The sequence below is a fragment of the Trichosurus vulpecula genome, chromosome 5 (assembly GCF_011100635.1).
Source record: "Trichosurus vulpecula isolate mTriVul1 chromosome 5, mTriVul1.pri, whole genome shotgun sequence".
In the NCBI taxonomy this organism is placed as follows: Eukaryota; Metazoa; Chordata; class Mammalia; order Diprotodontia; family Phalangeridae; genus Trichosurus; species Trichosurus vulpecula.
The window spans coordinates 202,019,050-202,090,345 of NC_050577.1; the positions used below are offsets into that span (position 1 = coordinate 202,019,050).

The 71,296-nt window shown below is 42.2% G+C and overlaps 3 protein-coding genes across 3 annotated transcripts; 1 reads left to right on the plus strand and 2 right to left on the minus strand.

Moving 5' to 3' along the window:
• The first annotated feature begins 6,491 nt into the window (after nt 1-6,491).
• NRIP2 (nuclear receptor interacting protein 2) lies at nt 6,492-18,852 on the plus strand. Its single transcript, XM_036760384.1, has 6 exons — nt 6,492-6,701; nt 9,488-9,640; nt 17,533-17,615; nt 17,772-17,893; nt 18,142-18,194; nt 18,656-18,852. The coding sequence occupies exons 1-6, from the start codon at nt 6,507-6,509 to the stop codon at nt 18,746-18,748; spliced, it is 699 nt and encodes a 232-aa protein (XP_036616279.1). The 5' UTR covers nt 6,492-6,506; the 3' UTR covers nt 18,749-18,852.
• Nucleotides 18,853-20,008: 1,156 nt separating this feature from the next.
• Nucleotides 20,009-38,915, minus strand: ITFG2 (integrin alpha FG-GAP repeat containing 2). The gene is made up of 13 exons (XM_036760383.1): nt 38,729-38,915; nt 27,493-27,588; nt 26,770-26,811; nt 26,389-26,560; nt 25,699-25,838; nt 25,205-25,338; nt 24,427-24,524; nt 24,173-24,226; nt 23,978-24,069; nt 23,307-23,424; nt 22,309-22,482; nt 22,106-22,215; nt 20,009-21,693 (listed from the first exon to the last, which is right to left on the minus strand). The coding sequence occupies exons 1-12, from the start codon at nt 38,822-38,824 to the stop codon at nt 22,112-22,114; spliced, it is 1,320 nt and encodes a 439-aa protein (XP_036616278.1). The 5' UTR covers nt 38,825-38,915; the 3' UTR covers nt 20,009-21,693; nt 22,106-22,111.
• A 6,201-nt stretch (nt 38,916-45,116) lies between these two features.
• Nucleotides 45,117-55,647, minus strand: FKBP4 (FKBP prolyl isomerase 4). Its single transcript, XM_036759641.1, has 10 exons — nt 54,484-55,647; nt 51,298-51,442; nt 50,622-50,764; nt 49,239-49,359; nt 48,742-48,898; nt 48,446-48,536; nt 48,234-48,317; nt 47,713-47,904; nt 47,158-47,397; nt 45,117-46,513 (listed from the first exon to the last, which is right to left on the minus strand). Exons 1-10 carry the CDS (start codon nt 54,586-54,588, stop codon nt 46,406-46,408), a joined length of 1,386 nt encoding a protein of 461 aa, XP_036615536.1. The 5' UTR covers nt 54,589-55,647; the 3' UTR covers nt 45,117-46,405.
• Between the last annotated feature and the right edge of the window lie 15,649 nt (nt 55,648-71,296).

Genomic DNA, 71,296 nt, shown 5'->3' on the forward strand with positions numbered 1-71,296 from the left:
TGGTGGGGGAGACAAACACACATGTACAAACAAGCTCTATAGAGGATAGATTGGAAATAGTTAAGAGAGAGGGAGAAGACTGTAGAATTAAGAGGGAATGGGAAAGGATTCCCGTAGATGGTGAGATTTTAGTTGGGATTTAGTTGGAATTTGAAGGAAGCCAGGGAAGCCTGGTGGACGATGGGGATGAGAAGGGAGAGAATTCCAGTTATAAAGAACAGACAGAAAAAAATGCCTGGAGCTAAGAGATTGAATATCTTGATTGTGGAACAGTCAGGAGGTGCAAGAAGACTGGGAAGGTAGGAAGGGCTAGGTTATGAAGGACTTCAAAAGCCAAATAGATCATTTTGTGTTTAATCCTGGAGGCACTGGAGTTTGCTGAGCAAGAGCTGACATGGTTGGACCTGTGCTCTAGGAAAATCGCTTTGGTGGCTGACTGGATTAGAGTGGAAAGAGAATTCAGGCAGGAAGACCCATTGGCAGGCCAAAGCAATAGCCCAGGCATGAAATGATGAGAGCCTGCACCAGTGTGGTGGCAGTATCAGAGGAAGGAAGCACATTTGAAAGATGTTGCAAAGGTCTATTTCACCTAGAGGCCTTGAGAACAGATTAGATATAGGGAGAGGGAAGTGGTGACAGATAGTGAAGGGTCAAGAGGTAACACCTAAGTTGTGAGCCTGATGATCTGAAAGGGTGATGTTGTCCTGACTAGAGGTCAGGTCAGCAGAGAATTTAGGGCAGGATGGGTATATTTGAGAAATTGTCAGCATAGGGATGCTAATTAAATCCATGAGCACTGACGAGATCACCAAGGGAAGTAGTATAAGAAAGAGAAGAAAAGACCCAAGACCAAACCCTTTGGCCAGCTGCTCACTTCCAACCTGAGCAAGGAGACCTAATCTCAAAAAACAAATCCAAAACAAAAGCAAAAAATGTACAGAAGGAAGTAGTAATATATTCAGAGGTAGTCAAACAAATAGAATAGCTTTGAAAAGAACATACTGAATTTATTCTATACTTTAAAAAATATATATGTATATATATGTAATAGATTCTATGTTTCTATTCTTTATGTATGGAAATGTTCTTATTGTCATTTATGAAATTCAGGAAGACAATTTTTTTTTTAAAGAGTAGTGGCACCCTTGAAGGTGAGAGCCAATAAAAATGTGACTAGCTGTCTTCTTCAGCCTAGTCTAACAACACTTTGACCCACACCATTTCTAGACAAAGAATAATAAAAGACAATTGTATATGAAATGCTGAACTATAACATAGAGCTTTTTGAAAAAGTATATGTAGGATATGTTCTGGCCATGTAAGATGTTTATACCCATATAAGATGTCTAAACATATAAACAGGCAGTTTTAAGGAAAGCATTGATAACTATCTCTGGGATCTTACCTTTGAGGGGAGCAGATAAAGGGGCCATGAGGTGTCCTCCTCTGAGGGAGGACTGGATTAAATTTGTTTTTCTGTCCCTGATAACATTTCTGGTCTAGGGACACGAATTGTTTTTTAGGTCCAAGAAGCTGCTTTTCTGGATGCTACCTCTTAGGCTTGATTCCTTCCCACTAAATGCTAGTTACGCAAAAGATCATTACAAAGAGTGAATTCAAATGAATCCATTTATCCAAGTAAATAGCAGAGAGAAATCGAAGCTCTGTAGATTAGAATATGGCAGAAAATATGTGAGAATGAATGAAAATGAACTCTTTCAATGGACATAAGCTGCTCAACTGAAGTACAAGAGAGATTCTGATCTGACCCAAGGACAATTCCCTGAAGTCTCTAGGGCAGGGGTGGGGAACCTGAGGTGACCCCTGCCCTAGAGGGAAGCAAGCTGAAAAATCAGTGTCCTATTAAGATGACTTCTTATGACTTATAACTTCTCCCACATGTTTGCCTTCCAAAGTCTGCCTCCCTTTCTCCATGTCTCGATTTTGTCCCTAAGAGTCTGAAACCATGCATGTCCTTTCTCGAAGAAGGAATGAAGAATTCTTCTCCAAAACTCAACAACTGCCCCTTGTGCTTACATTCTTGGAACAATGTTCTCTCCACCAATTAAGAGAGTCTCATGAAAAATGCACCCAGGTTACACATATATTTAATTTAAAATGATAGTACCAACAGTGTTCTGCTTGTCTGTGCCCCCTCCTGAGCTTCATTCTAATCTCGTCCTGTTTTCTTTTTTTTTCTTCATTTTCTTTTTTACATCACTATCACTATCCACTACTCCACATAAACATACAATTCTCCCCCACAAAAACAAAAGAACTTTCTTTTAACAAAATATAGTTAAGGTTGTTTCATAGATGAGGGAAATGAGGGTTTGGTTAACTGACTTGCCCAAGGTCACATAGATAGTAGATGTTAGAAGCAGATGCTGATTCTGCAACTTATGGTCTTTGGAGAGAAATCAAGTGATTTGGCCAGGATCACATAGCTAATATGTGTCAGAGGTAAGACTTGAAACCAGGTCTTCTTCTTTTAAAAAAAAATTTAGTATTTTATTTTTTCCCCATTTACATGTAATAACAATTTTTAACATTTGTTTTTAAACTCTGAGTTCCAAATTCTCTCCCTTCCTCGCTCCCCAGGACCAAACCAGATTTTCCTTAATATGAGACTGGTTCTCTGTCTACTATATACACCATGATGCCTCTCTTTTGCCTTTTCTATCAATTGTCTAAATAACCATATAATATGTCAATGGGCTAGCTAAGGGTAGTATTTCTCCATCCCCTCTTAGGCACAATGTATTACAGTATATAAATGAGTACTCTTCTATGAGGGTGGAGGTGACCCTAGGTTCTTAAAGGCTAAGCTAGCAGAACATAAATTCTGGCAGATTCTGCCCAGCAGTTCCAGCAAGAGACTGGCCTGGTGATGGATTAAGAGTCTGCTGCCCAAAGGATAGTGCAGCTCATTATCAGGTTAGTCACAGGGTGATCAAATTTTGGGCCTGTAATGACAAGCAAAGTGGGACTTTTTGTTTTGTTCTTTTGGAGTACTAGTTCTTCTCAGCACTAAGGTAATCAAGTGCCTTTGATTGAAACTTGCCTTTGTTTGAATCAAGAGTCTTTGATTAATCAAGAGTCTTTGATGACCTGTTTAAGTCACAGGAAAGCTTAAGTCACATGAATTCGAGTCACATGGTTGTGACACCCTCTGTGAGCTGACCCTGAAAAAGTGTATATATATTCTGAGGTTAGCATTTTGCTTTGGGGGCTTACTCATTGGAAGAGTGTTCGTGTGGAGACTCTGGGTAGCCATTAAGAAGCCCCCCTGCCCCCAGCTTTGAAAACCTAGATGTTGGTGCTTCTCTCTCTCTGGTAACTGTGTATACTGCTATGGACAGACAGAAGCCCTATCTGCTGATTTGGGTTATTTGCTCTGTTTATATAATTTCTGCTTGTAATTTCTGTTTGTGTTTTTTCTGAAGTTCAGGGTGCTGACTTTTCCCCCTGAACTAAGTAAATGATACACGTATGTTTAATTAAAGTCAGATTGTAAACCCCTTAAAGTTGCTTTCCTTAGAAAAGCTGATCAAAGAATCTGTGCTAGCAGCCCTCTTGTGTGCTGGCTGGTGTTATTGGCCTTACACCTCCACAACACCAGCAAGCAGCATTGGTGTTACAGGCTACATCAACTCTCAAAGACCATCAACTAAATTATGGTAAGGTTACAATGTACATGGATAGAGAGTGAATACCCTATCATTGGCTTTTAAAAGGTCGTGAAGACCAGGATCATAGGATCATGAGAAGTAAAATGGGATTTAAGAAGGGCAAATGTCATCATACTTTTTCACAGAAAGGAAGTCAATGGAGTTTACAAATTTCAGGTAACTTTAATTCTTGGCAAAATTCTAGAAGGTATTATTAAAGGGATACTTAGTCATCATTTAGAAAAAAAGAAGTAGTGATTATAAAGAGTAAAAACAGGTCATACCAGACTAACTTTGTTTCTATTTTTGACAGTGTTACTAAACCGGAAGATCAGGGAAAGTTGTACAGTTTACCTTTTAGCAAAACATTTGATAAAATCTCTCATGCCATTCTTATGGAAAAGATGGAAAAAGGTGGGTTAGACGATAGAACAATCAGACTGATCTGGAAATGGCTCAAATGCCTGACCCAGAAAGTAGTTATTAATGGTTCAAAGTCAACTTGGAAAGAGATTTTTAGTGATGTGTCCCAGGGATCTGTGTTTGTCCCTGTACTGTCTGACATTTTCTCAATGCTGTGGAAAAAAGATAAGAACACACATATTAATTTGTCAGATGACACAGAACTAGGAGAGAGAGCTAAAACATTGGATAATAGGATCATGATTCAAAAAGATCTTGTCATTTTAGAACATTGGACCAAACTGAATAGGATGAACTGGAGATAAATGAGGGGTGTACATGTACATGTTTAACAACCAGGTCTCCAAATGATAATGATGACAATTGTAAGTAGAAAACCCCTTTAAGTATAATCTGTATTATTAACATTTTTCCATCACTTTCTTTAGTCTAGAAAATCGAGGAAACAGTAAATCAAGTCCTAATTTGTAGGAATTGCCCATTTCTAAGATGTAAATACTCACTATGAAAGTTTAACAATTGTCTCTACCCCCACCCCTGGATAAACATAAAATTTCACTGTTGGGTTAAGGAAAATCAACCTCACAAGTGAATCTGCCAAGGGAAAGGTCTCAGAGTTCATCTGAAAAAATTCTAGAGCCATTGAAAATTCAACTTGTCTAAAACAGAACTCATTTTATCTCTAGCTTCCCCTTTTCTGTCAAAGGTACCAACATCCTTCTAGTCACTCAGCTTTGAAGCCATTTTCAGCTCCTCACTTTCCCTCACTCAGTTGCCAAATTCGGCATTTTCTCTCTCCACAATCTCTCCTCCATTTATCCTCTTACCTTTGACAACACTATAACCTACCTAATTGGACTCATTGCTTTGGGTCACTGCAATAACCTCCTAAATGGTCTCCTTGTGGCAAGTCTTTCTTCTCTTCAGCACCTCCATAGAGTTGTCAAATTAATATTCCTAACTCTAACTGTGCCACTCCCCTCTCTGTTCTAAAAGATTCAGTAGGTCTCTAGTGTCTCTGGGATAAAATCCAGACTCTTCTATTTTTGTCATTTAAAGCCATTAACAATCTTGCTCCATCTTTCTTTCCAGGATGATTTCACATTACCCTCATACTACATTTCAGACTAGCCAATTTCTCACAATACTTTATCTTCTCTGTCTTAGCACAGGTTGTCCACAATGGCAAATGCTCTTCTCACCTGCTTTGGTCTTCTAGTTAGGATGTCTGAATTCAAATCTGGCCTCAGACACTTACTAGCTATGCAACCCTGGGCAAGTCACTTAACCTCTCTCTCTGTCTCAGTTTTCTGAACTGTAAGATGGGGATAAAAAAAAAAACATTTACCTCACAGAGTTATTGTAAAGATCAAATGAGATCATTGTAAAGTTTTTAGCACAGTGCCTCATCCCTGCCCCCCCACACCCAGCTTTATCTCCCTAGGGCCTAGCATAGTGCCTTGCTTGTAGTAGGTGCTTAAAACAAACTTGGTGAATTGAATTGGCATCTGCTGAGATGAAAGAGGGAAAGTATGAAGGATAATTTCTTTCTTCAGACATAGACCCTTGTGCTTGGTGGTGATGGGTTGTGGGGTAGGTGGGGTGAGTGGAAAGAAGGAAGACAGGAGGAAGAGGGTCTTCAATTCCACCCCCTTTTCCAGTTCCCAGTGATTTTCTGAATCTAGGACAGATCCTCTTCTTTTCCAACTCCTGGGTTCCTACAGAGTTACCAAGCTGCAGTACAGGCCCACAGAGAGGCAGCATCTGTCCGTCCCTTGAGAAGAAAATCAATCACCCTCACCCTGTCACTGCAAAGGGCAGAACTGGGGACATACACTGGCACACATCCCACAGCACATACATCCTAGCAGAGAGGCAGACAGGCGATGTCACACGTGCAAAAAACCTGCCAAGAACATCCCAACAGGTTTTCGTAGTCACCCGTGGCGCCCCCTTCCCCGCTCCCACCTTTATACCAACCGAGTCTTTCTGGCCAGTGCCCAGGAAATAGAGAAGCGGGCTGGACTGCTGTGGGCTGCAGGGCCCACCAGCCCTCCCTCTCTCTACGGCTGGGTTTTTCCAGCTGGAGCCTCACTCTCTCTCTCTCTACTGCAATCACTGGAAGCCACCGCTGTCTACCGCGGCTGCTCCTGCACATCATTTATTTATTTATTTGCTTATTTATTTCCTCTTTTCCTGGTACCAGCGGACCCCTTTGAGTCAGAGAAAGAAGCGCCGCAGTCTCGGGGAGGGAAACGGAGAGGAGCCTGCAGTAGGAGAGGAGGGTGGGTGAGGGACAGATTGTGCGTGAAGAGGGGAGAGAATCCCGGAGCAGGAGGGTGACTGGGGAGCTCGGTAGAAATCTCCACACGTCCCCACCGTCCCCCACCCCAGCCACCCTCTCCCAGAGCCATGAGCGCTACTAGACAGAAGGCGGAAAGGAGTGACGGCAACACGGGCAGGAGGGAACTAGAAACTGAGCTGCGGGACAGAGCCCACCTGAGCCAGGAGCGGCGGCTCAAACAGGCTACCCAGTTCGTACACAAGGACTCTGCTGACCTGCTCCCATTGGACAGTCTCAAGAGGCTTGGCACCTCCAAGGATCTGGTGAGACATCCCATGCCCCTACCTTTCACCTGCCCCATTGGGTCCTTTGCTTCTCGGTCCCAGGAAGATGCCCAGGTCCATCTCATAAGGAGTGGGGGCCACCAGACCTACTCTATGAGATTCAATCCTTACTTAAAGTAAGGATGGGGCAATCCCACCAACTTTGGGGTATTCACTTTGCCCATTGATCAGGAGTCCATTGGGGACGTCCTTTGTATTGGGAAGGGATGGGAGAGGGGGGTGAGGACTGATTCATTGTTCAGCATCTCTCCTTTGATCCTAATAATTTCAAGCTAGAGAAAGAAGAGTTCAGACAAGTGCTAGGGCAGGTGCAGAGGTTTGAGGGAGGGAGAAAAAGTCCCTTCTAAGGTGGAATGCCCCTTGGGATGCGTGAAAGTTTGGGATCAGGAGAGGAGAGGAATACAAAGGAGAAGGCTGGAGCTGACCAATTCAGGGAGGTAATTTCGCCTGTCTGCTGAATTACCTAAAGACCCGGCTGGCTCCTCAGCAGCCTTTTCTATCCTCCCGGCTCCTGGATATCAGAGTTTTGACTGTCATTTACTGAGGTTACTGGCCTCCTTGCTTTTCCTTCCTTACTTAGTCCTCATCACTCCTCCCCAGGCTCAGAGGTATCATTCTCTGCTTACAGTCATCTCCCAGAAGAGGCATCTTGGGAAACCACTGTTTTTAGGGGGGAGGGCAGCTGAAAGGGGGAGGGTAGGGGGTTTCTCTGCTTTTCCTGCTCTCCTTATAAACCAAGAAGAAGTTGGCTTTGGGAAGCTCTGGGAAATCTGTGTGGACAGGATGATAAGGGAGGAAGGGCTGGCCTCAGACCTAGGAGGGCCTATGTCAAGAAAACATAAAGGATTGGAGTAGAAGTCACACCAAAAGATCTAGAAAAGGATGAGGATGATGCAACCATATACATGGGAGGGCCAGCCCCCTAGCTGCTCCCTCTGTCCCGGTCTATACCCCCACTCAATTGTCCTGGAGATGTCACCAAATACCTAGAAAAACTGTCAGAACAATTACTGTAACTAAAAGCAGGGATTCTTTGTGTCAGGGACCCTTTTGGCAGTCAGGATCTATTGACCCCTTCTCAGAATAACGTTTTCGAATGCATAAATAAAATACATAGGATTACAAAAGAAGCCAATCGTATCAATACATATTTAGTAAAATGTTGAATAACAATAACCTACATTCACAGATTACAAGTCAAGAATCCCTGCCTAAAAGGTATTCTAGTGAGCTATGGCCATCTTGTGACAGTTAAGAAGCCTAAAAGAGTAGGGGTTTCTCGCGGTACTCTATCCCTGCCTTTGCTAGCAAAGGGCCCTGGCTCCCTGTTGCTAGGATGTATGCCAAGAACGCTAGCCCAAAACTGGTGCCAACTCACCAGCCCCCTCTGTGTACCACTCAACTCCTAGTCCTTCCTCTCCCCTCCAAATCTCTTTTAGTCACCAAAGAAAAAAGGTAAGAGGATTCAGATTTCAAACCAGCACATCCAGACTGTAGAAACAAATCACTGGAGTAGCTGGGAGGTTTAAGTTGGAGTCAGAAGGAAGGAATAAAACCACTTATATTTACTAGTTTCCCCCCAGAGATTGGGACAGGATGCTTGTTTATCCCATCAGATGCTATCCCATTCTCTTAGATGGATAGGTTTTGATTTGTTTTGGTTTTTTTGGTCTGGATCTGAGATTTCATGAAATTAGGGAGTTTCTGGTGAGGGACCTTCTTCTCCCCTTGTAGACAGGCAACTGGGATAGGTAGATTCGTTTAAATAATAGAATTCAGTCATCTTGCTAACAGCCTGCAGACAACAGTATTACAGAAGGGGACTGGCCAAGCCACCTGATGAAGCTCTGGGGCCTGTAGCCCCTCACTCCCAGCATGCCTTGTTGTTTCAGGACTTTGAGTACTGGGCCTCTATTTGGAGAGAGAGTTGGGAGGGCTGGGGGAGGGGGGAAGACAGCATCTGCGCTCTCTACCTAGTCTGGTTGGTGAACTGAATTGCAGTCAGCCATGGGAAAAGGGTCCCAGGCCTCCGTGGGAAAGGTGGGAGGGGAAAGCCTGGGAGATAGAAAGGAACCACTCTGCTGCCAGCCCCAAAAACCTCTTTGCCCTTTTCCCAGAGCTAGTGTTCCTGGCAGTCCAGCTGTCAGGGAACAGGCCTCAGGGGCCTCATTAAACCTTGGGAAATAAACAGTCCCTGGAGCTAGGCAAGGAGAGCAGGTGAAGGGGAGAAAGAGTGAGGGGAGGGAAAAGGGAGCCATTCATATCTTCTGTCTTCATAATATTCCCTAACAGCCCAAAGGGAGGGTATGAAGGGAAGATGAGGAGGGAAGGAGAGTCTTCCAAGTTAAAAACTTGTTCAGAGGAACCTCCTTCTTGTAGAAACCCTAAGCTGGGGACAACACCTCTGACAGAGATGATCCCTGGAATAAAAACCTCCTTGCCTAATTAGCCAGTTTGACAATTGAAATGACTGGTGATTATCTTTTCACCATTTTTTCACTGCATTCTCTCCCAGTCCCATTCTATTGGGTTTTGATAGGGTAGAGAGCGAATGTTTTGGTCCCATGATTCACTGACCTCAATTACCAGGTTTTTTTGTGTATCCCAGGAAATTCCATTTCTTCCCTGTCTGTGACTCTCCATTCCTTATTCTTTCCTCCTTGTCCCCTTTTTCCATCTAGCCTTGGGAATGGGGTAGGGTTGGAGATAGGGAGGCCCAGACATCTGCATTTAACTCTTGTCCAATTGCCTCTTGGGGGAGCCAGCAGCCACACAGTGTGATTCAGCGTCGCCTGATGGAGGGGAACCTGGACCAGTTTCTCGGGGAGTCCTCCTTGGTTTGGGGCCAAGTTCATGGAGCAGAGAGTAGTAGGAAGACCAGCAGAAAGGAGACTCCGGCTCTTCTTGTTCACTGCAAGGTGAGGGGAACCCCTGACCACCATCATGGAAATTAGAACCTGATCTTTAGATCGCACCAACTGTTTGTGAATGTCTCTACCTTCTTTCCCTCTGTGCCTCCAGGAGGGGAAGAAGCTCTCTTCAGATTTTTCTCTTAGCCTAGACTCAGAAGATGGAAAGCTTTCCTTTCTTCTCTGCCTCTACCTCTCTTGCTGCCCCCCACTCCTGCTGTTTGCCCTTTGCCCTAATTAAACCCATAGAGAGTATGTGTAGGCAGGTGTATATATGCACACATGTATTTATACACACACGTGTACACACATACATGCACATGTGCGTGGGGAACATATAATATACATATATGCCTATTGTGAATAGTCGCTATGGTTTTCATTTGCGAATTGTGTACACATGTGGATGCAAGATTGTGTGAATATTTATTTTAGAATATATTATATATCTATATGAAGACTCCATGTATACATTTACCTATGTGTATATGTACGTACGTATGTATGTATATATACACACATTATATATTTACATAATTATATCTCTCCTTTGACATTTTTTCAATAACCCTTCCACTTCTCTCTCTATTAAAAAAAAAGAAAAACAAAATCTCCATAACTAAATATGTGCCATCAAACAAAACAAATTCCCACAATGGCCATGTAAAAATGAGCTTTGTTCTGCTCTTTGAGTCCATCACTTCTCTGTCAGGAGGTGAGGTAGCACTCTTCATCATCAGTCCTCTGGAATAGTGGTTGATCATTGCACTGAACAGAATTCTGAAGTCTTTCAAAGTTGTTTGTCTTTGCAATGTTGTTGCTAAATAAATTGTTCTCCTGGTTCTACTCGCTTCACTCTGGTTTAGTTTATACATGTCTTCCCAGGTTTCTCTGAAACAGTTCTTTTCATAATTTCTTACATCATGATATATTCCTTTACATGCACATACTATAACGTGTTCAGCTATTTCTTTCCCAGTTAATGAAAACTACCTTAATTCTTTGCCACCACACAAAGAGCTGCTATAAAAATGTTTATGTATATGAGTCCTTTTCAGTTGTGTTTTTTAACTCTTTGGGGCATAGACCTAGTAGTGGCATTGTTGGGTCAAAAGGTATGAACAATTTAGTGGTGTTCTGGGCAAAGTTCCCAATTGCTTTAGAGAATGGCTGGACCAGTTCACTATCCTGCCAACACTGCATTAATGAACCAGTTTAACCAAAGCCTCTATCTCATTTTTTACTTTCCTTTTTTGTCAACTTTATCGATCTGATAGGTGTGTGGATGGTTGGAACTTAACAAATTATAGAAAGCACCATCGTCGTCTCTGGACATACAAAGATGAAAAAAAGATGATATGGGACTGGAGCTCAGGAGAGAGACTAGGACCAGATACTTTATATAGATCTGGAAGTCATTAGCATAACAAGAATTAAACCCTTATGGGCTGATGAGGTCACCAAGGGAGGTAGTTCTTGCCAGCAAGGGAACTTACAATCTAATAATAATAATACCATCTAATATAATAATAGTTAAAACATGTACAAATTATATAATTTGGAATGAAATAAAGGAAGGCATGAAAAATTCAGAGAAGAAGGACTTATTTCTAACTGAAGGGACAACAAAAGGCTTCACAGAAGATGTGGCACCTGAGAAGGAAGGGAAGGATTTTTAACAAGAATCCACTGTAGGCATAGGAGATGAAATTAAGGAATGGCTCATATAACTATGAACATATATATGGATTATACAGAATATGAAGGAGAATATTGTGAAATCAGGCTGGAAAGATGTGTTGTAACCAGGTTGCGGCATATTTTGAATCTGAAGAATTGTATTTTATCTTGTAAGCACTGGGGAGTCCCTAGAGGTTTTTGACCAAGGGAATTCAGACCTATATATTAGCAAGATTTCTTTGGCAGGTATATATTACAAACCTTTCACCCCTCTAGGTGGCATAGTGAATGGACAGAATGCTGGACTTGAAATCAGAAAGACCTCACTTATTAACTGTGTAATCCTGGACAAGTCACTTAACTTCTATCAGATAGGGATAATAAGGGTTACTGTGAGGATCAAATGAGCCGTGATACATACAGCCCCAAAGCAGTAAGTAAATATTGCCTCTTATTACTGAAAAATAATTCAAAGTTCATATCAGTATTTACTAATCATGTGCTGGGCACTGTGATAAGCTCTAGGGCTACAAAGATAGAAGGGAAACAATCCCTGCCCTCTAGGAGCTTATAATTTAGTCCAGAGAGTTGTATAAAAACAGATATGTTCAAAGCAGATACAGGAGGAAAGCACTTGCACACCTTTGGCCACTGAGGAGGTGATGGCAGGAGGCCACCCAAGCCAAGTAGGATGCCCTCATGGGATGGTATTCTGGCAGTTGACAAAGCTGGCAGCCTGCCGCTAGCCAGGGGCCCTTTTTGGTTGCAGGTGCCAGGGTAGGATAAATGATAACAATGGTCTCTTATAACTGGAAGAAAAGAAAGGTAGAAACTGAAGAGGAGGAGCTAGTATCCAAACTAGATTAACTTCAAAGCCATCCCACTCCCTTGATCTTGGCTCCCTTGATAAGGATCAAACTCTGATTGAATTGGGTGAGAAAAAGGCTGAACTGGTTTTAATTAGTAAGCTTGGGCATGAAATATGATTGGACACTCTTCTAAGACTCATGCAATAGAAACAGCTGAAATAATTCCCAAATATCTTCCGGGAGTTTAAAAAAGATCAGCATTGACTAGTTAGCAGGGATTCTTAATCTGGAGTCCACAGATTCCCAAGGGGTCCATAGATAGATTATAGGTGACCCATGACTTTGTTTTTTCTTAATATTTTGATAACTGAATTTTGAAATAATCAATTTCCTTTGTAATTCTATGTATTTTGTTTTATGCATCTAAAAAACATTATTCTGAGGCTTTACCAGACTGCCAAAAGTTGGGGGTGGGGGGATGGAATAAGGCATGATATAAAATAGGTTAAGAACACCTGTGGTAAGGGAATGAACTCTCCCTGGGTAAGACTCTCCTGTATTTGACTGGAAGCCAGAGAGGCTGGGCAGTATTATGAAGATGGAGCCCATACTGAATCTGCTCTTCAAAATGTTATTCATAGTGCAGGTGCCAAGCAAGAGGAGGATGGCCATGAGATGCTCAGACCATGCCAATGTGATCACCTACACTGTATATAGTCTTCCTTGAAGGCTGCCTCTAAATGTCTCTACAAAATGGCAGCACAAGTCATGTGGTGATTCCTCTGAGTGGAAGGGTGGCATTAAGGACAATATGGAGCAATGGATTCATTCGTTCTGACAAACTCACCAGCGTTTGAACACTTTCTGTTCGTAGCTGTTAGATATAGCTCTGCGTATCCATTCATCCAATCCTGTCCTTGTTTGTAATGATTGACTATGATGCAGGGTTTTTAAAGGTGTACTTGGATTTCCCCTTACTTTTTTTCATTCCTGTCTACACTTAAGTCCTTAAGAGGTATCTAGTAGCAAACTGTTTAAATGCCCCTGTTTCTGTCAAACAGTAATATTTAGCACCTTCCTAGCCTGGGAGGAATAAGACGCTACCAGACAAATACTCTTTACAGGGTTCAGAAGATCCCAGATGTAGAGAAGTTACTTCTCTTTGACTAAAGCTTTTATCTACTATAAGGGAATAAAGCAGAAGGGTAGAAATTAAAGTTATATGTTTACCATCTATTCATAATGTGGCATGGCATATTACTGATGTGACAGTCTTTGCAAGTCAAACACCAGAGTAAATTTCATTATGAGAAAATCTAGCCTAAAGCTAAACTGCCTGCTATCTTAGTTTGTTCCTTTCAAACTAAGGACTTCAGCAGTATGCCAGCACTGGGTACAGCTGTTTACAGTGGAACATTTGATGTAATATATTATGTAGTTGAATAAGAACAACAAGGTAATTTTGGGGAAAAGGCACTAGCTGCTGGAGGAATCTGAAAAGGCTTTATGTATAAGGTGGTCCTTGAACTGAGCATGAAAGGAGACTTGGGATTCTAAGAGGTAAAAATAAGGAGGGAGTACATTCCAGCCATGAGGGACAGTTACTGAAAGGTAGACTATGACTAGAAACAGGAAATGGAATATTTTTTTAGATTTTTTATTTTTGGCTTACAATACTCAGTTCCACAAGTTTTTGAGTTCCAAATTCTCTTCCCCTCCCTCCCCTTCCCTCTCTCCCCCAAGAAGGTATGGAATTCGATATATGTTCTACATATACCTTTGCATTAAACTTATTTACACAATAGTCAAGTTGTAAAGAAGAATTATGACCAATGGAATGAATCATGAGAAAGAAGAAACAAAACCAAAAAAGAGAGAGCAAATAGTTTGCCTCAGTCTGCATTCAGACTGTAGTTTTCTCTGGATGTAGGAAATGGAATATTGTATGTGAGGAAGGCCAGTGTGTCTGTAGTGTTTGTGAGAGGTTGGCACTAGATTGTGAAGGGCTTTCAATGTTAAACAGAGGAACCCATATTTGATTTTGTAATAGGGAGCTAGTGGAATATGGGGTATGGAATATGGAATATGGAGTAGAGGAGAACATGGCTAACCTGCTCTTTAGGGAAAAAATGTTTTGACCACTTCTTGGAAGATGGATTAGGTTGAAGACGGTCGTGAGGCAGGTAGACCAGTTAAGCTATTGAAATAGTGCAGGTGAGAGAGCATAAGGTCCTGAGTTAGAGTGATAGCCGTGTGAGTCAAAGAGAAATAGATGGATATGAAAGAAGCTGTGGAGGTGGAAAGGATGAGATTTGGTAAATGATTAGTTATGTGGGGTGAGAATGAGGAGTTTGAAAGCTGATACTAAGGTTACAAACTTGGATGACTAGAAGGATGGTTATGATCTCAACAAAAATTGAGAAATTTGGAAAAGAGGAGGTTTTGGGAGAAAAGACAAGTTCTGTTTTGGACATGTTTAATTTGAGATATCTATAGGACATCTGATCTAAAATGCCCAATAAGCCATTAGTGATGTGGAACTGGAGTTCAAGAGAAAGACCATGGCTAGTATATAGATATGGGAGTCATCAATATAAATGACATTGATAATGATTGTCATGGAATAGTATTGTGCTATAAGAAATGACAAGCAGCATGGTTTCAGAAAAACCTGGACTCGTATGAAGTAATGCAAAGTGAGGTGAGCAGAGCCAGGACAACATTGTATGCAACGACAGCAATATTGTATGATGATCAACTCTGAATAACTTGGCTACTCTCAGCCATGTAATGATCCAAGACAATTCCAAAGGACTCATGACGGAAAATACTATCTACCTCCAGAGAAAAAACTAGAGTCTTTGAGACTCAGATCAAAGCACACTTTTTTAAACTTTATTTTTTTGTCTGTTTTCTTTGACAACATGGCTAATATGGAAATACATTTTGCATGACTGCCCATGCATAATCTAAATCAAATTGCTTGCCTTCTCAAGGAAGAATGAAGGAAGAAAATTTGGAACTAAAAACAATTCTTAAAAATGAATATTAAAATTGTTTTTACATATAATTGGAAAAAAAAAACCGTTAACAGTGATAAAACCATATGGGCTGATGAGGTCACCAAGAAAGAGTGTATGTAGCAAGAGGGGCAAAGGACAAAGCCTTTGGGGTAATGCACCCCCAGGTAAAAGACAAGATATGTATGATGAACCTGAAAGGAAGAATGCTCAGCAGAGTAGGAGAATCAGATCAGAGCAATGTCGCTAAAACCCAGAAAAAAGATAGTGTTTAGGAGGAAAGGGTGGTCAGCAGTACCAAATGCTTCAGAGGTCAAGGAAGGTGAGGATTGAGAAAAGGCCATCAGGTATGACAATTTTGAGATCACTGGTAACTCTGGGGAATGAAGTTTCAATTGAGCGTGGAATTTACAAACCAGTTTTCTGAAGTTCGACAAGTGACAGGAGAGGATATAAGAGCATAGATAGCTTTTTCTAATTTGCCTGGTGAAGATGGCAGATGAAATGAGGACTTGTAATAGCTATTAATATTTATAAAGTGATTTAAGGTTTGCAAAACACTTTTTACAAATAGTATCTCATTTTATCCTTACACCAAACTTGGGAGGTAGATTATTGCCATTTTACCAACATGGAAATTGGGGCAGGAAGTGATTTGTGTAGGCTCACCTAGCTAGCTAGTGTGTAGCTGAGTTCAAATCCAGGAGCCAGTCTTCTTGATTCCAGGTCTAGCAATCTAAACATTGAATCACTTAGCTGCCTTGTCATGAGGACAGCTTTGGTAAGAAGAGTCACCTATTTATCAGAGGCTGAAATAAAGGGTTGTAAGATATAAAGGAGATAAAAGGGAGTTCTCAATACACAGTCATTTTTTTCTTTTTTTAATTTATTTTTTATTTTTAATTTACAACACTCAGTTCCACAAGTTTTTGAGTTCCAAATTTTCTCCCCCTCCCTTTTTCCCTCTCCCCTCCCCCTGCCCAAGAAAGCATGTAATCCGATATACCTTCACATTCTACATATACCTTCACATTAAACTTATTCACACAATAAATTGTAAAGAAGAATTATAACCAATGGAATGAACCATGAGAAAGAAGAAACAAAACCAACAAAGAAGGAAAAAGAAAAAAAAAAGAGAGAGCAAAAAGTTTGCCTCAATCTGCATTCAAACTCTGTAATTCTTTCTCTGGAGGTGCACAGCTTTTTCCATCATGAGTCTTTTGGAGCTGTCTTAGAACCTTGTATTGCTGAGAAGAGCCAAGTCTATCAAATTTAATCATCACAGATACTGTGTGTCTGTAATGGTGTATACTGTTCTCCTGGTTCTGCTTCCCTCACTCAGCATCAGATCATATAAGTCTTTCCAGGTTATTATGAAATCTGTCTGCTCGTTTTTTTTTTTTTCAATAAGGTAAAAGTAAGGTGAGGTTGTGAGAATGGGGAAAGGGTGGTGGGGAAGGCTTAAGAAGAGAAGGTATGGAACAGCTTCTCTGGAGAGTAGGATAGAGAATTCATTAGGAAGGAGTAAAGGATTGATTTCCTACACTGAGGGCCCACTTGGTACTGTAGTGGGTGATGGCAAGATTGAGGGTGTGACCATCCTGTCTATAGCTGGGTAAAGTAGAGGGGTAGATTATGGGAGTAGATTCGGGAAATGGAAAATCTGGGTGTTTACTGGAACATCAATAAGATGTAATGTTGAACAGGAATTGGTGTGGAGAGGAAAATAGTGAGCCAGGTACTGAACTACTTGAGAAAGAACAGAATAATCTGAGGGCCTAGAGGTAACAGCCACCAAGACTTATATTGGGTAATAAATTTGGATAGAGCAAATGTCAGAGGAGAGGTGGTGATGGCAGAAGGAAATGGCTGATGGTTGGTAAATCAGGAAGTATCTTTGGCAAGTGAGGAAAGTCCATTGTGTACATGTGTGATGCCCATATATGAAAGAGACTGAATTCACTCTCTTTTCTGTCTCCAAGTGATGTGTCCCTCCCTGACCTTATAAGTTCCTAATATGAAGTTTCTTTCCCAGTAGCTCATTCCTTTTCCCAAATGGAGAACTTTCTCCTTCAGTTCCCTAAATATCCATCTTACCATTTTTGGTTCCACCTCCATCTTTTGGTTCAGCAAGTTCCTAAATTTGTGATGGCATGGCATTTAGCTTCATTTCCTCCCCTCATCCCACCTTTATATGTGTACCAGTCCTGGCTTTCCCATTTTAGTCTTTTTTTTTTCTTTGAGGAGTCAATTAAATTTCTCCACGTTCTTCTAAAACAAATTTACTGATTTGGCAGGGGGTAGAGGAGAAGGAGAGAGGAATGGAGGCAAGGGGAGTTCCTGGGGTTGACCCCAACTCATTCATTCTATTTGGATTGCTCTCTCCCAGTGCAGAGACCAGGTATTACAAGTGGCAGTGGATACAGGTACCCAACACAACCAAATCTCTGCCAGATGCCTCAGTCGTCTCGGGTAAGAATGTGACTGCCTGAAGGTATGAGGGGATATATAGTAGACATGCCAGTCTCAGATACTGTAGGACTCCAAGAAACAGACAGCAGACCAAATGATTGGAGGGAGGGATGACTAACTGATAACTGGGCCATAACCATTGCTTCTCTAACACAGGCTAGGGGAGAGGGCCCTAAAAGCCCCAGGTGGGAAGAAGGCTCCTGGTCCCCTGACTCATGTGGAGCAGCTGGAGCTACAGTTAGGGCAAGAAACAGTGGCATGTTCAGCTCAGGTGGTTGGTAAGTCTTGACTTTATCAGCTTCTCCACCTCCTCATCTCTTCTGCCATTCTCTTTTTGTGGCAAAAAAAAAAAAATCCCACAAAGAATTATGCTTCCTATTCCCTACTAGCAACAGGCAGAGCACTCTGCACAGGTGTTCCCAATGTCCCCATTCTTTCACAACATTTCTAGATCTGGGTGATGGGTTAAGCAGTGATACCCTTGGGGTGCCTGCCAGCTTTTCCTGTGCCCCTTCCATTCTTACAGATGATGAGAGTCCTGAATTTTGCTTGGGACTGCAGACACTGATATCTCTCAAGGTAAGATATGAGAGGGTGGTCTGTCCTATAGTGCCTGGCACGAGTTTATGCCCTGGGAGAAGAGATGGGGATTTGGGAGGTGATGGTAAGAGGATCCCTGAATTAGAACTCAGAATTTCTAGTTCCAATGCTAAGCTTCATTTCCTCAGATACTCTTTTAAGTATTTCCTAGCCTGCTTTCTCCCAAGTAAAGTAGGGAGGTGGAGCCTGGCTCCCTTCCAAGATGGAAATCCAGAGTGAGAAGATGGAGAGAAATAAAAAGCAGAGGTTGTGAAGAAGTGGGTGGGGATTGTGGTTATCATATCAGCTGAAGAGAGAAGATAAGGGTGTAGGAAAAAGGGAGTAGCAGAGGATTTGGGTGAGACTGTTTTATGGGAAGAAGTCTATGGATGAGGAGGACTTGCTCCCCGTAGATTTTTCACACGGTAGTTCAATTTCCTCCCCATTCTCTTTCCCCATAGTGCTGTATCGACCTGGAGCATGGTGTACTACGGCTGAGATCCCCCTGCCCAGGGCTACCATTCCTGCCTTTCCACCAGGAGCCTGGCCAGTGACGATAACCAGAGTCTATCCCCAGGAGAAAACACAAAGCCTTAGGGGAAGAGTTGTGGGCAGTGAGGGTGCTGCCCACCACCCTGACCCTTGCTCATATGTTTTGTCTGCCCACGTGTATTCTCCTTTGCTTTTCCACCAAGTTATATATAAAAGGTCACATCCCAAATAAATTGGAGGAGCAGGGAAGCAAATACCTTTAGCAACTATGGATTGAGGAAAAGTTCATGACCAAACAAGGGAGAGAGAGAATCACAGAAGATAAAATGGACAATCTTGATTACATAAACGAAAAATTTTTATGCAAATGAAATTAATGCATTTAAAATTAGAAGGAAAAAAGTTAACTGAAAAAAATATTTTCAGCAAACTTGTCTAATAAAAGTCTAATTATAAGCTATGTAAGGATCTGAATGAGACATATAAGAACAAGAGAGATTCTCAAAGCATGTGGACTGGAAGTTCTCAAAGGAAGAAATTCAAGCTTCCAATAGCCATATCTAATCAATAATAATTGGAGAAATGGCCTCGCTTTTCCAGGAGATAGTTTTCAGAATGCTAGGGAAAGTTTTGAACTAAGGTCTCTTTTTCTCCAAAACCACCCCTATTCCTCAAATGGCTTTCTCTGTCTTTTCACAAAGAGAGCCCTCGAAGAAAGATGTCTCAGAACATAAGACGACTATAAGGCACATAATAAGACTATAGGGCACAAGTCTTAAGGTTTGGTATTGACTAAGTTGACCTACATAGTGACTGCCATCACTGATACCCAATATTGTTCCTTAATGTTTCAACATTTGCCACACCATCTGGGTCTTCTTGTTCCTAATGTCCATGACCTAACTGCTACATCTCCTAGTTTCTCCATGGGGGATGCTCTGACACCCACCCTCTTAACTCCTTGCATATCAGCTCTTTAATAGCTATTTTTTTCTGGAGTGCCAAGCTGCCCAGCATTGATCCTATGTTGGTCCCTAGATTTTCCTTAAGTATAAACTCATTTGTAGTTTACCTTTCACTCCTCAGCTGTTTTTGTGTCCACTAGTTGGTCTGCCATTAGACATGATCGTTGGTTTTTTTAATGACTTTTGTTCTTTAGACTAGAGTCATATTTCTTAACATATGCCTTCCATGGATTTCCCCTTTAAACAAATAAAGTCTAGGTAAAATCCAACCAATAAATTGACCCTCTAATAGCTTATGTCCCTTACCCCCATGGGAAGAATGTTTCTTTATCACTCAAATTGAGTTCATCTGTTTGGTTGTATTTTGGTATGACTTTTATTTGCATTCCTGTAGTTACTGTGTATGTTATTCTCTTGGTTTTATTTGTTGACTCTTCATCAGTTCATACAGATCTTCCCATTTTCTCCAAATGTCTCACATTGGCTGTTTCTTACAGTACAACATTCCATTATATTCATATACTACAGCTTCAGCTTTTCCAATTCCAAATGATTGGCAACCATTTCATTTCCGATTTTTTTGTTGTTGGTTTTTTGTCACCACAGAATATTATGATTACTTTATATGTTATATATATTTTTCTTTCTGTCATTACCTTCCTCTGTGTGTGTGTGTGTGTGTGTGTGTGTGTACCCAGTAGTGGAATCACTGGGTCAAAAGGTATGAACAATTCAGTGACTTTGATTGCATGGTCATACTCTACAGGGAATATTTCTCTCCTTAAGCATGAGAGAAGGGAGTGGAAATATTTAGCTTTAACTTTGGAGCCCCATCTAATTGCTTTGGGCCTCTATTTTTTCCATCCTACATTTTTAACCTCCATAAACTTGGAGTTCACCTAGCCTGAGTCCTAGTAGCTTCCCTTAGCTGGGTGTTTTCATTTTAGGAGGGAGATTTGGATGCCAAAAGGTCGGGCCCCAGAGTGCCTTTTTGGCTGGTTTCTTCCTTCTCCCAAGAGATGACTCATAGGGTGGGGAAAGATATGGCACTGGCCTATGGGCTAGGTTGGGTAGGAACTGGGTCTCCTTGGTTCTGAGGATAATCTTTTCCCCATCTATTCTCTTGCCCTGATTGAGGTGGATTAGAATAGGGAGGGATACCCCCTTTCTCAATCCCTTTCCATCAATCCATCTAAACAAAAGACAAGAGCTCATTAAATTACAATCTTGTCCTATCCTAGATCTCAACAAGTCTCTGTTATTGCCCTCAATCTAATTTTCCTGTGTCCTCTGCTTTCATAGTCCTTCCTTGTTGCTTTTCCTCAGTCTGCTTCTAGCAAATCTCTGTCAGGCCCCAGCCCAAATGCCTCTTCATTCGAATAAACACTGTTTCTCTAAAGCGAAGTCTTTTCTGGCTGCCTCTTACCATTAGTCTCATCCTTGCTAGAGAAAACTCAACAACTAAAGTAATGCGTACGAAGCACTGTGCAAACCCTTACAGCACTACATAAATGATGATAATAATGTTATTATTTATCTCTCCTCAGGGAGAAGGAGAAAGAATGGGACTTGGATTTCATCTGACTCATATAAATAGGGCTGATTAATGGGGACAGTATAACCTAAAAGGACAATCAAGAAAGCAGACAAATCAAATCAGGCCTAAAAATTGACTCAAATTGACTCCCAGACTATCCAACGTCTAAAGGCTACCATCAAGTTTTAAATGGTGATTTTCTGGGTGAATAGCCCTTCAAAGAGTTGAGAGGGGAAGGGGAAGTCTTTGACCCAGAAAAAGACTTTCACAATATATGTGACCTAGGGCAAGTCACTTAAAACTCCCTGGGCCTCAGTTCCCTCATCTGTAAAATGAGAGGGCAGGACTAGATGGTCTCTGAGGTCCCTTCCACCTCTATGATTCTATGAATATGGCTCTTCTAGGAAGCAGTCAGGTGAAATTATTTTTTCTGCATTCAGCTCAATTTTTTGCCCCAAATACGCTGTCTCTTTCTTTCTCTGCTCCAAGTCTCTTTCTTGATAACCTGGGGAGAAAAGTGACAGAGATGCTCTAAAGATGAATAAATAAAGTACATCTTACTCTTGGAAAGAGTGCAAGAAGAAAGAGGATGTGTGCCCACTATTTACCATTAATGATAATGTGTCCAGATTCGCTACATAAAAAGTAACATTCTGGATGGGGTGAGGCACCTGAGTAGCCTTTCTTCCCCTGACCCCAAAAGGGTAAATGGAGCAAGAAACACAATACAAAAGGTGCCAGCGCTGATTGTATCTCCACCCCCTCCCATATAAGCAGTCAAACTGACAGTGAGTAAGTAAGGGAAGGCTGACGTTGAGCTGCTGGCATGGTGGTGGAGGTACCACTAAGTTTCTGCACCCTCTATTCTGGTCATTTCCACACTGGGAAAGAAAGTCCCTCATCCCCTGGGAAAGCACCTCCAGTTAAGAAGGATCTGGGTTGTTTGAAGGATTATCTGGCTGTGGCTGATCTGGATAGTAAAGTGTCTGATGGATCAATGCTCGGACAGCTGTAGAGTCATCAGGATCTAGGGGCAAAAGAAGGAACCATGGGAAACTGCTGGATTCCTGGGAAACCCAGATAGACAGACTTCCCCTTCCCTACTTTCCGAAGGACTCACCCACACCCAATTCCTGTAGCAGGCCCCGGTACTCTGGCTCAGCTTCCAGCACCTTCACCAGATTGGTGGACTCCATGCGCTCAAGCAGCACATCCCAATAGATGTAAATCTTCTGGTTGAAGGTCACATATACTAAGCAGGGACTGTTTTGACCTCCTTTGCAGGCATATAGGCCTGAGGGTAGAGGATAAAGAAAGAAAAGTTTAATGGTTCATGCCCACAAATGATCAGGTAGGGAACAAGACCTTGGGATTAGAGTTGGCCAAATCCTCCCTCAAGTACTGAGCAAACAGATGAAGCTATCACTCTATATTCCTTCTATCACTCCTGGGCTACCACTGAAAACAGATTATCGTAAAGCATCTGAACCAGACGTGCAGATATTCTCTCGTCAAGATTTGGCAGCAACAAATAGATCAGCTGCCCAAAAAGTGCTTTTTGAAGACCCTTCCCACTTAGATGATGGCACCGGTTTAGAGCAGAGGACCAGAATTGGAAAGCACAGTCAGGAATGCCCACTCTGCACTTACATAGCCAGGTTCTTCTATGGTGCTGGCCCCTTCCTGGGAAGGTATCTTAAGCCTTGCAGGTCTCTAGTTATGTATTCTAGAGTATTTGCTGAGAATATATTATCCTAAGTTACTGCTTCTTAAACCATCCCAGACAGATAAGACTCTCTTCCATTATTAAAGATGTCCAGAGAAGATTTCTATGACCTTCCTTAGCCAATCATTTCTGTCTTGTGACCTTCACTGTAACGAAGTTTTTCAATATGTTTGTTGTCTAATCTTCACACTAGCTGCTGCTTCTTATAATTCTTCAGTGGAAGTGGAGAATGACTACTACCCTTGAATAAAGTAATATGACACAATACCATAAGTCCAGTTTTCTTCCTATCACACCCTAATTACATTTTGTAAATAAAAGCTTGTTTACCAAAGCCTGCATAGAGGCAAGAATGAAAATGTACGGAGTGTTGGAAAGGCAGGGAAGCTTACCTGCACAAAAGGCACGGACATTCTCATCCACCTGGAAGCGAGCCACAGTTCGGTTGTGATCAATGATGTATGTCTGTCCGTCCCAGGCACATGCCACTACCTCTTCACTTCCATTGCCCTAAAAGCAGTCAGCGAATGACAAGAATGTGGGAAGGGGAAGGAATTTCTTTGAGGGTTAGAAAAACTGAAGTGGGTCTTGGCCATTGCTTTTAGAAAATAAACTTTGCAGGAGATGGAAAATAAGGATACCAGGAAGGAAGTCAAGGCATCCCCCTCCCCTACTCCCCTAAACTTAGGGGAAGTACTTCTATCCAGGGCAGAGTAGCAGATGTGAAAAAAATATCCAGTACATATTGGAGCTAGGCCTACACTAAGTCAGTAGGTCCTCACTGTCACTTATTTGCCCCATGATCTACATCATCATCACTAATTTTGAAAAATATCAAAGTGATACAAATTTAAGGCACATATAGATTGCTGGGATGGGAGGCAGTTTTAAATTCACTTCCAATGACTTGGCTGAACTCTAAGTGAATGATGCTATTTTTTTTTTCAAAGTAGACTTGCTTAACACAGTGTAATGAGGATGGTACCTGCAGTGTAAAAACAAGTTCAATTTACTAGGGAAGGAGAAGGAGAAATGTTATCTCCCCACCCAATCTTCTACTCACTGTAACGTCCAGTTTTTCAAGGGCGAAAAGTTGGTGATCCACCTGTACTGACCACAGTAGCTTGTCTGCTCCCTCCATGAGTTTTAGAGTTCCTGCAAAGGCAATACAAATACAGGTAGGTTAAAGTATGAGGCCAATGAATATACAATTGCCTCTCCCTATTCCACCACAGAGAGAGCCAGCGTGGGAACTCACCATCAAGGGTGCAGAGGGCAAAAAGACTTGAGCCACTGTTCTCACTGCTTCGGCCTGTGAGGGATAAAAAGGTAAGGGGATCGAGGAATCAGTGAGGTCCATAAGGAAGATAAGAGCAAGAACAAAGCGAGGAGGATGAAGCTAAAGGTAGATGACTTGGATGTGGGAGGAGAAATAGCAGAAGGAAAAGGTCCAGGTAAGAGGATTTATACTCTTACACTCCCAGGAACAGTCCCTTCTCCCACCTTCCTTACCACGTCTGATGTTGCCAATGAGGTGGGTGGAGACATTCTTATTGTGGATCCGGCCAGATGTCTGGTGCAGGATGACATCCCGGATAGCAGTGGTCTCTCTACAGGTAGAGGAGTATATAACTTAGTGGAGAGGCAGTATGGTGTAGTGGAAAGAAAACTGGACTTGGAGTATGGAGGATCCTGGGACCAAATCCTGCTTTGGACATTTACAGTATCCGTGTGAAGATGGCAAACTGCTTAACCTCTCTGACTTTCACTTTCCTCATGTGCAAAATGGGAAAAATAATACCTGAAGTATTATCACAGGCTGGCACAAAAATCCAATGATTTCCAAATGTTATTGTTAGTAACAGAAAGTCAAAGGAACCTGAGCCAGCTTGAGGTCTCCATAAAGAGTATCCTTGCCACTGGGATCATAGAATATTCTATGTACTCATCCCCTTCCTGACTAATTGGCCAATGCAGTAAGTGGAGATGAGGGAAATGGGGTGGGCTTTATTCTTCCTTCTAAATAGTACACAAATGGACACCAAAGTTCCTTGAGTCTTTGAGTGCATTCTATGCAGTGAAGGGTTTGGGTCTGGGACCCAGATGAGGAAACTTCAGCCAGCTCCAAGTCTGCGTCATGGGCTGTGCTCAGCTCACACTAAGGCCTTCCCTAAGGGACACCCGTCCTCAGGAACCCTTCTCACCACGACTTGTTATCCCTGAGCCCATCTTACTTCCCTGTGCTAACTGCACTCCTCCAACCACACGATCCTGCCCCAGCTGATCCTACCTGTTACTCTCCTCAGGGACAGGGAGGGGCCCCTTGTTCCAGGTACACAGTAGAATGGCATAAGCACAGCCTGGCTGGGATACCATCAGTTCAGGGGTTCCCTGAGGCCCCAGAGTCACTGACAGATTGTCTACCTGTATCAAAAAGAGGAGGCTTAAGGTAGAACTGGGAAGTTAAGAAGTTTGGCAAAGAGATGGTATTCTGCATACAGTAGGAGGAAAGGGCAATGTAGAAGGATGCTGAGCAGACAGGATGCATTCTGGAATCCCCAAGGCAGCCTTGTCGGATTATCCTCTCTTTGGTGCCTTTTCCTAAATGCCCCTGCTTCCCACTAGTAACTTATCCCAACACCTCAATCCCAAAATGGACCCTTTTGATGTTCCCTATCGAGATCCCCCACTGCTTCATCCTTCAACCACTCAAACCATCCAACCTTCTCTATATGCTCCTTCCCCTCTCTGCCTTGATTCATGGTCTCCATGCCACCTGCTCACCTGTCCCTCTAGTAGCCATTTCTTAAGTGAAATCAGCTGTCCAGTCACATGTTCCATGCCATCGCTGGCATCCTCCCATCGGAATGCCCTCACCACACGGTCTGTGTAGCCTACCACCAGCTCACAACGCCCATCCCCATCTGTGGATATAGAAATAAGGGATGGTCTAGAGCTCAAATTATGACCATCAGTCTTGACCATACTTGCTCTCCCCACTACTGTTCCCATCCTGTCTACAACACTTTCCCTTTGATACCTCTTACCGACTTAGCTACTAAACCCAACCCACATAATGTTAAACTCAAACAGTCTGAGTCTAGTACTTGTTCTCCTGTACCCAAAGCGCCCTCTTATCCAACTTTACTACTACCCTTTATTTCTTCTTTCCTAGTCTATTGTCTTCCCCTACTTGCCCACCTCAATTCTCTTCTATATCATATTCTCTCCACTGTCAACAACTTCTGGATAGCTACCTAGAAAGCACTCCCCTACAACTGCCTAGCCCAAGACTCTGCCGATTCAAAGGGATCTGTTCTTCTCATGATATGTGATCTTCCAGTGCTCATTCCTCTAAGAGAGGAAAAAGGCCTGGGCTCTCTCCTTCCTGACTACCGTGCGCTTCCCCTTCCTCTACCATGGGACTTGACTCTCACTCTACCCGTGGGTGCCTGAAAAGCCACTGAGGCGCACCGATATCACTGATCAGCATGACTTTGGTGTTGGCGGGGATGTGCTGCTTGAACACTGGTCGATGCTCCTCGCCTGCTGGTGCCTCGTGGTGCCCAGAGGTATCTGGAGTCTTGGCAGGCATCAGGTCAAAGAGGTGAAACCAGCCCTCAGCACTTACTGCCACCACCAAGTTCTGAGAGAAACAAGGATACATGAGAAACACTGGTGAGGGGAGAAAAGTAAAGAGATAAGAGAGGGCTGGTTGTGTCGTTGTATAAAAAGGGACAGAGCCACCCACCATGCCCTGAAGGGAGGCCTGGTAAGAGCCATTGCTTTCAGTGGGGTGGGGAGGAATGAGAACCATAATTTCTTCAGTTTTCAGAGGTGAATCAGAATGCTTACCTTTCCCTTGTTACATATGTCTCCTACCCCAACACAAGTAAGCTGCAAGACAAAAAAGAAGATGATCCAGAGAGCCATAAGATACTAAGGAAATATCAATTTACTTTGATCCTCCTGGGATGAATTAGGGAGGAGGAAAAGCTTTAATATTTATCACTCACTGAGAACTTGTTCACGTGTGTATTCTCCATACACAGACATGCTACTGTACTACATGCTAGATCAGCACAAACAAGCTGAAAAAAATGCAGCAATACGAGCTGATATCCCTCAATTCAACAGTCTAACTAAGTGCTCCCTACATTAAAAGCTTCCTATGTAAAGAAGACTGTGCTCAGTGGTAGAGAGTCAGACAAAAAGGAAATAGTCCTTGCCCTAAGGAAGCTTACCTTCTAATGAATGGGCACATACACATACAAAGTAATTTCAAGAAGGAGAGGCAGCCAACAACTAGGCAGATCCTCATGTAGGAAGACCTGAACTGGCTCTGAAGGAGGCTAAGGATTCTAAGAGGCAGAGGTGACAGACAGAGTCTGATGTATCAATGCTATTAGCTATATGGCTTCGCTTTGGCTATCCAGAGTGATCACAGACTAAACTCCCTCATATAGTCCGTGTTCGAGCCTGAAGAGCTTGCTGTTTTCCATACAAGAACTATTATAAAAGTCAAGGAGAAAGGTGACAATTTACCCCTCTTGGAACCTCATAGAAGAAAATACTGACCATTCCCTGGCAGGAACAGGTGATCCATGGCCGGGTGTCATCATTCTTGTACACTGACAGCTTCCCACCAGTGTCTCCCACCACCAGCTCATTCAACTTCAGACAGAGAGTAAAGAGAAATGTCATTGGGGATAGAGAATAATTATCATCACAAAGTTTTCACTCTGTACTCAGCCCCAAGGAAACCCTAGAACTCCTAATGGATGCTGTTAAACCTTATTCTTGGGATGCCTATCAGTTGGGGAATGGCTAAACAAGTTGTGGTGTATGATTGTGATGAGATATTAATGTGCTGAAAGAAATGACGAGCAGGTTGATTTTGGAAAAACATAGAAAGATTTGCATGAAATAATGAAGAGTGAAATAAGTAGAACCAAGAGAACGTTGTATACAGTAACAGAGATACTGTTAGAAGAATAACTGCAAACGACTAAATTATTCTGAGTATTATAAATACTCAAATCAACTACAAAGGACCTGTGAAGGAAGAGCTATCCACCATCAGAGAAAGAACTGATAAATAGAAGTATGCACAGTATGGTTTTATACATACATACATACATACACACACATACACACATACACACAAGTGGCCTCTAATGTAGAGTGGGGAAGGGAAGGAGACAGTTCAGAACTTAAAGCATAACAAAGAAAAATTAAATTAGATTTTTAAAAATACCTTGATCTTTCATTACCATCACAGTCTGTTGGTGGGTCTGCCTGCATCAAGTCTTTCCCCACTCCAATCCATCCTTCATTCAGCTACCAAAGCGAATTATCTAAATTGTGAGTTGTACCCCATACAATAAACTCCAGTGGCTTCCTATTGCCTCCAGATACAAATATAAAATGCTCTGTTTGACATTCAAAGCCCTTCATAATCTGGCCCCCTCCTACCTTTCTAGTCTTCAGTGGCACTGGCTTCCTGGCTGTTCCAGAGATAAGACACTCCATCTGTCTGCTCCAGGAATTTTTTCTAGCTGTCCTTCATGACTGGAATGCTCTCCCTCCTCAAATCTGCCTACTGACTTCTCTGGTTTTCTTTAAGTCTCAACTAAAATCCCATCTTTTACAGGAAACTTTAATTCTAGTGCCTTTTCTCTGTTTATTTCTTATTTGTTCTGTGGCTTACTTTGTACATATTTGTTTATATATTGTTTTTCCCATTAGATTATGAGCTCCTTAGGGCAGGAACTGTCTTTTGCTTCTTTTGGTATTCCCGTTACTTAGCACAATGCCTGGCACATAGTAGGCATTTAATCAATGTTGACTGATCATAATCATTACTTTAAAAGTACTACTGAACGCCTGTTTGAATATAGCCTTCGTTAAAGAAATGGAACCACCTGAATCTCCCATAAACTATCTTTACTTTCTCTAATATATATGTTAGATGGTTGGATGCCAAAAATATGGGAAAAATCTGTGACCCTCTCAATTCCAGAATTCAAGGTCCTGATTCAATGCTCCATTCCTTTACTGCCTAGCTTCATCTCCAATTCTTTCCAATTACCTCACTATAAACAAGGAATGTGTTTTTCAACCTCAGTTCTAGATATTAAGCTTTGGAGAGATCAACTCAGAACTCACATCCAATCAGGGGAGCAGAGAATAGAAACAAATATATAAGGACCACCAAAGACGGTACAAGAGAAGGAAGGAGTAGAAGCTAGCTCTCTTCCACAACTACTCCAGCAAAGAACGAAGAACAGCAATGAGACTGACTAGTCACCAGGAAATCCAAGAAGGAACCAAAGTGGGTCATTTTTCCAACCCAGCTTATCATAAAAATACAGCCAGAAGGCTAGGCAGGGATCAAGCAAGGACGGCCACACAGAGCCTTGAAGCCTGGAGACCAGGATGGAAAGTATATTGTGTACCAGAATAAGGAGCAGATATGGATCCACTGTGGACAGGACCTGCAGTTCACAATGGGGAGAGCAGGAACAGAAGCAAGAAGTAGCTGTGTCATTCTGACTCCAAAATGAGGTCATTGATCCAGGACAGAATTGATGCAGCTGGAGCCTGCAGCTGTATACCAGGGCTAGGGGCACAATTACTAATCCAGCCAGAGGCTATATACCAAGTAAGAAGCACAAGAGCAAGCCAGTAACTCTCACTGACCTCAGAGCAACATCTTGAATTCAGATCATAGACCCAGGCTGGGGCCCACAGATGAATAATGAGCATGGGGAAACCCTACAGTTCTATAGCTTTGAATCTGCACAGTCTTCTAGCTCTGACTGTGACTAGGGTTAGCTGCTGTTTACTGGCGCTCCAACAATCTATAGCTGCACCCAAAATAGTGTTGGAAGCTGGCAAAGCTCAGACTAAAAAGGCTGCAATCAAACTTCATCCTAGATCTGAACCTTTAGGGAACGATGCAAGTTTATAGCTCTCTGGCCTAAGTTCCTTGAGGAGTTCCTTGAGGAACACAGTTCTAAAAAGCTGGAAAAAGTAGCAGCAGGACATCAGAGTATAGATCTGGACCAGAAAAGGCCTAAGATTTTCTCATAAACTATGCAGAGTCCAGCCCTAACACAAAGCCATGATTCAGGAAATAAGGCTGGAAGAATGAGTAAATAAATAAAAAAAGAATATGCCTTGGGGGAATACCCAAGACAAATTCAGAAAAGAATACTCTATAACATCTACAAAGTTTCAAAGAAAAACACTTTTCTACCATAAGGTCAACTAGAATTCTTAGAAGAAATGATGAAGCAAGAGTTAAAAAAAAATCACATTATAAATGAAACAAGAGTTCTAAAAGAAAGAATTGGAGAAGAAAAAATAATAAAGGTAATAATAACTAGGATTCACATAGCATCTACTTTCTGCCAGGTATTGTGCTAAGTTCTTTACAAATATTATTTCATTTGATTCTCACAGCAACCCTGAGAAGTAGGTGTTATTATTATGCACATTTTACTGTTGAGGAAATTGAGGCAGAGATTAAGTGACTTGCCAAAGATATTAAGTTTAAGCAGCTGAGGCAAAGCGTCAGGTCTTCCTGATGCCAAGCCCAGCTGTCTATCCATGCATCACCAGTTGAAACGAGAGCAGGAGAGGAAAGACATGGAAGGAGAATTAATAGCTTAATACAATAAGGACAGAACCTTATCCTAGTAACAGATCCTGAAAATCTGAATGGAGCAAACATAAATTAATGATTCTACTAAAAACTGAGAGACTTAAAAAAATAAGAAAAGATATGGTATGGATGAAGGGAGGGAGAGAATTTGGAAATAAAAATAAATTTTTTAAAAGTTAAAAATAAAAGCAAATATATGATACCTCATTGTAACAACAATGCTGCTAGCAGCTGCTGTGGAAGTGTAAGGCCAATAACACCAGCACACAGGAGGCCTGCTAGCATATGTTCTTTGATCAGCTTTTCTAAGGAAAGCAACTTTAAGGGGTTTACAATCTCACTTTAATTATACATATATCATTCACTTAGTTCAGGGAAAAAAGTCAATACCCTTAACTTCAGAGAAAACATAAACAGGAATTACAAGCAGAAATTATATAAACAGAGCAAATAACACAAATCAGCAGACAGGGCTTCTGTCTGTCCATAGCAATACATATATAGTTCCCAGAGAGAGAGAAGCACCAACATCTGGGATTTCAAAGCCGGGTCTCTGGCCAAATCACACGGAACATTCTTCCAATGAGTGAGCCCCCAAAGCAAAATGCTAACGTCAGAGTATATATACACTTCTTCAGAGTCAGCCCACAGAGGGCGTCACAACCATGTGACTCAAACTCATATGACTTAGGCTTTCTTGTGACTTAAGCAGGTCATCAAAGACTTGATTCTAACAAAGACTCAAAGGTACTTGATTGCCTTAGTGCTGAGAAGCACTCCAAAAGAAAAAACAGCAAAAAGTTCCACTTTGCTAGCTATTCCACTCATACAAAAAAGATCTGACCTGGAAAAGGTCAAGGAGAGAAATAGCTCTAATAATTGGAGCAACAACAACAAAAAATGGCATAGGTATCATATTTCAAAAAAAAAAACAAACCATGAATTAAAACTGTCTACACATAGTAAATAGTAAGTAAGAAATAGTAAGACTCCTCCGGTCATTTAGTGAAAGAAACTCCCACATGAAACCTTCCAGCAACATCACAGTCATAAACGAAACTTCCAGGAGGTCAAAGAAAAAATACTGAAGCATACAGAAAGAAAGAGCTCAAGTGCTGAGGCACTACAGGTATGATTACATGAGATCTGGCAGATACCTCTGTATAGGATAGGAACGTTTGGAATACAATATTCCAAAAAGCAAAAAATATAGGCAAAAACAAAGAATAACTTACTCAGAAAAACTGAATTTAATCTTATAGAGGGGGAAAAAGGACTTTTAATGAACTAGAGAGATTTTCAAGTACATGTGATAAAAGAAGACCAGAGAGAGTACCGAAATGTAAAGACATGAGTCAAGAAAAACATTAAAAGGTAAAGAGCAATTAGAAGGGACTATATAAAGATGAAGTATTTACATTCTAATCAGGGAAAAAGCAGTAAGTGTTAAAAAGAATAAAGAGGAAATCCAAGTTGTTGCTGTTCTTTGTCTGTCACTACTAGTATCAAAAATGAAAAGGGAGTTCACAACAAATGAAGAATTTTTTTTTTTGGAGTGGGGTAGGTAAGGCAATTGGAGTTAAGTGACTTGCCCAAGGTCACGTAGCTAGTAAGTGTGTCAAGTGTCTGATGCCAGATTTCAACTCAGGTCCTCCTGACTCCACAGCCAGTGCTCTACTCATTTCACCATCTAGGTGCCCCAATGAAGAGAAATTTTTTAAAATTATTGGAAAGTATTTTACCAAACTCTATTCCAATAAAACTGACAACTTAAGTGAGAAAGATGAGTGTATGCAAAAAAAATACAAGATGCCCAGATTAAAAGAACAAGAACAGAGACCTTAAGTAGCCTAATTTCAGGGGAAAAAAAATAAAAGAAATTGAATGAGTCATATATGACTTCCCAAGGAAAAAGATCCCAAGACCAGATGGATTTACAAGTGAATTTTATCAAATGTCTGAAGAACAATTAATTCCAACATTATATAACTTTATTGCAAAGGAACAGAAGGGATCTTATAAATTCATTCTATGATATAAATATGGTTTGATACCTAAACCAAGGAGAGACAAAACAGAGAAAGAAAACCATCACAAGGGCTCTCAACATTTTTTGCATCCTGGACTCCTTTGTCAGTCTGATGAAGTCTATGGACCCCTTCACAAAATAATTTTTATTGTCTAAATTCATAACTGAAAGAAATTCTAAACTGCTGTTAAAGACTAGTAAAAAAATATGTAATATATTTTCAAAATCAAATTCACAGACACCCTTAAATTTATGAAATCACAGTGGACCCCTGCTACAGATCATAATGAATACCGATGCACATATTTTAAATAAAAATATTAACAAAGAGGCTGCAGCAATACATCACAAAGATTGTACACTATTACCAGGGTGGAAATATACCCAGAATTCAGGGTTGGTTCAACATGAGGAAAACCGCAAAAATAGACAGACTATGTTAATAACAAGAACAGTATAAATCACATATCAATAAGTGCAAAAAAACCTTCTGACAAAAATTAAACAACTATTTCTATTAAAAATGGAAAGAATAGGAATAAATGGACCTTTCCTTAATATATTAAACAGTAACTATATAAAACCAAAAGACAACATTATATAGAAATATATACTAGAGACCTTTCCAACAATATCAGGGTCAAAGCAAGGATATCTATTATTACCACTATTACTTGATATGGTACTAGAAATGCTAAATATAACAAAAAAAATTGAGGGAAAGAGGCAAAGAGAAACTGTCAACTTTCACAGACGATGTAATGTTTACCTTAGAGAACCCTACAGAGTCAATTAAAAATTAAATGAAACAATAACTTTAGCAAAACTGGACATAAATAAATCTATATATATCATCAACAATTATTTGTATTATGAACAAAACCTAGCAGGAATAAATGGAAAGTGAAATTTCATTCAAAATAATTACAGAATCTATAAAATATTTGGAAGTCTACAAAATACACTTCACAGAAATAAAGACAGAGATAAATAATTGGAGAAATCTCCATTGTTCATGGTTAGGTTGAGCCAATAAGAATGACAATATTACCTAAATTAATTTACTTATTTAGTGATATACCAATCAAACTATTAAAAGTTTATCTTATTAAAGTAAAAAAGCAATAGCAAAATGTATCTGGCAGAACAAAAGGTAAAGAATCTCAAGGAGAAAACAAAAAAAGAATCTCAAGGAGAATGACAAAAAAAAGTAAAAAGAAAGGAGGTCTAAGCTATACCATATCTCAAAGAATACTACAAAGTCATAATCAACAAAAGGATTTAGTACTGGTGAATACTGGTCAATCGGTGGAACATATTGGGCATATAATATACAGAAGCAAATGAATCTAATGGTGTTCTATAAAACCAAAAACCTCAGATACTGAGTTAAGTACTTAAGAGTCAACAAAAACTATTGGGAAAGCTGGAAAGCAAGCTGGCAGAAATTAAGTTTACAGCATATAATGCAATAAGCTCCAAATGGATACATTAGTTAACGTCACATCATATAATGCAATAAGCTCCAAATGGATACATTAGTTAACTATAAAACGTCAAACTGGGACAGAGAAAAGAAATGACACTATTAGAAATTTTGCAGGTGTAAGAAAAAACCCTGAATAGTCAAGTCAACAAGGATTTATTAAATGCTACTATGTGCCAGGCACTATGCTAAGCACTGTGGATACAAAGAAAGACCAACCTCCCCCGCTTCCCGCCCCCACCCCCGCCCCACCCCAGCCAAAACCCCAAACAGTCCCTATCCTCAAGGAGCTCACAGTCTAATAGGAAAGACAATATGTTTAAAAAAATATGCACAAACAAGATTATAATAAATCGAGAGAAAGCATTAGCATTAAGGGGAGTTGGGAAAGGCTTCTTGGAGAAGGTTGGATTTTATCTGGGACTTGAAGAAAGCCAGGAAGCAAAGATGAAGAGGGAGAGCATTTCAGGCATGGGGGACAGAAAGTAAAAATATCCTAAGTTGGGACATGAAGAATCTTGTTTGGGGAATAGTCAGGAGGCCAGTATCACTAGATTACAGAGGACTTGGGGGCGGGGAGGCGGTTAAGGTGTAATATGAGGAAGCTAGGTGATTCAGCGGATAAAGTGCCAGGCTTGGAATCAAGAAGAGTCATCTTCCTCAGTTCAAGTCTAGCCTCAGACACTTACTAGTTTTGTGACCCTGGGCAAGTCACTTAACTCTGCTTGCCTCAGTTTCCTCATCTGTAAAATAAGCTGGAGGAGGAAACGGCAAAATACTCCAGTATCTTTGCCAACCACCCTGCCCCCCCACCCAAATGGAATGGTGTCTCTAGAGTCAGACACTACTAAAAATGACTGAACGACAACAAAAAGTGTCCGAAGACTGAAAAAGTAGGAAGGGGCCAGGGTCATGTTATGAAGAGCTTTCACCACCAAAGGGGAGATTTTGTATTTGATCCTGGAGATGATAGAAAGCCACTGGAGTTTATCAAATGGAGGGATGACATGGTTGAACATGTGCTTTAGGAAAATCACTTTGCCAGCTGTGAAGGAGTAGGGAGAGACTCGAGGCAAGAGAGATCAACCGGCAGTTTATTCAACGTCCAGGTGTGAGTCGATGAGGGCCTGCTCCAGGAAGTGAGAGAGGAGAGATGGGGGGGATGGAGAGAGGACCCATACATATATTTACCAGAGATGTTACAAGAGGTGAAATTGGCATGATCTGGACACAGGAGAGTGAGGAGTGGAGGGTGACACCTAGGTTGTGAGCCTGGGTGACTGAGAGGATGGTGGTACCCTCCATAGTAATAGAAAAGATGGCAAGTGGGAAGGGCTCAGGGAGAGACAGTTAAATTAGTTCTGTTTTTGTCATGTTGAGTGTAAGATGACTATGGGACATCTACTTTGAGATGTCTTGTCAGTCTGAAGGTTAAAGCTGGACATAGAGTTCTGAGAATCATCAGCTATAAACACCCATATGAAAAATGTTTTAAATCACTAATAATTCACAGAAATGAAAATCAAAGTGATTCTGAGGTTCTATCTCACACCCATCAGGTTGGCAAAGATGACAAAAAAAGGAAAATGAGAAATGTTGGAAGGACTATGGAAAAACAGACACATTAGTTAATGCTCTGTTGTTAGAGCTGGATTCGTTCCACCTTTCCTGGAAAGCATTTTCAAACTATGTCCAAAAAGTTAATAAACTGTATACATACCCTTATGTCCACTGATGCCACTACTAGGTCTATATGCTAATGAGACTTTTTTTAAAAAAGAGGAAAAAGATCTATATGCCTAAAAATGTGTATAGCAGCTCTTTTCTGTGGTGGCAAAAAAAAAACTGGAAACTAAAGAAGTGCCTATGAATTGGGGAACGTCTGAATAAACTATGGCACATGAAAATGATGGAGTATTATTAATGTGCTGTAAGAAAAGAAGTTTCAGAGAAACCTGGGAAAAAAGACCTGAAGGAACTGATACAAATGAAGCGAGCAGAACCAGGAGAACAATTTATATAATTACAATGTAAAGACATAAAACTTTGAAAGATGTAAGACAAAGCAGAATGAGATATACATTTCTTAACATGAGCAATGAGGCAATTGGTTTAGCTTGATTACAAGGATTTTTCCTCACAACTATGGAGAAGGGAGAAGGGTACTAGGCCTCCCTCCCCAAATGAGAAAAGAACACGAGAAAGGCCAGAGGGAATCATATATTAGCAGGACAAGTTTGAAAATTACATATTGAATTTATTATAGACTTCTAAAGAAAAGCAAGCAAGCTTTATGCACAGACTCATATGCAGTTTCATATGCAGTCACCTCCTATCATGCAGCACATATTTGGGAATGCTCATTTAATTTGGTGTTTGTTTAGTTCAGAATAAAAAAATAAAGCCTACTCACTGTATGGCTTCAACAGCTGAGCCCCTTTTGACAAGATCGTGTGTGTGCGTGTGTGTGCTGGGGAGTGTGGGGACAGAGAGTGCGGGAAGGGAATTCGGGGAAGAAGGTATAGTTTGTGTTCTAATTCCCTGAGTTGTGTGTCTGGCACCCTCAAGTGGTGAACTGGCTCCCAAGTGGGGAGGTTCACTCTCTACTATTCCTCCTTCCTGTGTTGTGGCTAGATTCCTGGTGGATCTCGGGAAGCAGCCTTTCACTGGTCTCTTGTGCCAGTGATGATAGCAGACGCAAAGTGGGTTCGAATTCAGATGAATGCCTTCATCATTTACCCCCTCACACAACTGTACCCAACACAATCACCTGTGAGTTTCTCTAAGAATTCAACTCTAATATTAATATAATTTATTATGATTTATCATAAACTATACTACAAAATACAAATAACTTTAACATAATATATTAGTATAAACAGAAGCAATAGAGGAAAAGCCATAAGCTGTGATTTATTAAGAATTATTTTTAAAAAATCAATGGTACTTGAAATAACCTCAAGAGGAAAACAAACTAGCAACCCTGAAGAGGTCCTTTGGGAATTTGCCCCCAGTTTTCAAAGCTTTCGTCCCCGCTACAGAGTACAGGTCCTATTCCTGGCTTCCTGACTGGAGAGTTAAACACCTAGCACATTCTATGACTCAGACCACAGTCACTCACAGTTAGTCAACAAATATTTATTCAACACTTACTATCTGCCATTCAACGTTCTAAGGCGAGGATACAAAGATAGGTAAAAACATCGGCTCTCCCCTGAGAAGCTCTTAGTCTAAAGGAGAAAGGCATCATGCAAACAACTGTGTATGTATAGTTTAACATAGCACAGATGCAGGTTCAAGGGGAAGGCACTAATGGTGGGTAGTGGGAGGGGGACTGGAAAGACCTCCTGTAGAAAGATTTTATCTGAGTCTTGAAGGAAGCCAGTAGGCTAAGGGAAGGAGAAGAGGGATAATTCACCCTTTTGTTGTGGTTGTTGGGTCATTTTCAGTTGTGTCTCACTCTTTGTGACCCCATTTGGTTTTCTTAGCAATGATACTGCCATTCCCTTCTCCAGCTCAATTTACAGATGAGGAAACTAAGGCAGAGTTAAGTGACTTGCCCAGGGTCATACAGCTAGTATGACAGACAAGTCTTCCTGACTCCAGGCCTGGCGCTCTATTTAGCAGAGTGCCTAGCACATAGTAGGTGTTTTATTAAACTATGTTTAAACTAAGTTTATTGAACTGAAATCCTTACAATAACCTGGTGAGGTAGGCGGTATTATCTTCATTTCTGCAAATAAGTTAACTGAGGCTGAGAGGCGAGGTGACTAGCCTTGGGTCATAAAGCTGGGGAATATCTTTTATTTGGGGGGGGCAGGGCAATTGGGGTTAAGGGACTTGCCCAAGGTCACACAGCTAGTACATGTGTCAAGTGTCTGAGGCTGCATTTGAACTCAGGTTCTCCTGACTCCAGGGCCAACGCTCTATTCACTGCGCCACCTAGCTGCCCCTGGGGAATATCTTTAACCGGATTTGAACTCCCGATCTTCCAGGCCTCTTACTCAGTCCTCCACCCTCCTCTGGGCTTGCTTAACTTCTTTTCACCCTTTAATGCCCAAATTAAATGCCTCCTCTTCCAGGCAGGCTTCCTGGACTCTTCAGACACTTTGAAAAGTCACGTGTGCCCTTGGCTTCGTGCACTACTGCTTATTACATATTTTTGTTATTCGTATATTATGCATTTACATAGTTGTATTATTTACTTACATAATATATTACACATCAGATTTACATGTTATCTACGTATTTTTATGTTTGCGTACTAATATTACGTATTATAATTATATATTAACATACTGTTATTATATCATGTATCATTTTATTGCTCTGTTCGCCTGGAAGCACAAGCCCTCTCTCGCCTACAGAACTTGTAAAGAACGTCTATTAAGTTCCTACTGTGGGCGGGGACAAAGCACCCTACAAAGATCCGCAGTTGGTAGGTGGGGGGAAGGGTGGATGCTATCACAGTTCAGCTACTTCCGGTCTGTAATGCGCCTCCAGGCGCAGGGCGCCTGCGCACAGCTTTCCTAACCTGCTCCCAAGCTTCCCTTTCCCCTCCCGCTCTGCCCCGCTGCACACGTCACACGTCCGTCTGCTTCCTTTAGTGCGCGCACGCGCCGTGACGTACCGCATCGTTGTCGACGTCGCCGAGACAAATCGCATGCGGAAAGAGGCTTCCGCTGAATTCCAGGGTTACTCGCTGCACGTAGCTAACCGATCGCATCGCGCTATCTGGGGCCGAGGGCTCTAGGTAGCCTCCTCCCAGTGCTCGCACTCTCCCTCCACCGTCCAGCCGAGCGGAAGTCGTCCGACGGGGGGGCGGGGTGGGGTGGGCATGGGACGCGTTACGTCATCACCTCGTCCTCCGCTCGCCTTTTCAACCATAGAGAATGGGGAGCTCTAGGCAATCCGGGCCTCCCGGCTCTATGGCTGCCGCGGGGTGGGGCTTGGCTTTCTGGGGACTGGAATCGCGAGGCTGGTCTGAGGCCTGGTTCCTGCGCTTCATTGGCTGCAGAGCTCCGGGCTAGTTACCTCTTCGCCCACGGACCGTTTCCAACTAACAGTAATTGACATTCATATAGCACTTGAAGGTTTTAAAAGTGCTTAATGTGCATCACCGTAAACCTTGTACGCTGGCATTAATTAAGCTCCCGAGGACATCTTAAACTCAAAAACTGTCCTAAACCGACTTTTGAAATTGACTTTATCTTAACGGACAGGAAATGTCTGAAGATTGATGTGGAAGTCGTCTCTTAAATAGCTGTTGCTTACAGTTAGATGATAGAAATTAGAGTACACAGAGTGAGGTCAAAATACCCAAAGTAGGATAAACCTGAGAAGATGCGGCATGCCATTTGAAGTCCCAAAACCTATTTATCTACCTGTTAAAGCAGAACAGAAACCTCAAGGTACAATGTTATTACTGACTAAAGCAAACAAACTAGAGTAAGGTCATATACTCAGATATAATCTCTTTCAGATACAATTAAGCTTAATTTTTTTTATTGTGAGTTAGGTGGTATTTGTACCCTATGTAGGACCTGTAAAATTGTGAAAAAAGGAAAGATCTCAGATAACTGGGGGAAAACTACATATGGAATCATCAAAAAAAAAGTGAGGGAGGATATAAAATATTACTGTTTCATATGCTTTCTCATATTTACAAAATCTCTATGAAAATAATTTACACACCTATCAGAGGCATCTTTGATGAAAACAGCACAAGGAAACAAGCAGGCTACAGCAGAGCAGAGCTTTAGTCATGTGACTGAATAGTGCAGAGAACTCCACTATGCTTTTATTATTTGTGGACCATAAAAAAGTATTTGATTTGCTAGGTCAATTTGCAGTTTTAAATACTTCCAACCATGAGTTTTCCATGCATATTAAAATTACATAATATTCCTCATTAGATGCAAGAATGGAGATGTTTGACAATCCTTTGATCATTAATATTAAGGGCATAGAATAGGAACAGTTACACACCAAAAGTGTTCTCCACTGTTATTGAAAATATCCATCAGGTGGTGCAGTGAGCAGAGTACTGGCCCTGGAGTCAGGAGGACCTGAGTTCAAATGTGGCCTCAGACACTTGACACACTTACTAGCCTAACTCCAATTGCCCTACCTTCCCCCCTCCAAAAACCAAATAAATAAATAAGAAAATATCCATCAGAGTTCAAATAGAAGGGTGATTGCATATAGATGATGAGGTCCTACAGATGCTCCTGTTGCAGATGACATCATGTTGATTTGATCAAGACCCAAAACATTACAGATTCTCCTAAAGTAATTCTGCTTAAAAGTTGAGCCTAACAATCCACAGAAGAAAAACCAAATATTGTCTAGGCTTAGTTGGATGGTAAAACAGCTATACATATATGTAGTACATATATCTAGGCAGACACTGCATATGGATAATGAACTGGATCAAGAAATATATAGGAAGTGAGTGGGCTAAATTGGATTGAATTTGGGAACTCTTATAGCAAAAAACATCTCTCAAACAAAAACTTATCTTTTTTATAATATATTTTTCCATACATGACATATGACTTTGAATCATGGAATACCAGTCTCTGAAAATTAAAATTATGGGTTACCCAAAAGGCAATAGAAACATAGTGAGTGAAGCCATATTGTCACTGATGACAAACATAGTAAGCGGTATAAAATATGCCATCAAAAACACAACCAAGATTAGAAGGAAAATAGAAAGATGGGAAGCAATTTTTATAGCCTGTGTTTCTGATAAAGGTCTCATTTCTAAAATACATTGAGAATTGAGTCAAATTTATAAGAATATAAGTCATTCCACAATTGATATATAGTCAAAGGGTATGAACAGGCAGTTTTCAAATGAAGAAATTAAAGCTATCTATAGTCATATGAAAATGCAGATTAAAACAACTCTGAGGTACCACCTCACACCTATCAGATTGGCTAATATCACAGGAAAGGAAAATGATAAATGTTGGAAAAGATGTGGGAAAATTGGGACACTAATGCTTTGTTGGTGGAGTTGTGAACTGATCCAACCATTATGTAGAGCAACTTGGAACTCTGTCCAAAGGGCAATCAAACCATGTATACTCTTTGATCCAGCAATACCACTACTAGGTCTGTATCCCAAAGAGATCATAAAAAAGGGAAAAGGACCTAGATGTATAAAAATATTTATAGCAGCTCTTTTTGTGGTGACAAAGAATTGGAAATTGAGGAAATGCCCATCAATTGGGGAATGGCTGAAGAAGCTGTGCTATATGAACATAATGGAATGCTATTGTGCTATAAGAAATGACGAGCAGGCAGATTTCAGAAAAACCTGGAAAGACTTACATGAACTGATGCTGAGTGAAGTGAGCAGAAGCAGAAGAATATTGTGCACAGTAACAGCAATGTTGTGCGATGATCAACTATGACTGACTTAGCTCTTCTCAGCAATACAATGGTGCGAGGCAATTCCAAAAGGCTCCTGATGGAAAATGCTGTCCACATCCAGAGAAAGAACTGTGGAGTCTGAATGCAGATCGAAGCGTACTATTTTCACTTTTTTTGTTTTCTGTGACTGAAACCTTTTGTTCTGTTTTTTCTTTCACAACATGACTAATGTGGAAATATGTTTACATGATTGCACATGTATAACCTACATCATATTGCTTGCCATCTTAGGGAGGGGTGGTGGGAGGAAGGGAGGGAGAAATGATTTGAAACTCAAAATCTTATAAAAATGAATGTTGAAAACTATCTTTACATGTAATTGGAAAAAAATAAAATACCAAAAAGAAAAAAAAATTTAAAAAGTAGAGTAGAAGGGATATGTTTTTAACTACCTTATTGAATTTAAAACAGATTTAAAAACAATATATTTAAAAATTATTGGGTTCATATACACCACACTCTTTGTTCTTTTTATCTCAATGTTTGTGTTTTTTGATGATTGTTAATTTCACAATGATAAACTAAATTTCAAATAAAAGAATAGTTGTCAAAAATATGCCATCAAAAAGATGTCAAACCAAAAAAGGATCTACATGTCATGTAGTGAAATTAAAGGACAACATATAGAGAACCTACCTGTTGTACTAGCACCAATTGTTATACTAAGAAACTTAGAGGGAAATTAGCTGCCTGAACTGGAGGCAGACTGCCCCATTTCTGCAGACTACTCCTGCAAAACCCAGAAGTTCATGCCAAACAGAATAACAATCAAGAAATTCAATGAGAACCTCTTGCAAATAGAGGTAGTTTTACAGCATATGCCCAGAGAACCCACGACAGTATCCCAAAATTGGAAGAAACCCAGTCAGAAAATCTGGATTCTGTAACATTGCCAATAGCTAGCTGCATGATATTAGGTAAGTCACTTTACTTCCTTAGTCTTATTTCCTCCTGTGTAAAATGAAGGGGATGGACTAGATCTGTACTTCTCAGATTGTGGTCTGCAGACTCCTTGGGGTCCCTGAGACCTTTTTAGAGGGCCCATGAGGTCAAAACTATTTAAATAATAATACTTAGACATTTATTGCCTATTAAAATATTCCTTCCTTTCTATCCACCCATCTGGGAAGTTGGATTCTCTTCATATACTTCAACCAAAACAACATATCATAATATGCAGAAGTGGATTGAATGCAGAAGAATATGACAATATACCTATCTTCTATTAAGCCAGACTTTAAAGAGATTTGCAAAAGTATATAAAACAATGTCACTCTTCTCTCAAAAACTTTTTTGTTTCGGAATGTATAGTTATTTCCATAAAAAATATGTTAATATGAAATTTGTTTTAAAATTTTAAAAATGTTTCATTTCTAAATTTTCAAATATTTATAGATACGATCCAAATAAATGTTCATTGGGGTCTTCAATAATTTTTAAGTTTGTAAAGGGGCTCTGAGACCAAAAAGTTTGAGAACTGCTGGACTAAAAAATATGGAAAATTCCTTCCATCTTTTGACGTAGAATTGTTAGTGCACGTGAGACTCCGATGTATTTAGCAATGAAGCAATTTTCATGCATTTGGAGTCTCAGATCCTAGTGCTCAGTGACCCAGACAGCTCATATTCCTAAGACAGAAATATATGACCTGTAATGTGTACATCTTACCCAAAGAAAAATCAATTCCTTCTTCAACCTGCATTTTTTTTTAAATTCTAAAGTGATGAACCTCCTGGCCAAGATTATAAATTGCATCCTGCCTGGTGACCCAGGAAGCTGCCCCTTCCAAGGTCCCCTTCATTACAGCCGACTCAGCATTAGTAAGGGAGTGTGAGTACACTCACACATAGAGCTCTTCAGTCCCACAGAATCAGAGAAAACCATATAACCGCTACAGAATTTATGAGCAAGAATCCCTATGTTTCAAAACTGGATTCTGGTCCTCTGAATTTATGAGTAAGAAACCCTAAATTTCTAAACAGGATTCTGGTCGTCTGTAAAAAGGCAAACCTGTTCTTGGCTACTGAGCATGCCCAGTGTGGCTAATAGAGCCAAAGTCTTCCAAACCTTGTTTAGTTTCAGTCGTGACTAACAGAAGGGGGCAAGAATAAAGATTAGAGGTGAGGAAGCATAGACTGGCTAGGGCAGGTCTTCCCTAAGGTGCTGGCCGAAATTATTAAATGTTGTGATTTGAACTGGAAAGTGACAAGCCTCCTGAGAAGATATGCTTCAACAGTCAGTAAGGCAATATGAAGGAAATGGTGGGCAGGAAGGTGGTGCCACGCATGGATAGACCGTTGGGTCTGATGTTGGGAAAACCCAAATTCACATGCTGGGAAAGTCCCTTAACCTTTTTGCCTCAATTTTCTCATCTACAAAATGGAGATAAGAGCACCTACCTCCTATCCTAAGAATAAAATGAAATTTTCACAGTGCTTTCCAAACCTTAAAGCACTATGTAAATTGTAGCTATTGTGGATCAGGGAGACAGATCACAAGAAAAGTTAGGTCTGTCCTTTGGTGGCCCTCGTTCTGTTTTCAGTTTCTTGTGTCATTTTTTACATACGCAAAGAAGGCAGAAATAGTGTTGAACTGGAACAGTTCGTTTAAGCAATGTCCAAAGACCTTGTGTATACGTAAATGCTTCTACCATGAAGTTAACAATAGTGAGGACAGTTGTTAAAATTTTAGCTTGGGAATAGCAGGATATGGAACAGGCATAGTTCCCTGGGTTCTGACCATGGCTTTGCCAGACACTGTGTAGCTTGGAGTGCTCTTATCTATTTACTTCTAAGAGATGGTACCCTGGTGACCTAAGGGCAAGCTGGCATACATTATTGCTCAAAGCAAATGCGCAGCCCTTGATCACTTGGAAAGCCAAAAATTTTTGTCGATTTTCACTGTAGAAGTGCCTGGCTTTACTCACGGTGGTTAATAATTAACCTATAAGGGTTTAGAGTCTGCCAAGAGCTTTCTTCACAGCCCTGTTTTGTTTTGAAAATTTAAATTTAAGGACTGCAATAAAAACTCATAGTACCTTTCCTTGGAATTTGGAATCCTTGTACAATGCTTTACAGTTTAGAAAATTCTTGGGGCCATACTTGATCTCACTTGAACTTCCTAATTCTCCACAGTATCTTATATCTATTTTAGAAGAAATTGAGGATGTTAGGTAAGTAGAACCACATGGTTAAGCGTCAACCCAGGGCTTCTAGCTACCTTTATTGTTTAATCTCAAATTCCCTGCCCTCCGCTGAAACTCAACCACTGAACTCCATGAGACAAATTTTCTACTTAGCAAAGTTTAATAATGCCCTAAGAAAGCGTGGTAGATAGTTGGAGGGTTGAGCTAATAATCACAGCTCACTTATACATAGCTCTTATACTCTAATGCCCTTAGAAGGTATGTATGTATCCTATTTTGACAGATGAGGGAACCAAGGTTCAAGTTACATGGCTACGTTTATGGGCCAAAATTAGAACCACCAAGTCCAGCGTTCCTTTCATTGTACAATCTCACCCTGCTTCATTCGAAGAGGGGATTTGTGACTCAGACATGCATCGGGGGAATGCTCTCAGCATTTAACAGTATTTTATTAAGCACCAAGCTATGCATTGCCATACAAACGAAATTCAAAACAGATATGGTCCCTGCCCTCAAGGGGCTTACAATCTCCTAAAAAAAAAATTAGAAGATAATCAGGAGCCACCATGACAGCCTCATCACTTGAGGACAATGCTATTAGCCTAGAGTGTGAAGGGACCTTGAAGGGTCAATTCTCTCCCCTTTAAGAATATGTTGAGGGTCCTAGGCTGGATCCCATTGAATGCTGCCCTAGCTACAATCTTACTGTAGTTTTTCTTCTCATTCATATCCCATCTCCATCTGTTTCTCCCCACCCAGCTCTATTATCACTTGGGAGTTGCTCTTAGCATCCTGTTATCGGCTATCACCTTTTGATTAATGGTGTATATTCCCATGGGTTTTGCCTCAATTGTTGCTTGTAATTGCACTAATTGGCTAAGTTGCTTCAAAGAACACATTGCCCAGCCTCACTGGACAAGTCGAAGCAGAAAAGCTATTTGCCTCAGGGAGGTACCTTCCCTAATAAATTTCTAATTTTTGCCTATCATATTAGACTGCTCCCACCCGGAGGTCTTCTCACCGCCCCCTCCCTCCTAGGCAGAACAGGAAGCATAGCCTGACTCCTAAACTTTGGTTGTTTCCATTTTATTGCTCAAGTATGGAACTTGAGAGGGCCTGGATCTTCAGGGTCGTGCAGGTAATAGGCCATAGAAGCAGGGATGGGTACAACATAGAACAGGCAAGGGGAGAAGGCATGGCTATGGTTAAGGAAAAATGGGAGGAAACATGAAAGTGGTCACCATGATACCAGAAAAGACCAACTGCCACAAGTCTGGGACTAGGAAAGGAACAAATGGAAGCCAGGGAAACAGCAATGGGTTTTGTTTTTGTCATACTCCCCTGCCACCAACAGAGGAGAAGGGGTGTTCTGTAGTTCTCCTTCTACACCCCAGCTTCAAGACCAGACCCCACTCCCTTCCTCAATGTAGAAATGGATCAGGCTGCGGAAGGAGCAAAATAAATTAACATTTTTGGGAGTAGAAAGGATCACCTTTCCAAAAACATTCCCTACCCAACCCCAACAAAACTGTTCCTTTCCCCTTCCCCAAGTCACCTTTCAACCAGATAGAAAAATAAAGGTCTAATTCACTCAAAATTCTTCAGGTTTTTTTTTGGTTGTTTTTTTGTGTGTTTGTTTTTTACAAAACTAACAGGGTGAAGTAGGGAAGGTTAGGGCATAGGAGGTAGGCAGCCGTGGGAGTGGGGTTGAAGGGCTGGCTATGCTTCTGCCTCCACTTGAGACTTGCTCACTTCCACCCCATTCTGCTGGTCTTCCTTCATCTCTGCATCCTGCAGATAGTCTCCTCCAGCTGGTTCTGCCTCAGGCTAAGAGAAGAAGGAAAAAGAAAAGGATTAAAACTTTCTACAAAGCAAACCCCTAAAGTAAAGTAAAGAAGGATCACAATAATCCCATCCTCTCTCAAAAAAAAAAAAAAAGAGTACCCCTACTCCAGGCCTAGAGCCTTTCCTTAAGCCACTGGCCCCACCATAAATATACCTATAAGGAAACAGACACCCACACAGACCAGCTCCTAGCCAACACACACACACACACACACCTGCATTTATGTAACCTCTGCACACATAAACCTCATGGGCAAAACACCATTCACAACACCCATAAGCACTGATCTCAGCCCCTACACAAATACTACCCAAGAAAGGGAGGCTAACCCACCCATCATCATCCTCAAGCTGCTTACCTGCCTGGCCAGGAGCACAAGATTGCAGGCAGAGAAGGGAGCAAAAGATTGAGGGGAGCCTGTGATGTCAAAAGCCCTGTGTATAGGGGTCTAATTTAGTATCACAATGGAGCCAGGAGGGAGGTGGGCCAGGGTCAGAAGCAGAGAAAGCAGATGCTGTCCCATTTTACTGAAGTGAGAAGGGGTGCCTCTGGGCCTACCTAGTTGTGTGGCATTAAGACTAAAAGATTGCCCCTTCTTTCTACTTTCCTATTCTCCAGCCCTTACCTTGTTCTCTTTCTCAGCCAATCTCTGGAACATGTTAGCATAAAGCTTCTTCTCCCTGGCATGCTGTTCACGGATCCGCTGTTGGCAGACAGTCAGTTGGGTCCTGGCAGCCTTGTTGCTGGGGTAGAGCTTGAGGACCTTCTGGAAGTCATCCCGGGCCAGCTCAAAGTCATTCACAGCCAGATAGGCCTCCCCCCGACGAAAAAGGCCTTTCTCGTTGTTGTTGTCCAGCTCTAGGGCCTAGGGAGTAGCAGAGGGATCCTTTAGGAGTGAGTCCTCAGCTCCAAAACCTCAGACTGAATATATAACCATTTAAATGGTTCCCATAAACAGAACCAAATTTAAAAAACAAGAACTCCTTCCAAAAGAAATCAAGTAAAAAAAGGAGATGGAAGTTTGGAAAGAGCCAGACCTCTTAGACGGCCCTATACTCTTATTTAACCCGCTACTAAAGGCTGCACACAGCTCAAGACACTTAGGAGCCCCAAATCCCTACTCTTTAGTCCACCCCTCCAGCTTTCTGGCCCTCTACTTCACCCTCTAGTGAGCGCCAACCTTATTGCAGCTCTCCACGGCGGCAGAGAAAGCCTGCAGCTTGAGGTGACACATGGCCAGGTTAAGGTGTGAAGCCAGTCTCAGTGCCTGAGCCTGGGCTCGCTGTCCTTCTTCTTTAGAGAAGCCCACCTCGTATTCTAGCCAGGACACAATCTTCTTGTACTGAAGCATGGCTTGCTTATACTTGCCTTCCTGGAATGAGAGGCCAAGCTACATCAGGTTCTCTTTTCTGCCCCAGACACCCAACAATAAAGCTGGGCCACCCACTCACTGCTGGGTACCCAAGGAAGCGTCAGGTAAACAGGCAATACTAAATCCATGACAGCTTATCCAAAGGTATGGCTAAGCCACAGTTCTGTATCAACCCAACAATGTGGAGACAGTTTTTTTTTCTTCCTGGCAGACATATAACCAGTTAGCCCACTTCAGAGAGGCCAAGAGGTACAGATCCAAGCTCCGGACAAACAATAGGGGGTGGGGAAAAAGAAAAACACCTAGAGGGTAGTGGGCTCTTGACTTACCTTGAAGTACACTGTACCCCGTTCTTTCACTATGGCGCTCTGCTCGAGCTTCTCCTCTGCTGTCATCTCCCAAGACTCCTTGGCCTACCCAAGCCCCAGGAGAGAAAGGACACCTTTAGCTCTCTCAGCAAGTGAGTCCCTGGGGAAGCTGAATGGGTAAGGCCCAAGGGTACATGAGACAAGGAAGGGTAGAAGTACTGCCCCTATCTTACCTTCTCAAAGCTCTTGAGTGTCACTTCGTAATGTAGCTCTGCATCCCGTGGAATCTGAAACTTCTCCTTCCCAGCACTACCAAAACCATAGCTAGGGGAGAGAGACAAACAATGGCATTGACTCCAGTGAGGTTGGTGGCCACCTCTGGAATAAAAGGTGGCATGTTTGTGTGCCCAAACGAGACAGTGTTTGTGAAATGCTGCACACAGCTGGGAATAATAAAGCCTCATAAATTCTTGTCTTTCTCCCCTCCCCCTTGGAGTACCCAACTCTGCCTACCTCTGACCACTCTCACCTGGGCTTAAGGTAGACAATAGAGTTCTCTCCCTTCTCCATTCGCTGAATCGCCTTTTCTAGTCCAGGGGGAAGATCATAGTTCTCACCCTCTCCAATCTCAAAGCTTAACTCTCGCTGGTCAAAGACCCGGCCTTTATGGTGACCCTCTAGCACAACTGGAGTAATTGGAGACAGGCAGTGAGTGGTGGAGGAGAGAGCCTGCTACCCCTCACCTCCCCCAGTGCTGCTGGTAAGATGCCCTCTCTGTATGGAGATTTGTGGAGGCAGGGGAGAAGGAGAAGCCAGAATTAGGAGCTACGGCAGGTAGAACACAGAAGGGAAGATTCCTTCTCACCACTGGATGTAACCTCAAGAGACCATGGAGTCTGGTCCTTTCATTTCATAAACCCTCCGAGGGATAAAAGTTGCCCCAAATGACACAGTTAAGTGGCTGAGACAGGAAGGGTATCCCCAAGTCTGTCATTCCTTCTGCTTCACATGGCCACTTTGCCTCACCTTCCACTCTAGCTCCCTCATTGGGCTTGGAGTAGCCTTCGCCTCGAGTTCGTATCCGGCGGATGATTCCACCATCCTCATCCTCAGTAAGATCCTCTCCCTTAAAATCAAATAGTTCCACCTACAAGAGAGATCAGAGTTGTAAGTGCAAGGCAGAAAAAGAATAACCCAGGCCTTCTAGTCCAGCCTTCTCATTTTACAGAGAGGTCTTAGGGAGATCAAGTCACCTGCCCAAGGTGAAACAAGGAGTCAGTGTCAGAGGTAACACGTGGCTCCAAAGCCAGTGTTCTTTCCACTGTACCAGAGGACAGAATTTGTGCCCTTTTCCTCGTCGTCTGATATAAACCCTTTACCCCTTACTAACACTTCCCTTCTGGTCTAGCAAAAAGATAATAAACCTCTAAAATTCCATGCCATCCCCTGATGGGAAGATGGGAAGCGTACTTGGGAGGTCATGAGGATACATCATTTCCTCATCAACTTGGCTCAATATCCAAGCTTGACTCTCTGATTTTCGTTAACATCAGTGTTGGTCTCCAGCTATCTAGTTTGTGAAAACAGAACATAGTTTTCTAAACCCTTCTACCTCCCTGGTCCTACCAGACCAATCTGATAGGCCTTAAAATGTCTAATCTAAAGATCAGCGTAGTCAACAGGGTGCATGACTCCTGCACAAGCCCTCACATGGTAGTAGTAGCGAGTAGTAGAGATGAAATGGCTGAAAAGGTCATCCCTGAAGCCCACCTGGTCATGAAGTGGTCCAAATTTAGTGCCAGTTTTAAAGTAAGAAGTGCATCACTGCACTCATGCCAGAACTTGTCCTCTATTAGCATCACATTTGAGAAGCAGGATTACCTCCACTGTGATGAGGAGTATCTGTCTGTCATCCATTTATTTGTATATCAATCCCTTACCCATCTAGAATCTATCCGATGGCTTTCTGGACACTGTGCTCTAAAATGTGCTACCTTGGATGGTTCCTACCTTCTCTTTGTGCATGTTCTAAGTCACCGACCAGGTGGTCAGCAGCGAGGGCAGGGGTGGCCTTTTCTTTTCCCACATTGCTGTATGCCTGGGGCAGGATGTTCCTAAGTAAGCATGCTGATTTGGAGCAGGCAGGGAAAGGACACACAAACTTGTGCGCTGAAGGCTCTCGTCACTTCTTGGGGAAAGCGCTAGAATGTCCAGGCTGATAATGGCGGTAGCCCAGCTAGAATTCTTATCCATCTTGGAAGTGGCAGCTCACCCCATGTCCTCCCCACTAGGCCAGGCCCTTACCCTTAGCCACAATGTTTCCAAGTCAGAGGGGCTGGAGGGCAGCCAGACTGTGAGGCTGAGATAAGGCTGGCTCTTACTCTTTCTGTTTCACAGCCTGCCACTCACCTCAAACACCAGGGTAGCATTGGGGGGGATCATGGGAGGGCTGCCAGATGAACCATACGCATATTCTGGTTTGCAGGTGATGTGGCAGACTTCTCCAATTTTCATGGTGGCCACAGCGATGTCCCAGGCTTTGATTACCTCCCCTGCAGAGACAAAATACGTTAGGTTCCCCTGCCACCTAAGCTGAGGTTTCACCAAAGGTTGGTAGGTTGTCCTGAGAGGTACCTATCAAGTCAAAAACCCGACCCCCTCTTTAAGACGGGACCAGGAAAGCGGGAGGTCCCACCCCCTACTAAGTGTTACTTACTCCCACAAGTCCAAATGGGGTAAAACCTGTTGCCTTTTTTTTACCCTTATACTTATCCCAGTTGTCCAAGATAGCCAGAGGAGAATTATATTCTACTGCCTCCAAAGTCCAGGAGACTAAGGTAGAAATGATCATAGATGCAGAGAAATGGAGGGAAGAACTCAGTGGAGAATGATGGAGAAGGGGAGAGTAAGAAAAGTGAAGTGTAAGAGGGACGAAAAGATTCTCTTGTGTTCTCTAGTCTGTCATAAGTAATCTTGCCCTGTGTCTCGCTAGACTTTTTAAGTGGGACCGCTGGAGTGCTACCACTAGGCTGCCCACCACAGCTCCCTCTCACACCTCAGGACTCTCCTTAGCCATCAAGTTTACCTTTGCCCAGGTCAAAGGAGAACTTGTCTTTGCGATCCAGGCTGGAGTCAAATTTGGTGCCGTCCAGCAGCCAGCCGGTATAGTGTACGGTGACCTTGTCGCCGATCATAGGAGTCTCCGTGCCCGTGCCCTCTCGCTTGATCACCTAGGGAGTTTAAGGTACATACATCCACATCTTCATCATCTGTACCTCTCATCAAAGGCTGTGAGTCATAGACCCTTCTGGGGAGAAGAAAGCTCCTAGACAGGGCTCTATTATCAGGTCTCAAATGAACCTCTTCCTCCTCATGGGGGAAGGTATATGCACAGGAAGATCTCCCCTTCCCTGATACAATATAATGGAAAGAATACAATACTGGAACCAGAGTCAAAAGATTGGGTTAAAATTTCAGCTTTCCCACTTCTCCTTTGTTCCCTTGACAGGTACTCTTCAATCCAGTGACACAGCCCTCCTGCTGGCTCCACAAACAAGACACTCATCTCTCTGCTCCAGTCATTTTCCCCGGCTGTCCTCCATGTGTGGAACACTCTCCCCTCTCTGCTCTGACCACTGATCTCCCTGGCTTCTTTTAAGTCCCAACTAAAATCTCATCTTCTACAGGAAGCCTTCCCAAACCCCTCTTAATTCGTGCCCCTTCCGTCTGTTAGTTATTTCCTATTTATCCTGGTTAGTTTCCTTGGTATATATTTGTTTACATGCTGTCTCCCCTGCTAGATTATATGCTCATAGAGGGCAAGGACTGTCTTTACCTCTTTTTGTATCCTCAGTGCCTGGCACACAGTAGGTGCTTAATAAATGGGTGTTGATTATCCCCATTTTACAGATGAAACTGAGGCCGAAGTTAAATGACTTGCCCAGGGTCACACTGAGACAGTGTCTGAGGTTGCATTTGAACTCAGGTCTCTTCCTGACTCCAAGACCAACAGAGTTCTCTTATCCACTTGGTAAGAATCCCAAGTCTTCCTGCCTTTGAGCCCAGCATTCTACCCACTATATCACACTGCCTCTTATGAACTCTCCTGGTCAACAAGAAAACAGGGACTGATTTGGAAGGAAGGAAATGGGGACAGAACTAGAACTGAGAGAGGCAAACCCAGGGTCTGGAGAGAGCAGAATGGGGGAAAAAAACCAACTAAAAAAAAGCCCAACCCTGGACTGCGCAAAGAGAGGGGCAACAGATGAATTATCAATGAAACTGAAATGCAGGCACCAAACACAACTTGTACACAGTCTTGGCCTTGGAACAAATGACCCTCAACTTTTTCTGGGGCATTTCTATTCCAGCCCATGTTTTTCTGCTGTTCTGAATTCTGAGTAACTATTCAGAAGTCTTAGATTTTGCCACTGTATCTTTGGCAATCTCACCAACAACTACCTATAAACTGGTAACTCTGGGCTCATTCCAAAAATCCTATCTCTCTCTACGTCAGCTCACATACGTAAAGGGAAATGTTTTAGAGGTCTGGACATTTCTGGGACACTGGAAGGGAAGATGAGCCAATCTGTCCATGAAGAGGTAGAACCTCAAAACCCAGACAAAATTAAATAACCTGGGTGGAGTGACCTCCAAGCTGTAGAATGGGCAAATCCCCATAATGCCACGGTTCTGGGCTATTTCCAGGGACTCAGGTCACTGATATTTCCTTTCTAGAACTTCTACAACGACAGGCTTCCTTATGGGCCACCAGGCGAATACCTGACTAATTGTTCTCTCCAGGGGTTTTCTCCCCTACCTTGCAGAAGAATCAGACCTGAACAGAATTAATCTCAGTTTCTTCAGATAGCAGACTTACAAATGGGGAAGGGGAAGCAAGGAAGAATAATCCTTCCTAAAAAGGTCCTTTTAGGAAAGATAAAGGGTCTGTCTCTCAGAGAGAGAGAGAGAGATAGAGAGAAAGAGAGAGAGAGAGAGTGTGTGTGTGTGTGTGTGTGTGTGTGTGTGTTGGGTGCCATTTGGCTCCCAGAAAAAAGAGATTCAGAGAACAAAGTCCAGTTTACGAACCTCTAAATCCCAGAATTCAGGTCAGGTCCCCAACTCTGGGACACTACCTCAAAATGTTAGTTGACTGGTGAGAAACCAGGTGAGAAATGGGGAGCCTGGGGGGAGGCGAAGGGGGAAAAGGACAGAGAAACGAAAGATTGGATTTCATGCTAGACTGGATGCCTGCCAAATGTCTCTAAAGCCTCTCTTCCAAATCACCCTGGGGCTGCTCTGACCCAGGTCAAGATGCTCAGTCCCTAGAACACTGGCCCCCCACAATTACCTCCCTTGGCTATTAGTTCTTCCACCCTATTCAGTAACTACAGCAGAATCCACACCTCCCCTGCTCTTCCCTCCGTGGGGGTGGGGGTAGTAGCGACGGAGGAAAGGGAGGGTAACTTGATCCCGGAGTACAGTATGGCTGAGGGGAGGGGTCAGCAGCAGCAAGACCCCGGGCTCTAGGGTGGAGAATCTTGCTTCGGCACACCCACCCTCATCTCCAGGTCAGTCCACCTAAATCCCAAGAGGCACCAGGACTTGATAACTGCTGTCCTAAACTGCTCCAACAGCTCAGCTAATATTTAACTGACCTGGCAAGCTCCAGCTACCCTATCAGCCAATGATGGGCTACCAACTTCTAAGCTCCAGAAACATCCTCTGTGGAAATGGGGTTCAAGGGGAGGTCAAGGCTCGACCCCAGCCAGACCCTGAAAGGAGGCGCTTCACGGCAGCCCCCGCGCCCCCCGCGGGCTGTCTCCCTCCATCCACCGAGCACTCTGGAGTTTCCGTGGCCATCCCGGCCCCACCTCCTCTTTCTCGGATCCATGCTGGGGGGCCGGGCCAGCCTCGGAGGAGCGCACCGGTCCATCAGCGGTGGGGAAAGAGTATGTGTTCAGGTCCTGCCTGCGCACCGAACCCACTCCCCACCCCGGCTAGGAGCTCCCCCTCCCCGCCCCTGATCTGCCCAGTTCGTGAGTGGGAGGGGAATGAATGCGGGCTTCTCCAGGGCAAGATCTGCACGGTGCACAGCCGGGAGGTTGCAACGGCAGCCCGCCCTCGGGTCCCGGCTCCAGGGGAATGCCCGCATGGGCTGGAGCCCGTGCCCCGCGCTAAAGGCCTGAACATGTGCGGCAGGCCCATCTGCTTCCCCCGGCCGGACCCGATCTAAGGCTGCCTTCTGCCACCCCGGGCCACCCGCAGGTACCTTCAGCACGCCTTCATCACGTTTGGGGCTAATGTCCACCCCTTCCAAGGGCAACGGGGCCGACTGCGCGTTGCTCTCCGCCGCCTTCATCTCCTCCGCAGTCATCGCCGACCACAGAGCCTTTTTTTATTCGTGAAGCTGGGGCCCGGGAGCCGAGCCAAGCCGCTCCCCGTCTGCCTGGGCCGGGTGGCTGCAAGCACGGGTTAGGGCGGTGGGAGTGGGATTGCAGCCGAGGCCGGGGCAGCGCGCGGCTCACTCGTTCCTTCTGTAAACTCTCTTTTCCCGGGGAGGACGCGGGGGCTGCGAAGCGACGGCGGGGGCCAGGCCCGGTGCGGTGCAGTGCGACGCGGCGCGGAGCGGAGGAGAGGAGAGGAGAGGAGAGCGCACGGACGAGGCAGCGGCAGCAGCAGCAGCGCAGCTACGAGTGCGGACGGTGTGGCTGCTGGGGAGAGGTTGGTCCCACCCCGCACCCGCCACCGCCGCCGTCGCCGCCGCCGGGGGAGGGGCTGGGAGGAGCCGGGGGAGGGGCAAGGGAGGACGACCCGAGGGGGAGAAGTTTCCAGAGGCAGCGTCCGCTGAGCCGGTTTGGGTTCCTGCGGCCAACGCAGTTTGCAATTTATTTATTCCGACCCTCCCCCAACCTAATCCGCGGAAGGGTTGATCCCCCTGGAGACCCTCGGTCTTCTGGACTCGACCCAACGCCTTCTCCCTGGGCACCCATCCCCCCCCAAGCTTCCCTCCCCCGCTCCCGCGCTCCCTCCTCCAGGCTTAAACGGACTCTTCCAGATCTTTCTCGATTAGGCTAGATCCTTCTCTAGCTCATTTTAAAGCCCGTCCTTGCCCCAGTTCGTTTTGAGCTGTGCGTTGAAACAGGCTCTAAGGATGTGGATGATAGAGATCGGGGAGCAGTCGCCCGGGAACTGGTCCTGCTCTCCTCCTACCCCTCTCACTGTCCTCATCTATCTGGGCTCGGGAGGTAGTTGGTGCTGCTTGGAAAGATACACCCAGGGCAGCTCGCTCTTTCTTCCTTCCTTCCTTCCTTCCTTCCTTCCTTTCTTTTTCTTTCTTTCTTTCTTTCTTTCTTTCTTTCTTTCTTTCTTTCTTTCTTTCTTTCTTTCTTTCTTTCTTTCTCTCTTTCCTTCCTTCCTTCCTTCCTTCCTTCCTTCCTTCCTTCCTTCCTTCCTTCCCTTCCTTCCTTCCTTCCTTCCTTCCTTCCTTTCTTTCTTTCTCTCTTTCTTTCTTTCTTTCTTCCTTTCATAGTGAAAAGAAATAAATGAGGGCAGGATAGGAGCTCGTGGCTGACGTGCTCAGGTACATAGTTTTCGAGAAAGGAAAGAATGAACCCCCTTCTACACTCCGCCCCTCCCCCCCAACCCATCTAGAGCTGCCTCCAAATCGGTCTTCCAAAAATACCTGGTATAGAGCCCAAACAATCCTTTCAGACCTACTTGCTACTAAATGGCTAGAAGCGAGCGGACCTTTCAGAACAATGAGGATCTGATCTCCCGGCTTTAATGCAAACACCACCACCAAAAGTAGAAACGTTTTAAACACCAAAAATCCATTCTGTTCTTACTGAAGAGGGAAAAGGGGGAAAGGATTTTTTTTTTTTAGTTCACAAATGTTTAGTGACTACGCAGGATGTGCAGAATATTATACAATAATATACGAATATAATATACAACGTATAAATAACAATATTCATATCAACAGACATATTACTTGCTAATTATACAGAAGTTATCCTTCGAGTCAGGAAGAGCTGGGTTCAAGTCCCAAATTCTCGGCAAATAACCTCAGAAAATTGAGGCTTTATATAACTAATACTAAGGGACTTCCTTCTACCAATGAAATCATAGGTACACCCCTCCCCCCAAATTACAACAATACCGTACAAGAAGCTGGAGAAAGAAAGAAGGTTAAATATTAATGTATTTATTGTAATATATTAATTAAAATAATAGCATCAGCATTGCCCCTTCGGAGCTCATATATTCACGGATGAGCACATTAGGGAGGTGCAAGACAAAATTCTCTGAGGTCATTCATTCCACAGATTGCCACAGTCTGGCTCAGGGGTGGGGAACCTGCAGCCTCAAGGCCATATGTTGCCCTCTATGTCCTTGAGTGCTGCTCTTTGACTGAATCCAAACTTCACAGAACAAATCCCCTTCATAAAATGATTTGTTGTGTAAAACTTGGACTCAGTCAAAAGGTTGCTCCCAAGGACCTGGAAGGCCACATGTGACCTCCAAGCCACAGATTCTCCACCTGTGGTCTGGCTTCAGCCTCCCTTCAACTACTTCAAACTCCACGATCCAGTCAATTCAACTTACTTGCTATTTTTTCGTCCACTGACATTTCATCTCCATTTATGTGCCATTGCAAATGTAGTCTGTGTATAGGGGAAATGGCTAAATCTACAGACCCGACATGGATAAATGTGAACCAAAGGTAAGACTATACTCCTTAGCTAAGACCCTCAAGGCTTATCGACATGGATTTATTACTTAACACAGAACATTTAAATCCCATAAATTCATGTTCACCCCGTGGGGCAAAACATGCCCAACTCTGTTCAGTAATGTAGTGGTTTAATTTTCCTCATCCGTGTCATTAAGATGTTAAAAAGTTTTGAAATACAATCTTTCATTAAGCCTCAAAATACTCCTGGTGAATTAAGTAGTTTAGCTTTTGTTTCCAAGCATTGTTACCTAGGCTAAGCCATTACCATGTAGATTTGGTGGGTCTGCCCTTAGGCAGGTGGGCAGGCATCATCCAGAACACCCCAAAACCTTCTGGCCTAGGTCCTGACCTTAAAGCATGGATACCAATGAAAGTGGGGGTAGAACCAGTACACCTTAGGGCAGGCACACAAACCTGGCCGGTGACACGTTCTTTTCTCTCCTGTTTCTGGAGCAACAAAATGCAATTCCCTCTTACCTGTTCAACCATTTACTTCCTGTTTCCTTCCAGCTTGGTAGAAGGAGGGAAAAAAGCCCTTTGTCCCTTCTCAGTAGCAAGCAAAGCAGTCTGCATTGGAAGGTGTTTTTTTTTTTAATTGCTTATTCTTGTTTCCATGCTATTTGAAACTGTTATTTAAAAACACACACTCTGTCTCTCCTCTCTTTTCTCTCTGTCTCTGTCTCTTTGTCTCTTGTCTTTCTGTATCTCTGTCTCTCATCTAATGTGACTTTGTCTGACTGTGAATGCTTGCAGTGGGATTGACAAGAAAGCAAAACTCAGGCAGGCTAATTGGGAACAGAGCTGATGAAGGAAAGACGGCATTTATAATTAATAGTAATGTTTCAGAGTTTGCGTATTTAGATCATACCCCTTGGAACAGGGGTGGGGAACTTGCAGCCTTGAGGCCACAAGTGTCCCTCTAGGTCCTCAAGTGCTGCTCTTTGACTGAATCCAAACTTCACAGTACAAGTCCCCTTAATAAAAGGATTTGTTCTATAACATTTGGACTTAGTCAAAAGGCCACACCCAAGGATCTAGAAGGCACCATGTGGCCTTGAAGATGCAGGTTTCCGATCCCTGCTGGATCTATTCCTTTTTGAATCTGAAGAAAATTAAAAAGGAGAGCTGAAAAAACTCATTGGGACAGCTAGGTAGTGCAGTAGACAGATTGCTAGGCCTGGAATCAGGAAGACCTGAGTTCAAATCTAGTCTCAGATACTTCCTTGGGCAAGTCACTTAACTTTTGCCTCAGTTTCCTCATCTGTAAAAATGAGGATAATAATAACACCTTCCTTCCAGGGTTGTTGTGAGGATCAAACAATATATTATTATAAAGTGCCTGGAACATCGTAGGTGCTATATAAATATTAGCTACTATGTCGATGTTGTTATTATGAATTAGTCACCTGCTTTGCTAGGTTTGGTGATGGTTTTTCTTTTTCTTTTTGAATTTATTTATTTATTTTTGGTTTTTAACATTCACTTCCATAAGCTTTTGAGTTTTAAATTTTCTCAACCTCCCTCCTTTCCCTCCCCCCTCCCTAAGATAGCATGCAATCTAATATAGGCTCTACATATACATTCATATTAAACATATTTTCACATTAGTCATGTTGTAAAGAAGAATTAGAACCAATGGGAGGAACCACGAGAAAGAAGAAACAAACAAAAAAAAGAGAGCAAATAGTATGCTTCTTCGATCTGCATTCAGACTCCAAAGTTCTTTCTCTGGAAGTAGACAGCGTTTTCCATCATGGGTCTTTTGAAGTTGTCTTAGGTCATTGCATTGCTGAGAAGAGTTAAGTATATCAAAGTTAGTCATCCAACAATGGGGCTGTAACTGTGTACAATGTTCTCCTGGTTCTGCTTACTTTACTCAGCATCAGTTCATATCAGTCTTTCCAGGTTTTTCCAAAGTCTGCCTGCTCATCATTTCTTTTTTTTTTAATTCCATACTTTATTATTTGATATTTTTTAGTTTTCAGCATTGATTTCCACAAGATTTTGAGTTACAAATTTTCTCCCCATTTCTACCCTCCCCCTCACTCCAAGATGGCATATATTCTGATTGTCCCATTCCCCAGTCAGCCCTCCCTTCTGTCACACCACCCCCTCCCCATCCCTTTTCCCCTTACTTTCTTGTAGGACAAGATAGATTTCTATGCCCCATTGCCTGTATATCTTATTTTCCAGTTGCATGCAAAACCAATTTTTTTTTTGGGCATCTGCTTTTAAAACTTTGAGTTCCAAATTCTCTCCCCTCTTCCCTCCCCACTCACTCTCCCCGAGAAGGCAAGCAATTCAACATAGGCTACACATGTATCATTATGCAAAATACTCCCATAAATAGCCATGTTGTGAAAGACTAACTGTATTTCCCTCCCTCCTATCCTGTCCCCCTTTATTCAATTTTCTCCCTTGACCCTGTCCCTTTTCAAAAGTGTTTGCTTTTGATTACTTCTTCACCCTATCTACCCTTCCTTCTATTGTCCCCCCTTTCTCATCTCCTTCCTCCTGCTTTCCTGTGGGGTAGGATACCCAATTTAGTGTGTATGTTATTCCCTCCTCAAGTCAAATCCGATGAGAGCGAGATTCACTCATTTCCCCTCCCTTGCCCCCTCTTCCCTTCCAATGAACTGCTTTTTCTTGCCACTTTTATGTGAGATAATTTGCCCATTCTCTCTCCCCCTTTCTCCCTCTCTCAATATATTCCTCTCTCATGCCTTAATTTGATTTTTTTTAGATATCATCCCTTCATATTCAACTCACCCTGTGCCCTCTGTCTATATATATGTACATTCCCTTCAACTACCCTAATACTGAGAAAAGTCTCATGAATTACACACATAATCTTTCCATTTAGAAATGTAAGCAAAACAGTTCCACTTTAGTAAGTCCCTTATTATTTCTCTTTCTTGTTTACCTTTTCATACTTCTCTTGATTCTTGTGTTTGAAAGTCAAATTTTCTATTCAGCTCTGGTCCTTTCACTGAGAAAGCTTGAAAGTCCTCTATTTTATTGAAAATCCATATTTTGCCTTGGAGCATTATACTCAGTTTTGTTGGGTAGGTGATTCTTGGTTTTAATGCTAACTCCTTTGACCAACGAAATATCATATTCCAAGCCCTTTGATGCCTAATGTGGAAGCTGCTAGATCTTGTGTTATCCTGATTGTGTTTCCACAATACTCAAATTGTTTCTTTCTGGCTGCTTGCAGTATTTTCTCTTTGACCTGGGAATTCAGGAATTTGGTGACAATATTCTTAGGAGTTTTCTTTTTGGGACCTTTATCAAGAGGCAATCAGTGGATTCTTTCAGTTTCTATTTTAGCCTCTGGTTCTAGAATATCAGGGCAGTTCTCCTTGATAATTTCTTGAAAGATGATGTCTAGGATCTTTTTTTGATCATGGCTTTCAGGTAGTCCAATGATTTTTAAATTCTCTCTCCTGGATCTGTTTTCCAGGTCAGTGGTTTTTCCAATGAGATATTTCACATTGTCTTCCATTTTTTCATTCCTTTGGTTCTGTTTTATAATATCTTGATTTCTCATAAAGTCACTACCTTCCACTTGCTCCAGTCTAATTTTTAAGGTAGTATTTTCTTCAGTAGTCTTTTGGACCTCCTTTTCCATTTGGCTAATTCTGCCTTTCAAGGCATTCTTCTCCCCACTGGCTTTTTGGAGCTCTTTTGCCATTTCGGTTAGTCTGTTTTTTAAGGTGTTATTTTCTTCAGTATTTTTTTGGGTCTCCTTTAGCAAGTTGTTGACTTATTTTTCATGATTTTCTTGCATCGCTCTCATTTCTCTTCCCAATTTTTCCTCTACTTCTCTTACTTGCTTTTCCAAATCCTTTTTGAGCTCTTCCATGGCCTGAGACCAATTCACATTTTGACCTCTTCTGGCTGTATGTTTTCCTCTTCTTTGTCACCAAAAAAACATTCCAAAGTCTGAGTCTGAATCTGAGTCCATTTTTGCTGCCTGGCCATCTTCCCAGCCAACCACTTGACCCTTGAGTTTTTTGTGGGGGTGTGACTGCTTGTAGAGTAGAGAGTACTTTGTCCCAGGCTTTAGGGGCTGTGTTGCTATTTTTAGAGCTACTTCTACACAGCAAACTCTGCCACACCAGTGCTCCTCCTTCCCCCAGACCCTCCAACCAGGACTACAACCGAGATCCAAGCAGGCTCTACACTCCCACTCTGATCCACCCCTTACTTCCTCCGACAGGGTGGGCCTGGGGCCAGAAACAACTGTAGCTGGAGTTCTGAAAGCAGCCCCAGATCTGCACCACCTCTGCCACCTCAGGCGATGGCCGACCGCGAACTCCTTTCACTCTGTCCCAGCAGTTTTTCCACTAACCTTCTGTTATCCTTGGCATTTGTGAGTTGAGAAGTCTGGTAATTGCCACAACTCAATGATTCGCGGCCCTACCGCATGTTTGGCTCGGCTCCCAGTCTGGTTGGTCCTGCCACAGGCCATGCTGGGCTGTGCTCCGCTCCATTCCCAGCTCCATGCAATAGACCCTTCTCAGTGACCATCCAGGCTTTCCTGGGCTGGAGCCCTGCTTCCCTCTGCTATTTTGTGGGTTCTGCAGCTCTAGAATTTGTTCAGAAACATTTTTTACAGGTGTTTGGAGGGACCTGGGGGAGAGCTTAAGCAAATCCCTGCTTTCCAGCTGCCATCTTGGCTCCGCCCCCCCCCCCACCCCCCGCTCATCATTTCTTATAGCACAATAGTATTCCATTCCATTCCCATTCCCCAACTGATGAGCATCCCCTTAATTTCCAATTTGTTGCTGCCACAAAAAGAGCTGCTGTGAATATTTTTGTACATGTGGGTCCTTTTTCCATTTTTATGATCTCTTTGGCATATAGACAGTTGACCTGAAAGTTTGGTTAAAGGAGGCAAACAGCTAGGTGATATATAAATTCATACAGTTTATTCCCCTGAAGCTAGCAGATACATGATCATGGAATCAGAAGCAAACTTCTGATTGACTGGAAGAAGAAAGACAAGGTTTAAGTAACTATTCCAACTCCATTTTATGATCTCCATATCAAAGAAAGGAAGTTCGTAGTTGAACAAGACAATTGACAAGGTAGGGTCACTTAGAGATTATGATCACAAGATGCAAATGTCTCTAGAATATCGAGATAAGAGAATCCCACTGTTCTGGTTGCAAACATTTTGTCACCAACAGGAAAGATAGCCCTTGTCAATCTTATCTGGTCTTTGAAGTTGTTGACACAGAAAGGGGCATTTTTAAAAAATAGCGAAAGCAGTTTTAATGCTTTTGATATTTTTTGGGTGCACATAATCTGAAAGGATTGACAAGACCTAGAAGTGGTATTGCTGAGTCAAAGGGTATGCACATTGTTATAGCCCTTTGGGCATAGTTCAAAATTGCTCTCCAGAATGGTTGAATCAGTTCACAACTCCACCAACAATGTAACAGTGTTCCAATTTTCCCACATCTTCTCCAGCATTTATCATTTTCCTGTTTTGTCATGTTAGCCAATCTGATAGGTGTGATGTAGTACCTGTATTTCTCTAATCAATAGTGATTTAGAGCATTTTTTCATATGATTGTAGATAGCTTTAATTTCTTCATCTGAAAACTGCCTGTTTATATCCTTTGCTCATTCATCAATTGGAGAATGACTGGTATTCTTATAAATTTGACTCAGTTCTCTATATATTTTAGAAATGAGGCCTTTATGGTGATGGCTTTTCTTGAGCATAAACTGACACTGAAATGACTGATGACTGGTGTTAGAAGACACCTTAGGGTTAAGGCTGCCATTAACTTTGTGGAGCACTAAGGACCCATGAGACACACCCAAACCTTGAATCCCCTGTTTCTCATGGGCCTGGGTCTTGTCCAAGACAACCACCCTCAGGGTGGCAGAGAGGTCTAGAATCATGCAGATATTATTTTACATCATTTTACAAATGATGAAAAGACAACTCAGAGAGGTTAAGGTGACTTGTCCAAGATCACACAGACAGTAAATTCTCACCCCAAATCTACTATCTCAGTCATAATTTGTTTGGTGGAGTTGCTGACAGGAAAGGCTAGAGAGAGAAGAGCGTTGTTCTAATTTGATAATAACCTAGTTCCATAATCATACTGTAACAGAGCCTTTCATTATTCCTGGTGTCTATTCTGTTAATTACTTAGAGTCTTTTCTACCTAATTTAGCACTGGATTATATAGAACAGCTGGGTTGTACAGTGGATTGAGTGTTGGACTTGGAAGACCTGAGTTCGAATCCTGAATTCCTAGTTTTGGTGACCCTGGGCAAGTCACTTAACTTCTCAGACTCTGTTTGCTCATTTGAAAAATGGGGATAAAATAGCAATAAATAAAATTGGGACACTAGTTACTAGTGACTAACAATCGGGAGGACACGCTGGAATGGGAGATCAGGGTTAGAATCTGGGAGGGAGATGCAGCAGACTTTGGGAGAATAAAGTGAGAGAATACTTGCTCTGGTTTATCTTATATGTGTTTTGTATGTGTTTACACATACTTGTACATGTGTTTTGTATCTGCTTATGTGCTGTCACCCTTTAGAATGTAAGCAGGGATTATTTCATTTTTACTTCTGTGTCCCCAGTGACTTGCACAGCATCTGGTGCATTTAATAAATACTTGCTTGATTGGTTATCTGATAAAATGACTATCAGAAAAAAAAAAGATTCTGCAGCCTCTCCCCATACTTCTGAGACTCACGTTTTCTGCATCTTCCTTTTTATCATATCTTAAGCCCTCTTGTTACAGATAAGCCAGTTTCTCTTTTTCTTAGCCTTGGGAAAAATGGAAAATATCTTGATTCCCATTCGGTTTTTAGAGTAAGCCTTTGTGTCTTTGAAGATAGTTCTTTAAAAAGCTCTTCGTTGTTGTAGTCAAAAAAGCACAGTAGATAAAGTGCTGGACCTGAAGTCAGGAAGAACTGAGTTCAAATCCGGTCTCGGATATTTACTAGCTTTGTGACCTTGGGCAAGTTATTTAACCTCTATTTGCCTCAGTTTCCCCAAATGTCAAATGAGGGTAACAATAACACTTATCTCCCAGGGTTCTTGTAAGATTAAATGAAGTAACATTTCTAAAGGATTTAGCATACATAGTGTGTGTCACTAGCTATTATTATGGCTATTATTTATTTTCATCCTTTTCAGTCTTCTTTATAATGAATTATCTTTGTCCTTTTTACTTTTCCCAATCACTGAGCGCTTTGGCGGCCAGGGATCTCACTTGGATGGAACTCTGCCTTTGCCTAGAAGTGCAGACTCATGAAAAAAAAATAGGTCGTGAGATACCCTTCTATATGCTAGTAAGGGTATGCTTTTTGGAAAGATGCTTACCTAGATGTTACAAGACTGAAGTTATTTTCTGGTTTTCATTGTTAATGCCTCTTCCTACCGTATGCCCGTCACCTCTGTCCCCTTCCTCTTATCCTCATAGAGGGAGATGTGACGACACATTCTGGTTTTCCTTCCCAAAATTTTTCCGATATTTTGATTCCTTCTCTGCCCTTTTCTCAAAATTGATCATATGCTAAAACAACAAAATCCTTTAATGGCCTACCAAATTATCCTTCAACTCAGTAAAAATCTGTGATAAGTAGTGAGAGTGCCAGGTGTACACTTGTGCAGTGCTGTTGAAGTTCTAACTGGTATCCCACTTTCTGCAATCCAAAGAGAAGCAGATCTCACATGATTAATTAATTAACCACATCAGTATGTGGTTATCAGTATTAACCACCACTAGTATGTACTTTGGCCACCAGGTGACACACCACCCTTGGACCACCAGCCCAGGCTTTGTTTGATTCAAAGGGTAATCGACAAACTTTTGTGAGTATTCCCAACAACTACAGTATCTCCACCATCACCGGAGGGTACTTGCTCTTAAGGCCACTGTGACCTTCTACAGTTTTGTTGGCCCTGATTCAGGACTGACCTAGGGAAACGGAAATGGAATGTTGATTTGAATTATTGGAGTTATGCATATTTCTATTTATTTTCACTCCCACCCTATATCTGGAGAATTCCTTTTAATCCTGACAGATTCTGTATTTCATATAATTTCACAGGCAAGCTGTACGATACAGTCACTCAGAAAGAATTGTTAAGGGCCTATTATGGACCTGGCACTGTGCTAAATTCTGGGCATACAAAGAAAGGCAAAAAACAACCCCTGCTCTTACAGATTTAATAGTTGAGTGGGAGAGATAGCATGCAAATAATTATGTTCAAATAATATATATGTATATATATGTATATATACGCATAAATATATATATATACATATATATATATGTATGAGATAAATTGGAGATACTCAACAGAGGGGAGCAAATAGAGAGAAAAGAGATCCTGGTGTGAGTGGCACAAAAAATTTGGAGGTCTTGAATTTGGAAGGGAGGCAAGTCTGTCAGCAGAGTGGGATGGGGAGGTCAGAGACCAGTGCTGTAGAGGCCAAGAGAATTTGATGCTACTGCTTGGGGTTGATAACAACAGGGAGAGAAGAAATCGATAACCCTAGGACCAAAATCTGGGGAAGAAGAATGCAAGTAAGGCCAGCTCCTGAGGCAGGTAGAGGTCACTGTACCCCCGCCATAGGATGCTTTTTGGTCACTACTCTAGAATACTGAACTCCATCACATCCCTACTTCCCTCCTTCCATCATCATCCTGACTGTTTCCCAAAGTGGAAAACCTCCTTTTAATTACTTCCCACTTTCCTCTGGTGGTAAAAGATAAGGGGACAGGGTTCATGAATCTGGAGCCTCCTTTTAGAGGTCTGGAGCCTCAACCAACTGGGACAAAGAATTGTTGTGGGAGGGGAAATTGAATCCTCCCTTCATCTCAACTTGAGTACTAAAAGCTGCTAGTCTAGGCATCTTGGAATCTGTCACACAGCTAGTGAGTCATCAGACTTCTGACCCTAAGTCCATAGTCTTGGCTACTCTCACTCCTTCAATAATTTACATGTAACTTCATCACTTCATATATGATTTGCCCTGGCAGTGCCAGCTTCCTAGTCTCTTGTTGCCTCAGTCACAGCAGGTAAAGGCTTGGATCATGACTGCAGTGGTGGCCGTGCTAAGAAATACCCTTTTGTTTCTAGGACTGGAACAGGGTACATGGCTTTGCACCCTTCTTCCTCTTTCCTGTGTCCCTTCAAAATTATGGCACTTGGTCTTTTTGAGATCAAAGGAAAAAAATTTGAGGCTTTGGGGAATGCATGCCTGTACCTTCTTACCTTTCCTATGACATTGCTGACTTATCATTCTAGTGAGGTGGCATTAGAAGCACTGATTGTACAGCTTTTAAACATTCACCATGCACTAGGTGCTGTGGAGCATGGAGAGGTAGATAAAGACCCAGACACTACTCTTTAGGAATTTATCACTATAAACAAACAAATAAATGACAGACATACAAATAAATAAGTAGATAAACAAACAAACAAGTAAATAATGGGGGTGGAAGAGGAGAGGAAAGGCAAATAACTGTTGTAGTTGGTGCTTTGTTGCTTCATCTCTGCAGAGACCTGAAGGTCCAGCAAATTTCCACAGAGGGCAACAACAGAATTGGTGAGATGACACCAAAAGTGAAAGCGGCACCATCCTCTCTAGGACAGAGAGTGGACAGAAATATTATACTACCCCAAGGTCACTATGGAGTAGGAAGTGGAGTTATGTCTATACTATAGCATAGAGAATAGATTGTCTCTTTTTTTTTCTTGAAGAAAGTCTTGAGAATCAGGCTTCCTCGGTTTAAGGAAGGCAGCACTTGAACCATTATGACCCTGAGGGCACCAGGGAAGAGGTCATAGGACTATAAATGTCACAGCAGGATAAAATGGAGAGTGAGATGAGGCGAGAAATCTGTGAAGGGAAAGATTTCTCACCTCAAAGGTTGGGGTTGGGATGGTCAGGGAAGGTTTCATGTAGGAGGTGGCACAGGAGCAGAAGGTAGCTAACAACAGGAGATTGGCGAGACAAGAGGGAAAATCCATTATTTAGTGTCACGATCAGGGCTTTCTCTATCGGCCTACTTCTGGAACTCAAGGAGCATTCACACCTACCTTTAACATGTACATAAATGTTAGGCAAGAAGCAAGAGGAAATAGAGCTCCTAATGCAAAGAGACAAATTTTACCTTTTAGGTATCATCATAATTTGGCAGGATGAATTGATTGAAATAGGGCTCTGGTTAGGTATACCTTATTTATTAAGAAGAAACAGGATAGGTAAAAACGGGAAGGATTAGGTAGAATTACTTATTAAGAAGAAATACTCTTATAAGGAAATCCAGGCCTTAGGTGGGTCACCCCATGTAGCATTCGTAGAGAGCATCACCCTTTCTAATTCTGACTGACCGTATACACTGGCTCAGTATTTGAACATGTTAGGGATGATTGACTACTCGTGTGCTTCTGTGCTTAAGGATGTGGGTGTTTTGAAATGATAAAGCGATCCCCTTATTGGCTGTTGAGCTCAATGAGCTAATGACTTAGTGGATCTTTAAAAAAAGGGGACAGCTTCTGACTTGGTCTCTTGCTTCCAGAATTTGTGGCAAGTAGTACTTTGACTAATGTCCCTGTGGGGGTTAGTATTGGTGTGGGGATGATGGTTTTTCCCCCTCACTCTCTGATCCCATTTGGATTGTGGACTCAACTAGGCAAGCTTGCTCCTGGGCTCCTAGCTTCCTTTTCTATTTTGAGTTTTCTTTCCTAAGTAGAAGACTGAACATATTTCTCATGGTCCTGGTTCGCATGAGACTTTGTGAGTTCTAGAGGGCCAAAGATCCCGGGTCCAATGAGTGGAGCTTTTGGTGACAAGGAAGGCTTTGGCTTCAGAGAAGACAACCACTGGCAAAAAGGAGGAGCTCGAGCTCCTAGTTTGTTTTCTAGAGAACATGGACTTTGAAGGAGGCAGTCCAAAGTGGAGATGAAGTGTAAAATGCTTAATCAGTCTTCAAACTGCCTTATGTTCTGGTGATACTTTTAATCTCTTTGGAAAGTATGACTTGAAGCTATATGACAACTTGCTGATTCCTGTTTTAAGCTATTCTGTCAAGGTACATTTTTAAGTATTTTTTTTTTTTTGGTGTGTGTGTATAGGAAATAAATACCTGTCCCATACCTAATACATATTTGTACATTGAATACCTTTTTATTTCACACTCTGGGGAGACCTCGTCATGAGCCAAAACCTAATCTGAGATGCTAGGTTTGGGGTTTAACAAATCAGAGTATGAGAGAAGAGGTTCTAGTCACCCTTTCATTAGAGGTCATGCTCCTTTGGGGACTAAACCCAGTCTGGATGGAGAGCCAGAGTAGAGAGCAGAGGGGATCCTTAGTGAAGAAGGGAGTGGGCGCAGTGACTCAGCTCCCTGGGACCAGCCATGGTTCCTTATTATTGGACAAGAAACAGATAAAAGAAGCATGGAGAACATTTGGATGCAGATCAATGGAAGGGAAAATGGGAGCAATTTTGTCATCACAGTATACTACACAGAAAGAAGCAATGGATGAGGAATTCAGGAAACAGACAAGCCTGCCACAGAAGCATGTTTTAGAAATCATGGGAGACTTCAGCTAGGGGAGAAATCATTGTAGAGAAAAGACCCACTTTTCTCATCACCACCAGCTGCTACCAACAGGCAGATAAGCAGAGGAGATCTGAGGGTGCTGCCTCCTAGAGCATTGGTCCTTCTGCCAGCTTAGCCCTCACACCATCATCCAGGAAAGGATCTCCTGTGAAGGGGGAGCTAGCCATCCCCACAACTGCCAACCAAGTGCCACCTACAGAGCAGGCAAGCTAGCCTAGCAGTAGCAGCAGCGCACCCTGAGGGAAAGACAGGAGGCAGCATGGGCCAGGATAGTCCCCCACCTTGACCATCATCTCCCTTCAGACCCTGGTGGAGCCCATGGCCCTGATCCCAAGTGCTTTGGGAATAGCAATGTCTCCAGCACAGTGCCCTCAGTCCTCATCCTGGGAAGCAACCCCTGTGGAGATGCAGCCTGACAGCTGTTCCTGTATATATGTTACAGGAATGGAAGCACCTGAAGACCTGAAGTTCTTGTCCTTGGCACCGTCTAATGGTTCAACACCAGAAACTGATATGATTTTATCAGTGGAAATAACATTAAAGAAGAAACATTGATATTTGCTTTGCCACTGCAATGTGAGGACCATGGAATCTTTCCATCTGACTTCCATATTTGTGGCCTTTCTCATTAGAATGTGAGCTCCTCAGAAGCAGGGAATGTTTTGCTTTTCTATGTGCTAAGCACAGTGCTTTGTATTTAATAAGGGCTTAATAAATGCTTTATTCATTTATTCATTCATTCATCAAGGTATCAGCTAGAACTCTCAACCAGAATCAGAGCAGGCAATAATTACTTATCTTAATTAATCCTTCAAATGGCCGAGGACACAAGTGGAAATTCTACACTGGATCTGATTCTCACCAACAGGAGGAACTGGTTGTTAGAGTGTAAATAATGGGAACTTTAGGGGAGAAGTGACCACTGATGCTGATAGGGAAAGAGAGGAAAGCTGGGTATAGTCTGACATGTGCCCCGTATTTTGGGAAACTGGATTTCAAAGGATTCAGAGGAAAGCTAGGCAGGATCCCTCGCAAAATAAATCTGCAGGGAAAGTCATAGGAGAAATTCTCAGGAATGAAATTCTAAAGACATAAAGTAAAACAATTCCATCGAGGAGAAAAAAGTGCAAATTGTCTGAAGAAACTCATTTGGTTGCATATGGAATTCACAAACCAACTCAGATTTTAAAAAGATATGCAGCAAAGATGGAAGAAAGCACGGGTAACAGAGGATGAATTTAAGAGTCCTATAAAAAATTAAACAGTCCTATAAAAATAGTATCAGCAGTGCTAGGGCTCAGAATTAGCTGTGCCTGGCAAGGAAATATCAAAAAAACAAAATTTTTAAAAAATCTTTTTTGGGGAAATGAAGATGAAAGAGAAAGGACCTTTGCTTCAGGTGTATGGAATGATAACCAACAACATAGAGAAGGCAAAACTGCTCAGTGGTTATTATTCTCCTTATTTTCTTTGCCAAGGAGAATGACCTCTGCATTGGAAATGAGAGAACAAAAATAGCCATTGGGTAGTTGATACCCAAGAAAAGAAAGGAGATAGCAAGAGAACGCCTAGTTGGCATATGATAGATTCAAGTCACGTGGCCCAGAGGAACTATATACTCAAGTACTGTACGAACAGGTAGATTTTATGACTGAGCCAGTCACTGACTTCTGAAAGATCATGGAGAATGAAAGAGGACTGAAGAAGGACAAATATCCCATTTTTCCTAAAAGGAAAGATAATAGAGTCTGCAAACTGTAGGCCAGGGAGCTTGCCTTTGATTCCTGGAAAATTCTAGAATGGACCATTAAAGAAATTGTTACTGAATCCCTAGCAACATTAGTGGTGATAACAAAGCATAACAACATAAAGATCAGATCACACTAGACAAACTTTATTTTCTTTTTGACGAGGTTACTTAGATTTTAACAAAGAAACTTCCATATATCGCTCCTGGTTCTTATGTCATTCTTGGGTTCCAGTCATGTTCTAGTTGTGGGAAATGAAGCTGTAATTATGTATTTTATTGATTTAGATGAATAATAATGAAATTCATGTAAAATGACTTTGCATGTATAATCGATATCATATTGTTTGCCTTCTTAGGGGTGTGGGAGAGGCAGGAGGAAGTGAGAGAGTTTAGAATTCAAAATTTTAAACCATTAATGTTAAAAATTGTCTTTATATGTAACTGGGAAATATAAAATACTATATATATATACACACACAGATACATACATACATTTACACACACACATATAATAATTTGGTCTGGATTAAAAAAAGGCCATTCACTGTAATAGATTAGGTATACAACATTCAGAAACAATCAAACACAGTTGTGTAGTAATAGATAAATCTAGAAACCTCAGTTATTGGGGGAAGACATTCCTGTTTGACAAAAACTACCATGAAAACTGGATAGTAGTCTGGCAGACATTAGGCTTGACCAATTCCTCACATTTTTTATATTACATTCATATATTGTAATTTGTTCAGCTATTCCCCAATCGATGGCTCCTCTCTTTGATTCTAGTTCTTTTCTTCCCTCCTCCTCCCTTTTATCTCCACTTCAGCATCAGGAAGTTTGTTTTATTTGTAACTATTTCCTTTCTGGTATTATCCTTCCTCTTCACACTCACTTTGGCCTGTACATCAGAAATACTTGAAAGTCCTTTATTCTATTAAAGATCTTTTTTTTTCCTGTAGGATTATACTTAACTTT

Excerpts from the sequence above, each read along its gene's own strand:
- NRIP2 (XM_036760384.1), top strand. The coding sequence starts at position 6,507 with ATGAGCGCTACTAGACAGAAGGCGGAAAGGAGTGACGGCAACACGGGC. Across the intron at positions 6,702-9,487 it reads TTGGCACCTCCAAGGATCTG|CAGCCACACAGTGTGATTCA; the intron begins GTGAGACATCCC and ends TGGGGGAGCCAG. Across the intron at positions 17,616-17,771 it reads AGATGCCTCAGTCGTCTCGG|GCTAGGGGAGAGGGCCCTAA; the intron begins GTAAGAATGTGA and ends TCTCTAACACAG.
- ITFG2 (XM_036760383.1), bottom strand. The coding sequence starts at position 38,824 with ATGCGATCGGTTAGCTACGTGCAGCGAGTAACCCTGGAATTCAGCGGA. Across the intron at positions 25,839-26,388 it reads CATGCTGATCAGTGATATCG|ATGGGGATGGGCGTTGTGAG; the intron begins GTGCGCCTCAGT and ends CTATATCCACAG. Across the intron at positions 23,425-23,977 it reads TTGAAAAACTGGACGTTACA|GGCAATGGAAGTGAAGAGGT; the intron begins GTGAGTAGAAGA and ends GACTGCTTTTAG.
- FKBP4 (XM_036759641.1), bottom strand. The coding sequence starts at position 54,588 with ATGACTGCGGAGGAGATGAAGGCGGCGGAGAGCAACGCGCAGTCGGCC. Across the intron at positions 49,360-50,621 it reads ATGCTACCCTGGTGTTTGAG|GTGGAACTATTTGATTTTAA; the intron begins GTGAGTGGCAGG and ends TCTCTCTTGTAG. Across the intron at positions 48,318-48,445 it reads CACTCAAGAGCTTTGAGAAG|GCCAAGGAGTCTTGGGAGAT; the intron begins GTAAGATAGGGG and ends GGGCTTGGGTAG.